Source organism: Neltuma alba, unplaced genomic scaffold (assembly GCF_004799145.2).
Source record: "Neltuma alba isolate B1F8T4 unplaced genomic scaffold, ASM479914v2 tig00004701_pilon, whole genome shotgun sequence".
Lineage (NCBI taxonomy): Eukaryota > Viridiplantae > Streptophyta > Magnoliopsida > Fabales > Fabaceae > Neltuma > Neltuma alba.
In genome coordinates, this window is record NW_021633826.1 from 152,069 (window position 1) to 213,016 (window position 60,948).

Sequence of the window (60,948 nt, forward strand, 5' to 3'; positions counted from 1 at the left end):
TGGATGCCATCCATCTTATTCTTCTTATATTTAATTTCTACCCCATTATGTGTCTACTCGGAGAAACTAATATTGCATCCACTCAGATATGAAAGTTGCCACAGAATCTGATAAACAACAGTTGTGTTTGAGCTGTTGCAGATAAAGCCCAAGCTGACAAGCTCCAACTGAAATGATGGCAGTCAGTAATAAACAGTTAAAATTCTTACAGCTGATATATAATTGAGAAAGAAACTCATAAGTATTAAGAATGTATTACCTGTTAGTTGCGGAGCCACCTGCGCCATCTTCCCACACGGAGCACCGTTGCCACGTAGATGGAGTCCGACATCTTGCTTAGGAAATTGAAGTAGGCATGCCTCCATGATGGAATAGCTAACAATGATCCAAACACTATCCAAAATCCAACAGCAAATCCCACGCCCAAGCTTTCGTAAAATCCTCTCATGAAAGGGTCGTCTTCATCAGCAACCTGGTTAGCTTGTGTCTCATTTCCTAATGGATGATCTTCAGAAGGACATAGCTTGTCCAGTGGCCTCCCACAAAGGTAAGGATTTCCTTCATAGCTCGAGGGGTCAAAAGATTGCAGCTGTGTTCCTGTTGGAATTTCTCCTGACAAGCTATTGTTCGATAAATTCAAAATGCTCAATAAAGATATTTCAGCAAGACTCGAAGGAATTTCACCATGAAAATGATTCTCTGATAGATCCAAAACTTCTAGTGATTTTAATTGTCCTATCTCTTGTATGATTTTTCCACTCAACTTATTTGATGATAAATTCAGAAATATCAATTCAACCAATTTTCCAATTCCTGTTGGCATTTCACCCTCTAGTTGATTGTGAGAGAGATCAATGCTTACAAGCCCATAGCGATCATCGTACACCAAATCTCTTCCTTTCCACACCATAGGCAAGTTCCAACCAAAAGTTCCAGCTACTGGAGATTTTCCTTTATAGTAGAATCCGATCAAACCTATGTAATCATTTCTGACATGCTTTTGAGCCATTGCAACTAGCTTGTCGATGCAACTTGGTATTGGTCCAGTAAACTTGTTCAAAGAGAGATCCAAAACTCTGACCTTCTTTAAATAACATAGATGGATGGGTAACTTTCCATCTAATTTATTCATTCGTAAGCTAAGAGTTTGCAACTCTTTTAGATTGTCTTTAGTCCATGAAGGTGGTATTGGTCCTGACAAGTCATTTTTTCCCAAATCTAACATTCCCAGTGCAGTTACATTTTTCAGGGAGGGAAGGACACCACTGAAGCAATTGTTCCACAAAATTAATTGCTCGAGTTGACTTAAAGACCCTATAGAATTAGGAATCTCTCCAGAGAGTTGATTATTGGATAAATCAAGAAATCTTAAAGATTTGAAATGATCCCAACAATCAGGAAGTTTTCCTTGTAAGTTATTATATGATAAATCTAACGTTACCAAATTTTCAACAACTGCGCTTATTCCCTTGCCACATGAAAGAACAAATTCTGAAAATTGATTTCTTGAAATGTCCAGAGCTCCACCCTTTAGTAGAAATGGCGGAACATAGCCTTCAATTTGATTTGAAGCCAATGATATCTCCGGGACAGTAAATTCAAGTGGCAAATTTGGAATTGTACCTGTTAGATTACTGGATTCTATTTGAAGTACATCTGCTCCCTCTACAAGTCTCCAAAACCACTCTGGTATAGGATCATTGATTTCAGCGTGAAAAACATGTATCACCATTAAATTATTTTGAGTGCGAAGCCATTTGGGGAATTTAGGGCCTAACTTACATCGTGATAACAATAATGATTCTAATTGGAAAGGTGGAATCCAATTGTTGCTGAATTTGAGGGTCAACAAATCACAAGATAAGGTTAAGGCTCGTAACTTGGTGAGATTACTAAAATGGACATCACTGATTGTTCCATTTAGGTCATTATCAGAAAGGTCAAGATCCGTTAAAGAATTCATGTATTTTCCGAAATCATCTGGAATAGGGCCACCTAAGTGACTGTTGTCCAGAGAAAGGCTTGCGAGATTGGAGCTTATATTTAAAAGCCAAGGGAAAACAGATGTGAGCTTGTTTTGACCAAGACCAAGAGACACAAGAGAAGGAGTAAAATTTAAATGGGATGGAGGAGTTGATAGAATATTAATATCAGTTAGGCTACAGTTGTCTAGGTCTAGAACTCTTAGGTTTGGAAGCCTCCCAATAATTGGTAATAAGTTCTTAGAGTAATTAAGATTAACATCACTTAAGACAAGTGAAGTTAAGGATTGAAGATTGGAAAGCCACTCAATGCCAACCGGGCTCTTGTAATCAATTTTCAAATCATCATTGTGGGATACTGAAAGTATCTGCAAGCTTGAAAGATTACCAAACTGGCTAGGAATATTGCCAACTAAATTATTCCCATCTAGACGAAGTTCTTGCAAACTAGAAAGGTTCGCAAGATGGAAAGGTATACTGCCAACTAAACCATTATGGGAAAGATTTAGAACTCGCAGGTCTGAAAGCTTACCAAGTTCAATTGGTATTTTGCCGCCAAAAAAAGAACCACTGAGATCGAGGTATCTTAATTTGGTGAGAGAACCAAAGAATTTTGGGATTTCACTACCATTGAAATCATTGTAATTGAGATTTAAATAATTTAAGTTTGGCAAGTCCATCAATGATGGGCTAATCTCACCTCTTAAAGGCTGTCCGGACTCAATATCACCATGGAGATCAAGCATCTCAATGTGGCCAGTTTGAGGATTACAGAAAACACGACTCCAGAGGCAACAATCTGGAGAAGAGCCCCATGAAGACAAATGACCATAATCATTCACAAAGGCATTCTTCATGCTGAGAAGAGCTCGTCTTTCCTTGTGCAGGCAACTAGCGTGGGCATCTCCCATTCTCCAACATGACCCTCTCATGAACAACTCAGCTTGCAAGTGCAGCATTATGAGTATGATGATTGCTTGCGGCAGTTTCACAAGGTTTAGATAACTCACGCTCATCATTATTGCAGCTAGTTCATGCACCATGAAACTCAACCAAGTACATGAGATGAACAACGCTGGCCTCCTTATTTATAACTCAAGGTCTTCTTGATGATGTGAACAATAATTGCGTGTCTACACCAGACGTATACTATAAGTCAAGGTCCCCCACAAATAACACGATTGGAAGCAATTCAAATTGAGTTTTTGCTCTCTTTTAACAGCTAATTAGCATTTAAAACAATGTACTCTCCTTAAATATAGCATTCATTTTATAGTGTAAATTATTATATTTGGTCTTAATTATAAGACCTCGTTTGTAGTCTTATAATTAGGACCGAAAGTAGTATATTATAAAATAAGTATTATATTTAGAATTGAGGAGTACTATCCGAACACTCAACTGTTTTTCTTTTCTTTTTTCGAAATCAACTCCTAACAACCAGTTGACTCAACCTCCTCCTCCTCCGCCTCACGTGGTTTCTTTTCTAGTTGGATTTAAGTCTTTGTTCTCCCCTGAGCTTCTTGGGCCTTTTTTTTCCTTGTTCAGAAGATTGGTTGTATTGAGGCCCAAGTCATTTGCATCGTTTTATCCGTATAAAAAAAATAAATTTGGCTCTGTAGCACAAAAAATTGGCCCTTATTACCAAAAAGAAAAAAATCCTTCTCCTCCTCCTCATCATCTTCGTCATACTACTACTACTATTGTTATGTAAACAATCGTAAAAGTGAATAAATTTTTAAGGGTTTAGAACAATTTGAGCTGCTGAGCGCCATATATATTATATTCATTTCATAGGCCTTTTTTATTATATTATTGAATAAGTTGATGGAAAAAATTTTAAATGATAATATTTTTGGCTATATTTTAAAATAATATTATAGTAACAGGCGTAACAAAAATGAAAACGAAAAATATTAGTATTTGAAAAATTATATTTTAAAAATTCAGTATTTAAGTATTATTTTCATGAAAATTATGTCGAATTCAATCTTCATTGAAATCCGCGTCAGAATATATTTACATAATTATGCGCAATGATATTAAATAATGATTGTAATTAGTTTGGTTAACATAAAATTCTTTATAAACAGAGTCCGTGCATATAAGAATTGACGTATATTTGATGAGCCTGCAGTAAATCCTACAAGGTTTGGGTCTAATAGAAGGTACTGACCCAAATATTCCATGTGTGTTTCCAAAACAACAAGGGCTATCTTTGTTTACAATTCCCCAGAAAGCATCCGGGAGCAAAATTACTGGATTTGTCTATTAATTGTTGTTAATCTCAATAATTGACCTCTGTTTTGCTGTCTGGAATTCACTAGTTTGTCTATTTCTGTAAACTAAAATTACAGTGAAACGGGTGGCATAAAAAGAAAGCAAAAGCTTTGGGGGGAAAAAAATGAATATCTGTGCATTCTCCTGAAAAAATTTCAGAGCATGAATGGCATAGGAGTGTCTAGGAATTTGAAGAAGTGTTTTTTAAAAGTACTTTTCTGTAAATCGAAACAAATTCTTTTACATATTTACTTCGTATACTATAAAATCACTTCTGAAATCATAGTTTGATTTTCATTCAAATATCTCCTAGTCTTGTCTCCATTATATGACTTCAAATCCTACGTTCATGTGTTAGGTGATTAAGAGCTTGTCTGGATTTATTTATACGTAGCTTTTCAAATATAATTTACAGAATACGAGATAAATATGCGAGGAGAATTTTGTTTCGACTTACATGAACTTACTTAAAAGTTTGTTTTGAACAAAGCTTCAATCCAAACAAGTCTTAAATTGTTGACTTTTAATTGAAAGAGAAAAATAGATTGAGCAACGTGGAGTTGAAGGGATCTGCCCGAAACAGAGCAGCAGATGAACAGAGGATATATAAGAAGGAAAAATAAGAAAGAACGACACGTGTCTTTCAGCTGTTGAGATCTATACAGCTTCTATGGCGTGCTGTACTGTCGTCATTGCATTAAACTTCAATGTTCAACTGAACCTTTCATTTACTATTGCTATCGGGGAAAAAATTCTTTTGCCTACGTCAAAATGTCCCTTGTCTCTTTTAAACATATTAGAGGCTGATCTTTCAATTGGATTTATTAGTTATTACAATAATCTTAAATAATTAGCACTTGTAGTTCTAGGTTTGATCGGTTCTCTCGGCTGACCAGAAAGATAAACTTTAAAATATATTTATATATAAATGACATAAAATTTGAAAAGAAAAAAATTTGTAAAGAGGAAAAGTGAACGTAAATATCCATATAATATATAAAATGTGACGTAAATATATAACAACTATGAAATCAAATTATTACGATATAATGTATTTTATAATTTATCAAACTTCTTTCCAATGTTACAAGTGATTTATTTTTGCAAGTTTTTGTGTGCGTTAAAGTAGGAAAAATGATGGATATAGTTAGTGTGAATGAAAATTTAGTAAATAAAAATAAAAAATGTGTTTGCTTCCCTTTGAAGGATATCGTTAAATGGGAACCTGGGGACCTACCGTCTCAGAGCATAAGGAGGAAGAAATTTCCTGTCCAGTGGTAAGCAGCTATCTATTGAATATTCGTCATTTCATGAAGAGCTCAATTTTGATTAATACATTAATGTCACAACAGATATTAATTTTTCTGTATCTATTGCAATCATTACCATCAAGTACTTAGATGATGTTTGTGGAATACTCCTTTATTTTTCGTATTTATAAGTAATCTTTTATATGTGTTTCACTGGAAAAAAAAATTAGATCACGTTAACTATGTTTTGAAATTAATAATTCTTTAAAAAAAACTTAGATCACGTTAACTATGTTTTGAAATTAATAATGGTCTAACTTTACTTTTATTTGATATATATATTTTTTAAGAAAATAATAATCTATGGGATAATAATACATTCATGCTAGATATTAAACGACATGACTTGGAAATAAAACTAAGTAAAATGGTTTTGGTGTCTAATAAATAGAACCAAAGGAATATGTAAATAATCTTTGAAATTATTCCCCTCAAATCCTCAATTCCATTGTTACATTCACCCTATATGCGCCTAGTGAAGGGTGCATTGTTTCGTCAAAGGTTATTTGGCTATAACCGTGCACTAATTGTTTAATTAGCTAATTAATAAACAAAGCACACTTTACAGAACTTTTATTCTTTTAATTTTAATATTCTGTAATTACTTTTTGACAATATATTTAAAGATTTGGTTTTACATATAATTCAATAACATCACGTGATCTATATAGCCGACCTCATCTAATAGAATAAGACTTTATTATTGTTGTTATAGTATTCTGCAATTACACATGTGATTTTTTTTTTTGTGACCAGCAATACACATGTGATATTACTGGATTCTATTTGAAGTTACAGGGAAAAAATTACTATCAGGGAAAAAAATTCTTTTCCCTTGTCAAAATGTTCTCTTTCTTTTTTTAATTCTTAAACACATCGGACGCTGATCGTTCAACTGGATTGATTGGTCATTAGTTATTACAAGAATGTTAAATAATTAGTACTTGTAATCGGTTCTCCCTATCATCGGCTGACCATAAAGACAAACCTTGAAATATTTTACTCCTTGTTCAGATAAATCTGTCTCTTTCAAAAGCAACTTTAAAAAAAAAAAAAAATTGTTCACAAAAGTCAATAAGTTGGCGTTTAACCTGTATACGCGTCCTTCCTCCGTATTAATTTAATCAGGAAAATTATAAATATATCCTTTTTAAAAAAAACATTTCAAAATAAAACTAAAAATAAAATAAAAGCCTACTTATGATAATGATGATTGAGTGACCAAAATCAAAAGTTACCTTCCGCAAAAGAAAACAAGAAAACTAATCTAAAGTTACCACTATCGTTATAAAAGAAGAGGAAGAAAATATGACAAGTAGATCCACCATTAAGTGATATACATGCATGCATGCTTGTTAGAAGAGTTCATCGTTTTAAGACATTGATTAAACCAAATTAATCTGTTTTAAGTCATAACAACCAACTCTTCTTTGTTATGATTTATTAGTTATTACAAAATACTACCCCCAATCCTTAATATAATAATTCATTTGATTTTTATTTGATTATAAATACAAGACCATAATCTACTCACTCTCTCATATTTATCTATTTTTTTAAATAGTCCTTGTAATAATGATAGTTCTAACCAATACACTTGATTAGTAAGAATATTTTAAAAAGATAATATTATTTATTATAAATAATTAACTTAACTAATTTTTTAATTTACTCAAATTAGTTAACTAATTTTTATTAAAGACCGGAGTTAGCATTAAGGGGGTGTTTGGGTTCCAACCCAAACCATGGTTTGGGAAAAAATCTCCCAAACACCCTTTAAAACCCAAAACCATGGTTTTGGGAAAAGTAAAAATTTTTTGCTTTTGGAAAAAAAAAGGAAGAGTATGAGAGCCTATAGGATATGTATCTTTTTTTTTATAAACATATTTTTTTATAATATATTTAATCTTATATCTTATAAATATATATACATATTAATTATTTATTAATTATATTATCTTATGTATTATTAATTGTGTTAATAAAAAATATATTATTAACAATTTTATTCCTTCAAATTAAAATATATCATAAAATATATTTTTTCTGTAATTATCATATTAACTTTTGTCTTTTTTAGTAATTTGTACATGTACAAAGTGTTTCTGGTAACAAGTATCCAAACACTCTCACTTCTCAAAATCACTTTTCACAAATCTATTCTTCAAAAAATCTATTCTCCCCAAAATCTATTCTCCAGAAGCTATTCTCCAAACCATGGTTTGGTTATATCCAAACACCCCCTAAATACTTAATGAGTACTACTTGTTCTAGACCTGATCTATTATTATCCCATCGTAAATCTATCTCTTTGTTAAAAAGCAGCTTTTTTAAAAAAACAAAAAAAAGGACAAAAGTGAATCCCAATTTTCTTTCACCATCAAAATTTATTTTAAATTTTGCTAAAAACTATAATTATAAGACCCTAAAAAAAAAGAAAGACTAATATGAAGTTACCACTATCGTTATAAAAAGAAGAAGAAAATATGAAAAGTAGATCCACCATTAAGTGATATACATGCATGCATGCTTCACTTTGGGAATTAAATAACTAATAACTATTTTCATGATCGGGAATAGAGCATCGTTGGCCCCATAAGAATTTTTGTAATAATCTCCCTTTAGTACAATAATTGCATGTTTGTAAGACGTATATAAGTCAAGGTCTTCCATTAGTATAGTGTCTGGCATATATTTTCCCCCTGAAAAACCATTTTTTAACACCTTGTCTAAATGTTTTTTAGTTGAAAAAAATTGGGCACGTCGCTTTATGCTTTTATAAATTCGCCATATTCCTTAAATTAAGTATAATTAGATTATTTCGATTGTTCTTGTGTGTTTGTTATAGCAATATTTTAAAAATAAAATGGTACATTATGTTTTTTTAATTAAATTTCATATTGATGGGAAAATGATATAAAAAATAAGAACAATTATTTCATGAGCTAAAAGATCCCATTTTCGGAATACGCTTAATATATATATATATATATATATATATATGTATGTAGTTGTGAATTCAGCAATCATGATTTACTAGTTGATTCTAGTGTGGTTGTTAGGAACTGCGTTGACAAAAAGTTGCTTGTTAGAAGAGTTCATCGTTTTAATACATTGATTAAAGCAAATAATCTGTTTTAAGTCATAACAACCAACTTTTCTTTTTATTATTTATTAGTTATCACAATAATACTGTCACCAATCTTTAATATAAGAGCTCGTTTGATTTTTATTTTGATCATTAATATAAGACCCTAATCTACTTGATTTCTCATATTTATCTGTTTTTTTTAAATAGTCCGTATAATAATGATAGTTCTAACTAATACACTTAATTAGTAAGGATATTTTAAGAAAAACAATACATATTTATTATGAATAATTAACTTAACTAATTTTTTTAATATACTCAAATTAGATAACTAGCTTTTATATCAAGGACCGGAGTTAATATTAAATACTTAATGAGTACTTGTTGTTCTAGACCTGATCTATTATTATCCCATCCACTGACCAGCATAAAACTGTTTCCTCCACTTTAAAATATTTTACTGCTTGTTCTCGTAAATCTATCTCTTTGTAAAAAATCAGCTTTAAAAAAAAAAGACAAAAGTGAATCCCAATTTTCTTTCACCATCAAAATTTATTTTAAATTTTGATAAAAACTATAATTATAAGACCCTAATCTATTTAGTCTCTCATATTTATCTATTTTTGCAGACCTTTTCCGATTTTTTTTATTTAGCCTGAACAAAATAGAGCCTTTCGAAATTCCAATATTTGTAACCAAAAAAGATAGATATAATTTAAAATAAGACTCAAACAAATAAAAATATAAAAGAAATAATAAGTTAACGATAAAACCGTATTAAATTAATAATAATGCAATAATAATTATTTTTATTTTTATAAATAAATGACACAAAATTTGAAAAGAAAATGAAAATTCTGTAAAGAGGAAAAGATGAATGTGGATATCCATATGTTACCTCTAATCCTTAACATAAGAGTTAGTTGGAAATTGAATTGGTCATAAGTAGGACCACAATGCTTTTTTTTTTGGTGTGTTACAGTAGTATTCATATGCTTGAGCAAAAAATAGCGGATATAATAGGTATGTAATTTTCTCTTGTTGAGTTAATAATAATAAAAAATGAAAAATAATAAATATTTCATTTCTAACTTTAAAAATAGCCCCAAAAAAAACCAGAAGAAGAAGAAGAAGTAAATCATGTTGATATTTTAAAACTTTTTTTTTTCCCGTGATGCCCCTTTTTCATAGGATGACACCAAAACACGACCTTAATTAATACTATATGGTATGGTCTCCGCAACGTAATAAGTGGAAATAAAGGCTTTAGAAGGAGAAGTTTCAAGTTTCAAAGATAGTTTGTATATACGATGAATGGGTCTTGATTATCGTTTAATGAGAAAACGAATTTTGTGGAATATGTAAATTATCTCTGCAATTATTTCTCTTAATTCCACATATACAGACGCCCATTTGGGCCCACTGTGGAGGGAATGCTCTTTTGTGCTTTTATGGAAGGTTTGCATCTTGCATTCTAGCATCTTCAGGGAGAAATTTCAAACAACGAAGATATTAACATATGTTGACCCACGTGTGAAAATCGTCATGTAAACATCTAAAATCAAACTATAATAACTATGAATCCAAATTTATACAGATTGTAATTTATTTATAAGTTTCCAATTCTCCTGTTAAATGTAATGAAATGATTTTTTAAGATTTTTCAGCGTATTAAAGTGGTGTTTAATATATGTAATGGAAGTGGTGGATATTGCTGGTTGGCATAGTAAGAAAGAAAATGATGGATATAATGTATTTTTATGATTTTTCAAACTGCTGTTTAATGTTACGAAGTAATTTTTGTAAGATTTTCTGTCTGCAATATATGTGATGACAAATGGCGGATATGATCAATATGAATTAAAATTTAATAAATAGAAATCCAATTTTTTTTGTTGAGAAAATGACAGAAAAATGCCTGTTAAATTTTAAAAAGATGAATAGGTCTTGTTGATTATTCTTGTATCACTATGCTTGTGATAGTTTTATTAATCAAAATCTGTCAAAATCACCCATGTTTATCGTTTTCAAATTCAATAGATATTTTTCTGTTATTTTCACTACTTGTTTTTTTTGAAAGTTCTTAATATAAGAGCTAGTTCGACTTTCAATTTTATTCTAAATATAAGATCCTAATATGTTTTATCTCTCATATTTATCTTTTTTTTAAGGTAATCCTTATAATAGTTATACATATCTAAGATTTCATTAAATAATAGTTCTAATTAATAGATATTTTAAAAATATATATTTATTATAAATAACCAACTTAATACATTGTTTTAATTTACTAAAATTAGTTAAATAGTTTTTGAACTAAAAATAGGAAGAAGTGGCATATTGTTAATTAGGAGCCTCCGGTGACCCGGCACAAGCAGGAAGACAGAAGTTTCCAAGTGGTGGGCCCCATCTACTGAATAATCTTTATTTAATGAAGAACTCAATTTCATGAAAGTCACAAAAAATATTAGCCTCCTCCACCCATTTTCCTCTGTATCTATCAATGCAATCACCATAACGAAATTAGAAGATGTTTGGAAATTGGAATACAAATTAAATAAAATAAACTTATATGAAAAATAAGGATTATTTCATTTATACTTTTAAAAATATAGCAAAAAAATATAAATCATGCTCACTTTATTAAAATTATTTCATCTTGTTGCTATCCTTTTTGTGATGCGCCCTCTTTTTATAGGATCATCATTTCAAGCACAGCTTTAATAACGTATCGCCTCCACCACGTAATATTATAGACACCCCTATATATATATATATATATATATGCGCTTAATGAAGAATGCGCTGATTAGTCAAAAGTTTGTTTGGATTGTATATAATGTGTACTTTTTTCTATTGGCCATGATAATCAAAGCACGCTCTACATAATTTTGATTTTTTAAGAAAAATCTCAAGAAAAAAAGTTCTTATTATAAAAGTTAGTTTACTAATTTTAATAGATTAATAAAACTAGTTTAAGTTATTTATTTATAATAAATAGGTATTGTATTTTATAAAATATCTTTACTAATCAAGTGTATTGGCTAGTATTTCTATTATTATAAGAATTTCCTTTAAAAAATGAATAAATATAAAAAAAAAGTAAGTTGAGTCTTATATTTAGAATTAAAATAAAAGTCAAACGAACTCTTATATTAAGAATAAAAGCTAGTATTAATTTTAAAATTTCATTTGTTTATTACACTTCAATAGTAATTAACTATATTTGAAAAGTAAATAACAACGTATTTTTATAGCAATTTGTGATTTGAAATTCTAAAATTTAAGAAATATTTTTCCATAGTTTCTCTCTCTCTTTTTTTTATAAATATTTTGTAATTACTTTATGCATGGTTATCTGTAATATCCTAAAAAAAAAATTGAAAAATATAAAATAATATAATATAATAATATTTTATTAAAAAAAATAACAAAAGTCCAACTTTCCACCGATTTTCAGTGGAAAGTTGGAGAGGGCGTGGAATTTGGGGGAGGGGGCGTGGAAACGTGGGGTGTGGGTTTGACAAAAACCCCTCCCCCAATAATTGTGTGGGGGTGTTAAATACCCCCCACAACCCATTTCCCCCTCCACGGCAGGTGCAAGAAGGAGCAAGAGAGAGGGAGAGAGAGAGAGGAAGTGTGTGTGAGCGAGAGAATCATACCGGTGAAGCAGAGGGCAAGCTTTGAAGATATTTTAGGTACATAAAATTATCTCTTTTCATCAAACTTCCTTTATAAATATTTCATGTATATTTTAAGCTTCCTATTTACGTTATTACTATCATGATTGGAGAAAATTTTGAGACTTATATATGATATAAGTATTGAGTTTTGACAAAAGATGACTATAGAAATTTAGAAGTAAATAAGTTGTTAATTTTAATCGGTTTAGATTTCTCTATTTGCTAGTTTTAGTATTTAAAATTAATTTATTTGGTGGAAAATCTGTTATGTATGAGATATACCATATTTTTACCGATTAAATTTTAGTTAAATAATTTATTTGGATTGTTTGATATATTATTGAGGTTTTAATCAGTTTAGTTTTATTTATTGGGTGACTGGAGGTTAAATAATTATTGTAGCTAAAAAGTTTATTATTTATGAATATATATATATATATATATATGTATATGGTAGTTATACCATTAAAGTTTTGATTAGATTATTTATTTATAAATATTTGAAGTATTATTGAATTTTTGATAGTTTGATTTTGAAGTTTAAACTTAAATGAGGATTTTTAGAGTTTATAATATAATAATTTTATATTTGGAAATTGTTGAAAATCCTTTTTATTAAGGTAAATAATTTGGAGGTGGTAAATAAATAATTTGGGGTTGTTAGAAATTTTAAGTTGTTGCTAAAATACTTAATAATTTTTGGGTTATGAGAGTTGCGGGAATTTAGAGTAAAAATTTAAATAATATAGAGAAGTTTAATTAATTAATTAATTAGTTTATATTAATATGTGGTTATATTAATTGTGTAGATTAATTATTGGTTGAGCAAAGGGTTGACCTTGTGGTAATCCTTAGTATTGCTTTGGCGAGAGGTAACCACTTTCCACTTGTTATATGTGCTAATATGTTGTTTGTGGGTATTTTGCTATTTTTAGAATAATATTTGATAATTGGAACTTGAGTAGATATGTTATATCTTTTGAGCTATGAAAATTGTCTTGTGGGATTTTTGGAATTATGATTGAGAAGTTTGGAAAAGATATATGATTTATATCTTATGGAGTATACTGAGAAAAGATTGAGACATTTTTCGTTATATTGTGAATGATTGGTTGTTATTTGGATTTTGGATTGAGTTCGATCCTACCACGTGGTAAGGCCGCCATTGGTACACATTGGTTGGCTTCTTCCTTCTTCCCCCATAGTGAGGGATAAGCTTTTGTGGCTTCTTATTCGTCCCCCAAAGTGAGGGATAGGCCCATATGTTTGATTGATCCCCCATAGTGAGGGATAGACTTATGTGGCTTGTGTGTTGGCCCCCATAGTGAGGGTTTGGATGATTGAAATTTTATATCTATAGTTCTCGAGAATTAATAACTGTCCCACTTGACACCTCACGAGCACGTGTTAGTATGTATGATGAGTTGGAGAGTTGGTTACTGAGGCGTTTGTCTCACCCCGTGGTTTAACATTTTCAGGCGATAGTTCAGGTGGTGGCCCATCAGGGAAGGCTCCGGAGGCATAGTGTGCTGATTAGCTTGTATAGCCTCCCTGCTTTTGTTCTATGTGCTGACTTGTTATATATTGCCACATAGGGCTCATCTACTATCATGTTGTAAAATAATACTCTTAATTACTACTATCTGGTATGATAGGGCCGTGAGGAAGCCCGAGACGTTTTAGACTCTACGTGTAACGCTCCTTTGAAAGTGTTGACTTTTGACTAATGGGCTCTATGACTTATATTAAAATGTTTTATCAGTTCGTGTGTTTAAAAGTTTAAGTTTGGTTTGGGCTAACGGTTTGAATGATATTTCTGGACTTTGAAAGTCCAAGGCCCAAGTGAACGATTGATGTGGCTCGTAATATAAGTTTATTTCTTTTAACCATGATAGCGATTTTAAAATTTTAAGGTTTCTTCTTTTCTATCATGGTTAATCATTCAAATAAATTGTTGGATTTAATCTAAAATGGTTTTGAAAGAGCGGTTGTCACATTATCTGTGTGGGCCTGCGGGGGACCTACCACTTTTGGAATTAGAACAATAGACCCCAGGCAATTATCAAAGTCTTCCAGTCCGACCAATTTTATTGATGCTTCCAAAGTGATGAAGTGTCATTTATAACCCTTCTATTTTTTTGACCAAGTATATATGTGATGAAAAATGGTGGATATGATCAATATGAATTAAAATTTAATAAATAGAAATCCAAATTATTTTTTGGAGAAAATGACAGAAAAATACCTGTTAAATTTTAAAGAGATAAATAAGTCTTGTTGATTATTCTAGTAATGATTTTGACTATATTTGTGATAGTTTTTACTACTCCAAATATATTAAAATCACCTGTTTATCGTTTTGAAATTCAATAGATACTTTTCTATCATTTTCGCTATTTGTTTCTTGAAAGTCTTTAATATAAGAACTAGTTTGACTTTAAATTTCATTTTAAATATAAGACTATAATTCATTTTATCTATTATATTGATCTATTTTTTCAAGACACTTCTTATGTTTCATCAAATGGTAATTATAACTAATACACATGATTAATAATGATATTTTAAAAAAGATAACATCTATTTATTAGAAATAACTAGCTTAATAAATTTTTTTAATATATTAAAATTAGTTAATTAGTTTTTATATTAATGATGGATTAGGGGCAGAAGGGGAAGGTATATTGTTAAGCAGGAACCTACGGTGGCTAAGCACAAGCAGGAAGGAAGAAATTTTCAAGTGGTGGGTCAGTGGGTCCTATCTATTGAGTTATCCTTATTTCATGAAGAGCTCAATTTCATGAAAGTCACAAAAAATATTGGTCTCCTCCCCCCATTTTCCTCTGTATCTATCAACGCAATTACCATCACGAAATTAGATGACGTTTTGAATACAAGTTAAATAAAATAAATTTATATGAAAAATAAGGATGATTTCATTTATACTTTAAAAATATAGCCAAAAAATATAAATCATGTTGACATTATTAAAATTATTTCATCTCATTACCATCTTTTTCGTGATGCCCCTCTTTTTAGAGGATCATCATTCCAAACACGGCTTTAATAATATACCGTCTACACTACGCAATATTTTTTTTCCAAGTTTCAAAACATACTTTGTTATGTGATGTAATAGTAGTCTTGATTATTGTTTTATGAGAAAACGAGTTTTGTGGAATATGGATCATAATCTTTGGAGTTATTTCTCTTAATTCCACATATACAGACGCCCATATATATATATATATGCATGCTTAGTGAAGGAGGCACTGATTAGTCAAAAGTTTGTTTGGACCATATATAATGTGTACTTTTTTCCATTGGCCCATAATAATCAAAGCACACTCTACATAATTTTGAATTTTTAACGAAAATCTCAAAAAAATACTAATTTTAAAATTTCAAATTAGTCTTGTTTTCATTTTTAAACATATTAGAGGTTGGTCGTTCAACTGGATTTATTAGTTATTACAATAATCCTAAATAATTAGTACTTGTAGTTCCAGGCCTGATCGGTTCTTCCCATCATTGGCTGACCATAAAGATAAACCTTGATGTATCAAAAAATAAAGATAAACTTTGAAATATTTTTATATATAAATGACAAAAAAATTGAAAAGAAAATAATTTGTAAAGAGGAAAAGTGAACGTAAATATCCATGTAATATATGAAAATGTGACGTAAATATATAACAACTATGAAATCAAATTTATTACGATATGATATGTATTTTATAATTTATATATCAAACTTCTTTTCAATGTCAAAAAGCGATTTATTCTGTCAGTTTTTGTGTGTGTTGAAGTAGTAAAATGATGGATATAATTAGTGTGAATGAAAATTTAATAAATAAAAATTCAAAATGTGTTTGCTTCCTTTGAAAGATATCGTTATACAGGGACCTACTGTGTCTGAGCACAAGGGAGGAAGAAATTTCCAAGTGGGGAGCACTATCCCTCTCTATTGAATATTCGTCATTTCATGAAGAGCTCTATTTTATTAGTTAAAGTCCTCCAATTTTCCATTGCTATATCTATCAACGAAGTTAGGTGTTGGTATACAAATTAGATAGACATGAAAGGATATTAAATTAGATGAAAATAATGAATATTCCATTTTTCTACTTTTAAAAAATAGCAAAAAATGCAAATCATGCTGACATTATTAAAACTATAATAGCCAAAGATTTATACAAAATTTCTAAACTTCTGTTTAATGTAATGAAGTGATTTTTTAAAAAAAATTTCAGCTTATTAAAGTAATATTCAGTATATGCATGCAATGAAAATGGTGGATATAATATGAATTAAAAATTAATAAATAAATTCCAAAATGTGTCGCTCCCGGGGCATATATTACCGAGCACAAAGCACGGAGAATTTTCAAGGTGGTGGGCTCTATCTAGAGGCACCATGCCCAATGTCTCTAAGTCAAAAAAATCACAGAGACTTTTTCTGAGGTAAACAATTACATGCACTTTAATTTGGAAAACACGAAAAAAAATACCAGTTAAATTTTAAAATGATAAATAAGTAATACTGAGTCAAAATCTGTCAAAACCATTTATTTATTATTTTAAAATTCAACAAGTAATTGATAGTTGAAAAATTCAAAACCATTTATAATTTCTTCAATTCAAAAAGATTGAACACAAGTGATACTTGATGTAATTGAAATGAGGACAGGTCACGAAAATGAAAAATTACAAGAAGTTGGTAAGTTGAATTATTTCTCTTAATTCCACAAATAGTCTAATACAGTTTAGTCAACCGTTTATTTGGACTATAAAAATATAAATGTGTACTTTTTGACCGTGGTCATCCCGCTCCGTGGCGCGTGGGGTTACGAATTTGGAATTAAAACAAAATCACAAAAGACTCTAGCCGATCAAAAAAAGTCACTGTCTTCCTTAAATCTTATAAATATATTTTTAATTTTTTTAAAATTAGTTATCTAAATTCAATATTTAGAATCAGAGATCAAATAAAATAATATTTATGGTGGACTCCTATATTTGAATCCGGTAGTTATATAATGTATTTTTATGATTTTTCAAAGTGCTGTTTAATGTTACAAAGTAATTTTTGTAAGATTTTTTTGTGTGCATTATATACATATATGTGATGACTAAGGATGGATATAATCAATGTAAATTAAAATTTAATAAATAAATAGATCTTTTAAATTTTAAAAAGATAAATAGATCTTGTTGACTATTTTTGTAATGGTTTTGACTACTCAAAATCTATCAAAATCACATGTTTATCATTTTGAAATTTAATAAATATTTTTCTATCATTTTTTCTTTTTTTGAAATTTTTTAATATAAAAACTAGTTTGATTTTTAATTTTTTCATAAATATAATAGTACAATCTATTTTATCTCTCCTATTTATCTATTCTTTTTAAAATAGTATTTGTAATAGTTACACATATTAAAAGTTTTAGTAAATAATAGTTATAACCAATATATGATTAAAAAAATATTTTAAAAAAATTAATATCTATTTACTATGAATAAGTAACTTAACAAATTTTTGTGATTTGTTATATAAAGACATACTAAGGACATGAGGAAGTGGCGTATTGTCAGCTAGGAACCTACGGTGAGCGAGCACAAGCAGGAGGAGATAAATTTCCAAGTGGTGGGCCCCATCTAGTGAATAATCCTTATTTCATGGAGAGCTCAATTTTATGAAAGTCACCAAAAAAAATGGTCTCCTCCACTAATTTTCTTCCGTATCTATCAATGCAATTACCATCACGAAATTAGATGACGTTTGGAATACAAATTAAATAGAATAAATTTATATGAAAAATAAGGATTATTTCATTTAAAAAATATAAATCATGTTGACATTATTAAAATTATTTCATCTCTTTACCATCTTTTTCAGAGGATCACCATTCCAAACACAGCTTTAATAATATATTGTCTCCACCACGCAATATTTTTTTCCAACTTTCAAACATACTTTGTATATGTGATGTCACAGTAGTCTTGATTATTATTTTATGAGAAAACGATTTTTGTGGAATATGGATCATAATCTTTGGAGTTATTTCTCTTAATTCTACATATACAGACACCCATATACACACACACACATATGCGCTTAGTGAATGATGCACTGACTAGTCAAAAGTTTGGTTGGACTATATATAATGTGTACTTTTTTCTATGGGCCAATAATAATCAAAGCACACTACATAATTTTGATTTTTAAGAAAAATCTAAAAAAAATACTAATTTCAAAATTTCAAATCAGTCTCATACTAAGAATATGAAAATATTCTGATAAAAGTTTACCTTTAATCTTTTAATTTTGTACAAATTTTTATCTAATTCCTTCATTTTATAAAGTGTTCTTTGTTGGCAAAATAAAATTACAAAATCCATCTACCCAAGCATATTCCTCGAATGAGGGGAGATTGTTAACTTCCATCTTTTTAACTGGGGTGCTTCAACCATGGTTATTTATTTAATTCCTGCTCCCTTTTAATTTACTGACAATAACAACCAATAACCTTACTTTTTTTTTTAACTAATGATTTGTTTGGTATGAGAGAAATGGACGGGAGGGAATGGTAGGGAAATTTTTGATGAGTTTGATATAAAAAATTAGATAAGTAGACTTAAAAACTTTTAATTAATTTTTATTACTCTTTTATTTTATATTTTCCTTTTATTAAAATTTTATGACCCTACTTCTTTAATTTTCCAAATCGAGCTCGTGAAAACTTTTTCTCCTCTTCCTTCTATTTCCCTCATACTAAACATAGGGTAATTCTAAATTTTTAAGTCATTCAAAATGTTTTCAAATCCGCCTTATTACATTGAAAAGTACCTTCTTGATTTATTGGCTTGACGACTGATTGAACAAATTTAGTTGATAAACAATATAGAAAGAAAAAGCAGAAAGCAACTCTTCTATTTGCAAAATAATAACGGCATGCTGCTAGCAAATGATTTGTCCCCAGTAAATGATTTTCCACAAAAGGTGGGTTGGATTATTAGATCATTGTAATGTGCTTGTGATGTTTGAACTTTAATTGGAACCAACGTAGTACTTTATAGGACTAATATAATCATATCAAGAAGTAAATATCTATCATTTACCACAAAGAATGCCAATCGTAAGCTAAGGATACAACATGAATAGCAAGAAAGAGAGAGCATGCGAAGAGAATTTAAGCAGAGTACAGAAACAACAACCCGAATTTATTAGAATAAATAGTCTATCATCTAATATATCAAATATATATATATGCATATATAATCCTGGTCGCTGCTAATTAATTTATCACATCCAACGTTGCAATATCTTGATAGATACCCCTGTCCTTTGAGGGGGTTGCTCCAATTTCTCTATTAGCATGATGATTGATTATGCAAATATCTATTTGGCAGCATTACAATGAGGAATCTTCAAATTTTCAAAGATAAAATAAAAAAGTCAAGCGTTAGGAGGGAAATGCGACTTCTTATTATCATAAGAGTTAGTTTCACAACTCATGAATCGCTTGTGAATGACTCTGCTTAGTAGAACAAGGCTTATATCTAATGGCCGATGACTCACATGAAAATCTTTTTGCGAGCACAACCCCCTTTTGCGGACTTTTCCAAATTCATAGATTATTGCATGTAATAACTGTAAATAATTGAGAATGTCGATATCACCCAAAAATTTGGTGGCAGCATTTTGTTCTGCTCATGAATCCGTTATAATTTGCCATAATTTTTTAATACTCGAAGTACGATAATGAAATTCATAACACAACCAAACTAAAAACAGATTCATGCTAATAAAGATTGCAATAATATTACAGGCCCAATACAGAATACATAGTCCGATCCCAAAACTAAAGAAGTAAGAAAAGAGGATGATACAATAAAATTTCTTATTCTTCTTGCCTTCTATTAATTTCTACCACACTATATGCCCACTTGCACAGACCATCATGTGACACTTGCTACAGAATCTGATAAGCAAGAGTTGTGTTTGGGCTGTTGCAGATAAACCCCAAAATGCCAAGCTCCAGCTGATACGATGACAATCAGCAACAAAACAATTCAATCTTACAATTGAGATATAACAGAGAAAGAAACACATGAGTAATGTAAATCTTTTGTTGATAGATAACAACTGTAATTAAGAAAATATTACCTTTTAATTGCGGAGCCACCTGAGCCATCTTGCCACCAGAAGCAATGTTGACACATAGATAGAGTCTGACACCTTCGCTATGAAATTGAAGTAGGCATGCCTCCATGATCGAGTAGCTAACAGTGATCCAAACACTATCCAAAATCCAATAGCAAATCCCACGCCCAAGCTTTCGTAGAATCCTTTCATGAAAGAATCGTTTTCATCAACATCTTGGTTGGCTTGTGTCACATTCCCTAATGGATGTTCTTCAGAAGGACACAGCTTGTCCAATGGCCTCCCACAGAGGTAAGGATTTCCTTCATAGCAGTAGGGCTCAAAAGATTGCAATTGTGTTCCTGTTGGAATTTTTCCTGACAAGTTGTTGTTTGATAAATCCAAAACACTGAGTGAAGATATTTCAGCAAGAGTTGAAGGAATTTCTCCATCAAAGTGATTTCTCGATAGATCCAGAACTTCTAGAGATTTTAGTTGTCCTATCTCTAAAATGATTTTTCCACTCAGCCTATTTGACGATAGATTCAGGAATCTTAACTCAACCAATTTGACAATTCCTGTTGGCATTTCCCCCTCCAATTGATTGTGAGAGAGATCAATGTTCATAAGCCCATAGTGGTCATTGTAAACCAATTCTCTTCCTTTCCACACCATAGGCAACTTCCAATAAAATATTCTATCTACTTGAACTGTTCCGTTCTCAGAGACGCTGATAACATCGTCGTAAACATTTGGAACATATTTCTGAGCCATTGCAACCAGCTTGTCGAGACAACTAGGTATTGGTCTAGTAAACTTGTTAAAAGAGAGATCTAAAACCCTGGCCTTCGGTAAATAACATAAATGCAAGGGCAACTTTCCATCTAATTTATTCATTCGTAGGCTAACAGTTTCCAACTCTTTGAGATTGTCTCTTGTCCATGAAGGTGGTATTGGTCCTGACAAGTCATTTTTTTCCAAATCTAACATTCCCAGTTTAGTTGCATTTTCGAAGGAAGGCAGTCCACCGCTGAAGCAATTGTTTCGTAGAACTAACTGCTTTAGTTGACTTAAGGACCCTATAAAGTTAGGAATCCTTCCTGAGAGTTGATTATTGGATAAGTCAAGAATCTGTAATGATTTGAGATGATCCCAACAACCAAGAAGTGCCCCTGATAAGTTGTTGCTTGAGAGATTTAAAAATGCCAAATTTTCAACAATTGCACTCCTTCCCTTGGCACATGAATGAACAAATTTTGAAATTAGATTTTCTGAAATGTCTAAAATTATGCTCTTTAGTAGGAACTCTGGAACAGAGCCTTTAATTTGATTGGAAGCCAATGATATGTCAGGAACATTCAATTCAAGTGTCAGATCCGGAATTACACCTGTGAGATTGTTCGATTCTATTTTAAGAGTATTTGCTCCCTTTACAAGTCTCCAAAACCACTTTGGTACAGAATCATTGATTTCAGCATGAGAAACATATAAAGATCGTAAATTATTTTGAGTCCGAAGCCATCTAGGGAATCCAGGGCCCAACTTACAGTGAAATAACCGTAACCACTGTAATTGAAATGGAGGAATCCAATCGGTGCTGAATTTGAGGGTCAAGAAATTATCAGATAAGTCCAAGTATTGTAACTTGGTGAGATTATCAAAATAGATGTCACTCACTGTTCCATTTAGGTCATTATAGGAAAGGTCAAGAGACACTAAAGAGTTCATGTTTTTTCCAAAATCATCTGGAATGGGACCACCTAAGTGATTGTTGGACAGAGAAAGGCGTATGAGATTAGAGCTTAGATTGAACAACCAAGGGAATAATGATGATGTCAGCTTGTTGTCATTGAGATTAAGAGTTGAGAGAGATGCTGAAAAATTCAAATGGGATGGAGGAGTTGATGGAATATTATTGTCTGTCAGGCTACAATTTTCAAGCCATAGCCTTCTCAGGTTTGGAAGCTTTCCAATAATTGGCAACAAGTTGTCAGAGTAATTAAGATTGGAAACATAGCTTAAATCAAGCAAAGTTAACGACCGAAGATTGGAAAGCCACTCAATGGCAGTGAAACTCTTGTCATCAATTTTCAAACCATCATTGTTGCCAATCTAGAGTGTCTCCAAGCTTGAAAGATTACCAAGTTGGCTAGGAATGTTTCCCACTAAATCATTCCCAACTAGATAGAGCTCTTGCAGACTTGAAAGGTTCGCAAGATGGAAAGGTATACTACCAACTAAAGAGTTGGAGGAAAGATCTAGAACCAACAAGTTTGAAAGCTTGCAAAGTTCAGTTGGTATTTTTTCACCAAAAGAAGAACCAGATAGATCAAGGTATCGTAATTTGGTGAGAGAACCAAAAAATTTTGGGATTTGACTCCCATTGAAATCATTGGCACTGAGATTCAAATAGTTTAAGTTTTGCAAGTCCATCAATGATGGGCTAATCTCACCCCTTGAAAGGTTCGCAAGATGGAAAGGTATACTACCAACTAAAGAGTTGGAGGAAAGATCTAGAACCAACAAGTTTGAAAGCTTGCAAAGTTCAGTTGGTATTTTTTCACCAAAAGAAGAACCAGATAGATCAAGGTATCGTAATTTGGTGAGAGAACCAAAAAATTTTGGGATTTGACTCCCATTGAAATCATTGGCACTGAGATTCAAATAGTTTAAGTTTTGCAAGTCCATCAATGATGGGCTAATCTCACCCCTTAAAAGCTGCGAGGGCCACCCACCACCATAAAGATCGAGCATCTCAACGTGGCCAGTGTGAGGATTACAAAGAACACCACTCCAATCGCAACAATCTGGAGAAGAGCCCCATTAAGACAGACAACCATAATCATCCACAAAGGCATTCTTCATGCTAAGAAGAGCTCGTCTTTCCTTGTGCAGGCAACTAGCGTTGGCATCTCCCATTCTCCAACATGACCCTGTCATGAACAACTCACCCCGCAAGTGCAGCATCATGAGTATGATGATTGGTTGCTGTAGTTTCACAAGGGTTAGATAACTCACACTCGTCATTATTGCGGCTAGCTCATGCAACGTGAAACTCAAACAAGTACATGAGATGAACAACCCTGGCCTCCTTATTTATAACTCAAGGTCTTCCTAATGATGTGAACAATAATTGCGTGTCTACACCAGACATACCCTATAAGTCAAGGTCTCCCCCGAATAACACGATTGGAAGGAATTTAAATTGAGTTTTTGCTTTCTTTTAATGGCTTAACATTTAAAACAGTGTGCTATCCTAACATTCAGCTGCTTTCCTTTTCCCTTTTCAAGTCAACTCCTAACAACCACTTGACTCAACCTCCTCCTCCAGTTGAATTTAAGTCTCTGCTTTCACCTGAGCTTCTTTGGTTTTTTTCCCTCTTCCTGTTTCGGAAGATTGGTTGCATTGAGGCCCAAGTAATATGTACCGGTTTATCCTAATAAATTAAATAAATTTGGCTCTTATTACCCAAAAAAAAAAAGACTCCTCCTCCTCCTTATCATCATCATCTTCATCATACTACTACTATTATTGTTATGGAAATAATCGTAAAAATGACTAAATTTTTTAGGGTTTAGAACGATTTGAGCTACTGAGCACCATGAATATGTTTTATTCATTTCACATACCTTTTATATTATATTAATGAATAAATTGATGGAAAAAATTTCGACAATATTATTTTAAAATATATCTTAAAATAATATTATACTAACGGGCCTAATGAAAATGAAAACGAAAAATATTAGTATTTGAAAAATTATATTTTAAAAATATTCAGTATTTGATATTATTTTTATGAAAAGTATGTCGAATTCAAGCTTCATTGAAATCAGCGTCAGAATGCATTTGCATAAATTATGCGCAATGATATTAAATAATAATTGTAATTAGTTTGGTTAACATAAAATTGACGTATATTTTATGAGCCTGCAGCAAATCCTGTAAGGATTGGGTCTAACAGAAAGCATTGAGTCATAATATTCCATGCATCTTTCCAAAACAACAACGGCTATCCTTGTTTACAATACACCAGAAAGCAACTGGAAGCAAAATTACTGGATTTGTCTATTAAATGCTGTTAATCTCAATAATTGACCTTTGTTTTGCCGTCTGGAATTCACTAGCTTGTCTGTTTCTGTGAACTAAAATTACAATGAAACGAGTGGCAAAAAAAGAAAGCCAAAGCTTTGAGAAAAAAAGATGAATATCTATGCATTTTGGTGAAAAAATTTCAGCGCATGAGTAGCATAATTAAGTCTCGTCTCGATTATATGACTTCAAATCCTACATTCACGTGTTAGGCGATTAAAGATTTTTTTGGATTCACTTATAAATAGCTTTTTAAATGTGATTTATAGAATACAAGATAAATATATGAGTAGAATTTTGTCTCAACTTACTTTATTTAAAAGTTCGTTTTGAATGGAGCTCTAAACAAGCCCTAAATTGTTGACTTCTAATTGAAAAAGAGAAAAATAGATTGCGCAACGTGCAGTTGAAGGTATCTGCCCGAAACAGAGCAGCAGATGAACAGAGGATAGACAAGAAGGAAAAATGAGAAAGAACGACACGTGTCTTTCAGCTGTTGAGATATACAGCTTCTATGGCGTGCTGTACTGTCCTCATTGCATTAAACTTCATTGTTCAACTAAACCTTTCATTTGCTGATTGCTATCTTTTTCTGTGTCTCTTTTTCTTTTTTTAATTCTTAAACATACTAGAGGCTGATCGTTCAACGATTTATTAGGTATCACAATAATCTTAAATAATTAGTACTTGTAGTTCCAGGTCTGATCGGTTCTCCCCATCATCGGCTGACCATAAAGGTAAACTTTAAAATATTTTTATATATAAATGACATAAAATTTGAAAAGAAAATAATTTGTAAAGAGGAAAAGTGAACGTAAATATCCATATAATATATAAAAATGTGACGTAAATATATAACAACTATGAAATCAAATTTACTACGCTATAATGTATTTTATAATTTATCAAGCTTCTTTTCACTGTTACAAATGATTTATTTTATGAGTTTTCGTGTGCGTTAAAGTAGTAAAAATGATGCATATGATTAGTGTGAATTAAAATTTAATAAATAAAAATCCAAAATGTGTTTGCTTCCCTTTGAAGAATATCGTTAAATGGGAACCCAGTGACCTAACATCTCAGAGCACAAGGAGGAAGAAATTTCCTATCCCGGTGGTGAGCACTATCTATTGAATATTCGTCATTTCATGAAGAGCTCGATTTTATTAATATATTAATGTCACAACAGATATTAATTTTTCTGTATCTATTGGCTATTGCAATCATTACCATCTAGCACTTTTATTTTCCGTATTTATAAGTAATCTTTTATATTTCACTGGAAAAAAAAAACTTAGATTACGTTAACTATGTTTTGAAATTAATAATTATCTAACTTTACTTTTATTTGATATATATATATTTTTAAGAAAGTAATAATCTATAGGATAGTTATATACATTCATGCTAGATATTAAATGATATGACTTAGAAATAAAATTAAGTAAAATGGTTTTGGTATCTAATAAATAGAACCAGAGGAATATGTAAATGATCTTTGAAATTATTCCCCTCAAATCTTCAATTCCATTATTACATTCACCCAATATGCGCCTAGTGAAGGGTGCATCGTTTAGTCAAAAGGTTATTTGGACTATAAACGCACTAATTTTTTAATTAGCTAGTTAATAACCAAAGCACACTTTACAGAACTTTTATTCTTTTAATTTTAATATTCTGTAATTACTTTTTAACAGGATATTTAAAGATTTAGTTTTACATATAGCTCAATGACGTCACGCGAAACCGGCCTCATCTAATAAAACAAGTCTTTATTATTGTTGCATTCTGCATTACTTTATTGCCGTGGTCATCTCACTCTGTACTTGGGGCCACGGGTTTGGAATTAAATCAAAAGACTCTCCAGTCCCCATCAACAAACAAAAATCATTATTCAAACAATATATAAATATAATTAATTCGGTCAAAATAATCCGACATATAATTCATTTCCGCGTGTCGCCTACCCAAATCAATTACTGATGGAGCCGCCGAACATTCTTGGCAATTTCTTTATTATTATTATTTATTTTTACCTGATTGGCAATTTCTTTATAAAACTATATAATCCAACCTTTTTTAAACGCGTCATAGTAGCTTTTGTACTTGGAATGGAAAATCCCCATAGAAGTTTAGTAATTAGAAATTCACCGATCTACCTTAAAATTATATTTAAATAATAATAATGATAATTACTGCTTATGAGACTTATATTAAATTATATTTATCCTATTAACCTGTGTTGCTTTTTAGTAATTATATATGTCCAAACATACTTCTTTGATCCTATTTATAAGGCACTTCCAACATGTTTCACACAGACAAAAAAAAACTTTAAATTTTATTAACTTTCATTTAAAATTTAATGAATTTTCAACTTTATTCCTATTTAATATACATTATACCTTGTATAAACAAAGTTAACACAATAATAAATGAGGGGTAAAATTATACATCCATATAAAAAAATTTCTCTCAGTACCCTATAAATAGGATAAAAAAATACCTTCTTTCTCTGTCCTATAAATAGGACTAGAGAAGTAACATTCTCAAAGTCTAAAAAAAGTATTCAAGCAAGAACCACCATTAACCAACGTAATTTTTACTCATTATCACTTATAAGAATTACGACTATTTAAAATCACAATTATTCACTGCTAATCCAAATAAGAACTATATTTTACAAACATATTTTTTGCCAGAAATTTTACAAACATATTTAACGCTTACGAATGTAGACAAATTATACAACATAAATAAAATTCATTATTCGCCTGTCAAAATTTCACTATAAAAAATTATTTTCAAATTATTCGCTAATGCAAAGGTTATTGCGAAAATCTGTATAAACTGGATCCAACAGAACTTGGGTTTAGGTATAACAAATTATTTGATGATAAATTAAGGAATCTCAACCTGTCGGCATTTCCCCCTCCAATTTATTGTGAGAGAGATCAATGTTTATAAGCCTATAACGGTTATTGTACACCAATTCTCTTTCTTTCCACACATAGGAAAATTCCAATAAAAAATTTACCTGTTTGAAATTTTTTGTTCTCCACCAGTCTGATAAAACGATCAGAATCATTTATAACATATTTCTGAGCCATTGCAACCAACTGAGGCAACTTGGTATTGGTCTTGTAAACTAGTTAAAAAAGAGATCCAAAACCCTGGCCTTTGGTAAATAATACGGATGCAAGGGCAACTTTCCATCCAATTTATTTATTCGCAAGCTAAGAGTTTCCAACTTTAAGTTGTCTCCTGTCCATGAAAGTGGTATTGTTCTTGACCTATCATTTTTTCCCAAATCTAACATTCCCATTTCAGTTACATTTTCAAACGAGGGTAGTACACCACTAAAGCAATTGTTTCGCAAAACCAACTACTTAAGTTGACTTAAAGACCCCATAAAATTAGGGATCCTTCTGAGAGTCGATTATTAGATAAATCAAGAATCCTTAAAGATTTAAAATGATCCCAACAATCAGAAAGTTTTCCTAATAAATTATTATTTGAGAGATTGAAAACTACCAAATTTTTAACAATTGCACTCATTCCCTTGCCACATGAATGAACAAATCTTGAAACTTGATTTTCTCAAATGTCTAAAAATCAAATCTTTAATAGGACAGGTGGAACAAAGCATTTAATTTGATTTGAAGCCAATGATATACCATAAATATTAAATTCATCAAGTGGCAGATCTGAAATTGCACATGTGAGATTACTGGATTCTATTTGCGGTTACGAATAATGGTAATAAAATATACCGCATCTATGACATACTATACTGTCATCATTACATTACGTTTATATTGCAAACTACGAAAATGGCAATTTAAACTTCAATGTTTTGCTGTACCTTTCATTTATTGGGGAAAAAGTAGAAAAAGAAGCCGGAAACTGTCATATCCCAATTCAGGCATGTAACACTTCAAAATGACAAATAAAAAAGTAAACCCAAATTGAGATTTTAAAATTAAAAAAAATTTACAAAAATGCTCCTTTATTATTCTTTAAGAAAAGTTTGGAATACCCAAATTGAGCCTTTATTTTAATGGGGCGTTTTTGTAATTTTTTTAAATTTTAAAACTTCAATTCGAGTTTACTTTCTTCCCCATCATTTTCAAGTGCTAGGTGTCTGAATTAGGATACCATAATTTCAGACTTCTTTATCTGTCATTTTTTTTTTGCTAATTACTATCAGGGAAAAAAATTCTTTTCCCTTGTCAAAATGTCCTCTTTCTTTTTTTAATTCTTAAACACATCAGAGGCTTATCGTTCAACTGGATTGATTGGTCATTAGTTATTACAATAATATTAAATAATTAGTACTTGTAATAAGGCAAACTTTGAAATATTTTACTCCTTGTTCAGATAAATCTGTCTTATTCAAAAGCAACTTTCCAAAAAAAAAAAATTGTTCACAAAAGTCAATAATTTAGCGTTTAACCTGTATACGCGTCCTTCCTCCGTATTAATTTAATCAGGAAAATTATAAATATATCCTTTTTTTAAAAAAACATTTCAAAATAAGACTAAAATAAAATAAAAGCCTACTTATGATAATGATGATTGAGTAACCAAAATCAAAAGTTACCTTCCGCAAAAGAAAAAAAAAGAAAGACTAATATGAAGTTACCACTATCGTTATAAAAAGAAGAAGAAAATATGAAAAGCAGATCCACCATTAAGTGATATACATGCATGCATGCTTCACTTTGGGAATTAAATAACTAATAACTATTTTCATGATCGGGAATAGAGCATCGTTGGCCCCATAAGAATTTTTGTAATAATCTCCCTTTAGTACAATAATTGCATGTTTGCAAGACGTATATAAGTCAAGGTCTTCCATTAGTATAGTGCCCGGCATATATTTGCCCCCTGAAAAACCATTTTTAACACCTTGTCCAAATGTTTTTTTAGGGGAAAAAAATTGGGCATGTCGCTGTATGCTTTTATAAATTCGCCATATTCCTTAAATTAAGTATAATTAGATTATTTCGATTGTTCTTGTGTGTTTGTTATAGCAATATTTTAAAAATAAAATGGTACATTATGTTTTTTTTTAATTAAATTTCATATTTATGGGAAAATGATATAAAAAATAAGAACAATTATTTCATGAGCTAAAATATCCCATTTTCGGAATACGCTTAATATATATATATATATATATATGTATATATATGTAGTTGTGAATTCAGCAATCATGATTTACTAGTTGATTCAAGTGTGGTTGTTAGGAACTGCGTTGACAAAAAAGTTGCTTGTTAGAAGAGTTCATCGTTTTAAGACATTGATTAAAGCAAACTAATCTGTTTTAAGTCATAACAACCAACTTTTCTTTCTATGATTTTATTAGTTATTACAATAATACTGCCCTCAATCTTTAATATAAAAGCTCGTTTGTTTTTTATTTTGATTATAAATATAAGACCCTAATCTACTTGATCTCTCATATTTATTTATTTTTTTAAAATAGTCCTTGCAATAATGATAATTCTAACTAATACACTTGATTAGTTAGGATATTTTAGGAAAGATAATACCTGTTTATTATGAATAATTAACTTAACTAATTTTTTTAATCTACTCAAATTAGTTAACTAGCTTTTATATTAAGGACCGGAGTTAATATTGAATACTTAATGAGTACTTGTTGTTCTAGACGTGATCTATTATTATCCCATCCATTGACCAGCATAAAACTGTTTCCTCCATTTTGAAATATTTTACCCCTTGTTCTCGTAAATCTATCTCTTTGTAAAAAATCAGCTTTAAAAAAAAAAAAGGACAAAATTGAATCCCAATTTTCTTTCACCATCAAAATTTATTTTAAATTTTGCTAAAAACTATAATTATAAGACCCTAATCTACTTAGTCTCTCATATTTATCTATTTTTGCAGACCTTTTCTGATTTTTTTTATTAGGCTGAACAAAATAGAGCCTTTCGAAATTCCAATACTTGTAACAAAAAAAGATAGAAATAATTTTAAATAAGACTCAAACAAATAAAAATATAAAAAAAATAATAAGTTAACGATAAAACCGTATTAAATTAATGATAATGTAATAATAATTAATTTTATTTTTATAAATAAATTACACAAAATTTGAAAAGAAAATGAAAATTTTGTAAAGAGGACAGATGAATGTGGGTATCCACATGTTACCTCTAGTCTTTAATACAAAAATTAGCTAGAAATTGATTTGGTCATAGATATAGGATCGCAATGCTTTTATTTTTGGTGTGTTACAGCAGTATTCATATGCTTAAGCAAAAAATAGCGGATATAATAGGTATGTAAGTTTCTCTTGTTGAGTTAATAATGACAAAAGAAAATGAAAAATAATAAATATTTCATTTCTAACTTTAAAAATAGCCCCCAACAAAATAACAGAAGAAGAAGAAGTAAATCATGTTGATATTTTAAAACTTTTGTTTTTTTTCGTGATGCCCCTTTTTCATAGGATGACACCAAAACACGACCTTAATACTATATGGTATGGTCTCCGCAACGTAATAAGTGGAAATAAAGGCTCTAGAAGGAGAAGTTGTTTCTAGTTTCAAAGATAGTTTGTATATATGATGAATGGGTCTTGATTATCGTTTCATGAGAAAACGAATTTTGTGGAATATGTAAATTATCTCTGCAATTATTTCTCTTAATTCCACACATACAGACGCCCATTTGGGCCCACTGTGGAGGGAATGCTCTTTTGTACTTTTATGGAAGGTTTGCATCTTGCATTCTAGTATGTTCAGTGAGAAATTTCAAACAACTAAGGGTGTGTTTGGCAAGCACTCCAAACCATGGTTTTGGGACCCAAACCATGGTTTGGGAAAAATGTTAGCCAAACACCCTTAAAAAAATCAAAACCATGGTTTGGGTTCAAAACCATGGTTTTGACTCCAAAACCATGGTTTTGGGAAAAGCAGAAGTTTTTTACTTTTGGAGAAAAAAGGGAGAGTGTGAGAGCCTATAGGATATGTATCTTGTTGTTTTTTTTATAAACATATTTTTTATAAACATATTTAATCTTATATCTTATAAATATATATACATATTAATTATTTATTAATTATATTATCTTATATATTATTAATATATGTTAATAAAAAATATTATTAACAATTTTATTCCTTCAAATTAAAATATATCATAAAATATATTTTTTCTATAATTATCATATTAATTTATGCCAATTTGTATATATAAAAAGTACTTTTAATAACAACTATCCAAACACTCACACTTCTCAAAATTACTTTTTCACAAAATCTATTCTTCCCAAAATCTATTTTTTTCAGAATCTATTCTCCAGAAGCTATTCTCCAAACCATGGTTTGGTTTCATCCAAACACACCCTAAGATATTAACATATGTTGACCCACCTGCGGGGGACCTACCACTTTTGGAATCAGAACAATAGACCCCAAAGTCTTCCAGTCCAACCAATTTTATAGATGCTTCCAAAGTGATGAAATGTCATTTATAACCCTTCTATTTTTTTGACCAAGTATATATGTGATTACAAATGGTGGATATGATCAATATGAATTAAAATTTAATAAATAGAAATCCAAATTATTTTTTTTAGAGAAAGTGACAGAAATATACCTGTTAAATTTTAAAGAGATAAATAGGTCTTGTTGATTATTCTAGTAATGATTTTGACTATATTTGTGATAGTTTTTACTACTCCAAATATATTAAAATCACCTGTTTATCGTTTTGAAATTCAATAGATATTTTTCTATCATTTTCGCTATTTGTTTCTTGAAAGTCCTTGATGTAATACCTCCGGTCCTCGATATAAGACCCTATTTGACTTTTATTTTGATCCTAAATATAAGACCCCAATCCACTTTGTCTCTCATATTTATATATATTTTTTCCAAAGTAGTCCTTCTAGCAATAATAGTTCTAGTCAATACACTTGATTAGCAAGGATATTTTAGGAAAGACAACATATATTTAGGACAAATAACTAACTCAACTTACTTCCTTAATCTCCTCAAATTAGTCAACTAGCTCTTATAATTAGGACCGGAGGTAGTAAGAACTAATTTGACTTTCAATTTCATTCTAAATATAAGACCATAATTCATGTTGTCTATCATATTTATCTATTTTTTCAAGACACTCCTTATGTTCCATCAAATAGTAATTATAACTAATACACATGATTAGCAAGGATATTTTAAGAAAGGCAACATCTATTTATTACAAATAATTAGCTTAATAATTTTTTTTAATTTACTAAAATTAGTTAATTAATTTTTATATTAATAATAGATTAGGGGCAGAAGGAGGAGGTATATTGTTAACCAGGAGCCTACGGGGGCTAAGCACAAGCAAGAAGGAAGAAATTTCCAAGTGGTGGGTCCTATCTATTGAGTTATCCTTATTTTATGAAGAGCTCAATTTCATGAAAGTCACAAAAAAAATTGGTCTCTTCCACCCATTTTCCTCTGTATCTATCAATGCAATTACCATCACAAAATTAGATGACGTTTTGAATACAAGTTAAATAAAATATATTTATATGAAAAATAAGGATGATTTCATTTATACTTTAAAAATATAGCAAAAAAATATCAATCATGTTGACATTATTAAAATTATTTCATCTCATTACCATCTTTTTCGTGATGCCCCCTCTTTTTAGAGGATCATCATTCCAAACACGGCTTTAATAATATATCGTATCCACCATGCAATATATTTTTCCAAGTTTCAAACATACTTTGTTATGTGATGTAACAGTAGTCTTGATTATTGTTTTATGAGAAAACGAGTTTTGTGGAATATGGATCATAATCTTTGGAGTTATTTCTCTTAATTCCGCATATACAGACGCCCATATATATATATATGTGCTTAGTGAAGGAGGCACTGATTAGTCAAAAGTTTGTTTGGACTATATATAATGTGTACTTTTTTCTATTGGCCCATAATAATCAAAGCACACTCTACATAATTTTGATTTTTTAACGAAAATCTCAAAAAAAAAAAATACTACTTTTAAAATTTCAAATTAGTCTTGTTTTCATTCTTAAACATATTAGAGGTTGATCGTTCAACTGGATTTATTAGTTATTACAATAATCTTAAATAATTAGTACTTGTAGTTCCAGGCCTGATCGGTTCTCCCCATCATTGGCTGACCATAAAGATAAATTTTGATGTATCAAAAAATAAAGATAAACTTTGAAATATTTTTATATATAAATGACAAAAAAATTGAAAAGAAAATAATTTGTAAAGACGAAAAGTGAACGTAAATATCCATATAATATATGAAAATGTGACGTAAATATATAACAACTATGAAATCAAATTTATTACGATATGGTATGTATTTTATAATTTATATATCAAACTTCTTTTTCAATGTTAAAAAGCGATTTATTTTGTCAGTTTTTGTGTGTGTTAAAGTAGTAAAATGATGGATATAATTAGTGTGAATGAAAATTTAATAAATAAAAATCCAAAATGTGTTTGCTTCCTTTGAAAGATATCGTTATATAGGGACCTACGGTGTCTGAGCACTGAGGAGGAACAAATTTCCAAGTGGGGAGCACTGTCACTCTCTATCGAATATTCGTCATTTGAAGAGCTCTGCTTTATTAGTTGAAGTCCCCCAATTTTCTATTGCTGTATCTATCAATGCAGTTAGGTGTTGGCATAAAAATTAGATAGATATGAAAGGATATTAAATTAGATGAAAATAATGAACATTCGATTTTTCTACTTTTAAAAAATAGCAAAAAGTACAAATCATGCTGACATTATTAAAACTATAATAGCCAAAGATATATACAAAATTTCCAAACTTCTGTTGACTGTAATGAAGTAATTTTTTTTAATTTTTCAGCTTAATAAAGTAATATTCAGTATATGCATGTAATGAAAATGGTGGATATAATATGAATTAAAAATTAATAAATAAATTCGAAAATATGTTTTCTCCTCTTGACTTATATTACCGAGCACAAAGCACGGAGAATTTTCAAGGTGCTGGGCCCTACCTAGAGGCCCCATGCTCAATGTCCCTAAGTCAAAAAAATTGTTTCTCCGATCCTTAATATAAGACCTATTTAACTCATTTGATTAGATTAAAGAAGTTATGTAGGTTAGTTAATTATATGAAATATGACATGTTTTTCTTAAAACACTGTAATTATCTTCCTTAATATCCTCTCTTCTTCTTCTACTTGATTATGATTGAGGGAGATCCATAGGGGTAATTTAGAAAAAATAGATAAATATGAAAAATAGGTCTTATATTTAGAATCAAAATCAACTTAACAATTAGGTTTTATATTAAGAACCGAATGAGTACATAGACTTTTTGTGGGGTAAACAATTACATGGACATTAATTTGGAAAACATGAAAAAAAAATACCGATTAAATTTTAAAATGATAAATAAGCAATACTGAGTCAAAATCTGTCAAAACTATTTATCTATTATTTTAAAATTTAACAAGTATTTTTTTTTTGTTATTTCTCCTTTCCTTCGTGTATAATTTCTTCAATTCAAAAAGATTAAACATGAGTGATACTTGATTTAATTGAAATGAGGATAAGTCACGAAAATGAAAAATTACAAGAAGTTGGTAAGTTGAATTATTTCTCTTAATTACCCTGATAGTCCAATACAGTTTAGTCAAACGTTTATTTGGACCATAAAAATAAAAAGGTGTACTTTGTGGCCGTGGTCATCCCGCTCCGCAGCGCGTGGGGCTACAAATTCAGAATTAAAACAAAACCCACAAAAGACTCCAAGTGACCATCAAAAGTCACGGTCTTACTTAAATTTTATAAATACTTTTTTAATATTTTTAAATTAGTTGTCTAAATTCGATATTTAGAATCAAAGATTTAATAAAATAATATTTATGACGTACTCCAATATTTGAATCCGGTAGGTATATAATATATTTCTATGATTTTTCAAACTTCTGTTTAATGTTACAAAGTAAATTTTGTAAGATTTTTTGTGTGCAATGTATATATGTGCTGACTAATGGTGGATATAATCAATATGAATTAAAATTTAATAAATATAAATCCAAATTATTTTTTTGAGAAAATGACAAAAAAATACCGGTTAAATTTTAAAAAAACAAATAGATCTTGTTGACTATTCTTGTAATAGTTTTGACCACTCAAATATATCAAAATCATCTATTTATCATTTTAAAATTTAATAGGTATTTTTATGTCATTTTTGCTATTTTTTTCTTAAAAGTCTTGAATATAAGAGTTAATTTGACTTTCAATTTTGTTCTGAATATAAGACCAGAATTCATTTTATCTATCATATTTATCTATTTTTTTAAAGTGGTCCTTATAATAGTTATAGATGTTAAAGGTTTTATCAAATGGTAGTTATAACTAATACATATAATTAGTAATGATATTTTAGTAAATACAATATATATTTATCATAAATAACTAACTTAACAAATTTTTTAATTTACTAAAATTAGTTAACTAATTAACTCTTATAAATACAGATTTAGGAGAGGAGGAAGTAGTGTATTGTCATCTAGGAACCTACGGTGACCGAGCACAAGCAGGAAGAAAGAAATTTCCACGTGGTGGGCCCTATCTATTGATTGAATAATCCTTATTTCATGAAGAGCTCAATTTCATGAAAGTCACCAAAAAAAAAAAAGTCTCTTCCACCCATTTTCCTCTGTATCTATCAATACACTTACCATCACGAAATTAGATGACGTCGGGAATACAAATTAAATAGAATAAATTTATATGAAAAATAAGGATTATTTCACGTATATATACTTTAAAAATATAGCAAAAAAAATATAAATCATGCTGACATTGTCAAAATTATTTCATCTCATTACCATCTTTTTTGTGATGCCCCCTTTTTTTATAGGATCATCATTCCAAACACGGCTTTAATAATATATCGTCCCCACCACGCAATATTTTTTTCCGAGTTTCAAACATACTTTGTTATGTGCTGTAACAGTAATCTTGATTATTGTTTTATGAGAGAACGAGTTTTGAGAATATGTATAATAATATATACGGACACCCACAAACACACATGTACATATCTGTGCGCGTGTGCTAGTGAAGGAATGCACTGGTTAGTCAAAAGTTTTTTTGGACCATATATAATGTGCACTTTTTTCTATTGGCCATGATAATCGAAGCACACTCTACATAATTTTTAAAGGAAATATCTATAAAAAAAATTCTTAATATAAAAACTAGTTTACTCATTTTTAGTATATTAACAAAATTTGTGGGCCTGCGGGGGACCTACCATTGTTGGAATTAGAACAATAGACCCCAAATCAAAGTCTTCTAGGCCGACAAATTTTGTAGATGCTTTCAAAGTGATGGAATGTCATTTATAACCCTTCTATTTTTTGGACCAAACATATAGTCCTTCTATGTATACAGTTCGAATCAATAATATTACTTCCAGTCTTAATTATAAAATTTTATTTATAGTTTATAAATAAGGTCTTACAATTAGGACCGAAAGTAGTATTATATTTTATGATATATTCTCATGTTAGGAATATGAAAATATTTTGATAAAAGTATACCTTTAATATTTTAATTTTGCACAAATTTTTATTTTAATCCCTTCATTTTATAATGTTGTTCTCTATTGGCAAAATAAAATTCTAAAATTGATATACCCGAACATGTTCATATGTTTAAAATCTTTTGTTTTTCCTTAGATTTGAAATAGCTGGTTAGGTTTATCGGGGAAAAAAATAGCTAGGTTAAAATGAGTATTTAAAATTCTAAAAAAAATTCTAATAATAAAATTTTATTTGAATTTAGATCAAATTCAAATCAATGAAATTTTATCTTGCCACCAAAATAATGAATTCGACCCAAATTCAAACACCCAATAGTCCAAACACAACATGTAGTTGCTTGATTGTGTCCACTTGATCATACAGTCGGCTTTTTCACTGTAGTTTTTGTCATTAAAAAAAAAAAACAAAGAAAGAAACCATTATGTCACTGTGGGCATTGGACAGTTTTTTATAATCAGCTTACCGGAAAGTATTAAAAAGGAGCAATATTACTCATAGCGTTAAAAAATTAATGGTTACGGTTAGAGTAATTTTACGTTTTTGGAATGATATTGATTTAAAAAAGTTCTTGACCACAGCTCCTACACAACACTTTTTAGGATAAAACTCTCTATATACATTTGAAAAATGGCATCAGACCTGTAACTAATGGCATATTTATACTAATTATGATGTCTGCAAATAGACTTTTTATGTTTGGGTCAGAACAAAATAGACCCTTTCGAAAGTTAAAAACAACGAAAAACAAATATTAAAAAAAAAATCTTCTTTACCCACATTTTATGATCTTTTTGCAGACCTTTTCCAATTTTTTTTATTTAGCCTGAACAAAATAGACCCTTTCGAAGTTCCAATGTTTTTAGTGAAAAAAGATGGATATAATTTAAAATAAGACTCAAACAAATAAAATATAAAAGAAATAATAATTTAACGATAAAACTGTATTAAATTAATAATAATCAATTTATTTTTATAAATAAATGACACAAAAATTTGAAAAGAAAACGAAAATTCTGTAAAGAGGAAAAGATGAACGTGGATATCCATATGTTATCTCTAATCCTCAATATAAGAATTAGTTAGAAATTGAATTTGGTCATAAATATAAAACCACAATGCCTTTTGTTCCCCAAATTTGTAATTCATTCTCTAAAGTATCTATATTAATTACATATTTTGAGAGATTTCCGTTCAAAGTTAGTCATGATTAGAAGAGATAGATACTTTAGAAAAATTAACTTATATTTGTTATAAGTAACTAACTTAAATAATTTTCTGAATCTACTCAAATTAATTAAGTTGCTCTTATAGTAAGGATATGTGGCAATTTATAAAATTGTGACGTAAATATGTAACAGCCATGAAATCAAATTTTATTGTGATCGATATAATGTATTTTGTAACTTCTCAAACTTCTGTTTAACGTTGCAAAGTGATTCTTTCATTCAAATGCTTAAGCAAAAAAAAAAAAAAAAGCGGCTTTAACCCTTTGTAAGTATAATAGGTGTGTAAGCTTCTCCTGTTGAGTGAATAATGACAAAAAAATGAAAAATAATAAATATTTCATTCCTAACTCTAAAAATAGCCAGGAAAAAAAAACAAGAAGAAGAAGTAAATCATGCTGATATTTTAAAACTTTTTTTTCTTTTGGTGATGCATAGGATGACACCAAAACAGGACCTTAATACTATATGGAATCGTCTCCACCACGTAATCAGTGGAAATAAAGGCTTTAGAAGGAGAAGAAGCTTTCAAGTTTTCAAAGATGGTCTGTGCATATGATGTATCGGTCTTGATTATCGTTTCATGAGAAAACGAGTTTTGTGGAATATGTAAATTATCTCTGCAATTATTTCTCATAATCCCACTAAGTCAAAAAAATTGCTCCTCCACTCCGTAATATAAGACATATTTAACTAATTTGATTAAATTAAGAAAGTTATGTAGATTAGTTAATTATAAGAAATATGACATGTTTTTCCTAAAATACTATAATTATCTTCCTTAATATCCTCTATTCCTCTTCTACTTGATTATGGTTGAGGGAGATCCATAGGGGTAATTTAGAAAACATAGATAAATATGAGAAATATGTCTTATATTTAGGATCAAAATCAACTCAATAATTAGGTCTTATATTTATGATCAAAATCAACTCAACAATTAGGTCTTATATTAAAAACCGGATGAGTACATAGACTTTTTGTGGGGTAAACAATTACATGGACATTAATTTGGAAAACATGAAAAAAAATACCAATTAAATTTTAAAATGATAAATAAGTAATACTAAGTCAATTATCTCTGCAATTATTTCTCATAATCCCACTAATGCAAACACCCACATGTGCGTAGCGAAGGGTGCATTGTTTAGTCAAAAGTTCATTAATTATTCTATGAAGAGTACTTTGCCGTGGTCATCCCGCGCTATTGCGCGTGGCATGGGGTTGGGGATTTGGAATTAAACCCAAAGACTCCAAGCTAGCAACAAGAGTCAGAGTCTTCCACTTCGTCAGATTTAAGATTTAATTATTAAGTTAATTTTAATTTTAAATATAAAATTTATTTATCATATTTATTAATTTTTTAAAATTATCCTCATATTAATAATAATCAAGTAGGAAAGGTAGGAGGATACTAAAGAAAATAATTATGGTATTTTAAAAAAAAAGTCATATTTCTTATAATTAATTAACTTATGTAATTTTTTTAATCTAATCAAATTAGGGATTGGAAGAGTATAATTTATATCACTTTTATTTATGTAATTCAAGTCAAATACTCCTAATATATCAAGTAATAAAATAATATTATTTTTTTATCGCATACTGATCCAGTATTTGGTATAAGCAAAAATTTATGTTCTTTTGAAAACAGCTTAAATTCATTCAAATTAACTCACCATTAATTAATTTCCGCATATTATCTACCCAAAACCATTTACCAGCTAGATGGAGCTGCCGAACATTCTTGTAATTTCTTAACAAAATTATATGATCCAACATTTTTAAAACGCTTCATACTATATTTCTTAAAACGCTTCGGATTAATTTTAAAACATTAAATTAATCTAAAACTATAATTTTTTTTCTTTAAACGAATTATAATTAAAATTTCAAAATTATCTCATTATCCGAAAGTCAATTTGTTTTTTTAAATATACAGCGTCCATGACGTGCTAATACACACACGCACACTGACGAACTTTCTATTTATTTGCTAACTGCATAGAAAAACATTTTTTAGCACCTTGTCAAAATAATTCTTTTTTAAATTTTTGGCAAGTCGCTTTATGCTTTTGTATATAATTCCGTTATATCTATTAAACTAAGGATAATTAGATTATTTCGATAGTGCTTGCGTGCTTTTGAAAGTAATATTTTAAAAATGAATTCAATATATATTTTACTAAATTTAATATTTATTTAAAAATGGTATAGAAAATAAGAACAATATTTTATAAGCAAAAAGATCCCCATTTTCAGAATTCGCTTGAAATAGTTATAAAACAAATGAGATTACAAAAAATGAAATAAAATTTTAAGGGTTTCGATCAATTTGAGCGACGTGCTGACCGCTGACCATCATGAATGCATTTTATTCATTTCATATACATTTTTTATTAAGTTATTGAAAAAATTTAAAAAAATAATTTGTTGTTCAATATATTTTACAATAGTAAATAATCTTTGGAATTATTTCTCATAATCCCACAGATGCAGACACCCATATGCGCGTAGTGAAGGATACACTGTTTAGTCAAAAGTTCATTAATTATTCTATGAAGAGTACTTTGCCGTGGTCATCCCGCTCCATTGCGCGTGGCGTGGGGCCAGGGATTTGGAATTAAACCAAAGGACTTCAAGTAACCAAGAAAAGTCAAAGTCTTCCCCTTCGTCAAATTTTACGAATGCTTTCAAAGTGATGAAACAGGACCTCCTATCCTAATTATAAAATTTTAATTATAGATTATAAATAAGATCTTATAATTAAGCTTACAAATAAGATTTTATAATTAGAATCAAGGTTAGTGACATTTATATCCTTTCTATTCATGCGATTCAAATAAAAAACTCCTATAATATATACTGCTTTGTCTTTTATTATAAGATTTAATTTTTTGAATTAATTTATTTTTATTTATAAGATTTTTTTTGGGTTGTTCTGAGCAATAAATGTATTTTTATCAATTTGAGATAAAAATTCTCTCACATGAGTATTTGATATGTTTTGAAATCATTTTTGAAATCATGATTTGGTTTCTTATCCAAACAGCTTCTTACATCCCTTCTATTCATGTAATTCAAGTCAAATACTCCTAATATATGCGCGCGCACACATCAGGTAATAAATTAATATTGTTTTTTATGGCAGACTCCGGTATTTAGTATATGGAAAAATTTACATCTTTTAAAGACAGCATAAATTCCGTCAAATTAATTCACCATATGATTAATTTCCGCATATTGTCTTCCCAAAACCATTTACTGCATGGAGCTGCCGAACCTTCTTGGTAATTTCTTAATAAAACTATATGATCCAACATTTTTAAAACGCTCCATTCTATATTTCTTAATAATTCATTTTTCACCTGTGAAAATGGACAATTTTCTGCCAACGGGTGGTCTTGATCTAAATTTGATATTCAAACTCAGCTGGAATAGGTGTTTATATTTAGTACTTGACAGTACTTTAAATATAATTGCTTTGAATGGAAAAATAAAAGTAGATAATTTTCTTTGACAACCAATTTATGATAAATGAACGTACATCGTGCCCAAGAAAAGAGTACGTACAAATGATCATTTTCGTTTTTCGATTTTATTTATTAATTTAATAGATTATTCATAATTGTAAAGATGGGTGTTATTGTGTTCAAGTTATAGAAAAAAAATAATAAAATTTTAAAACATTAAATTAATCTAAAACAATTATAATTAAAATTTCAAAATTGTCTCATTATCCGAAGGTCAATTTGTGTTTTTAGCATACAGCGTCTATAACGTGCTATATACGCACACACTGACGAACTTTCTATTTATTTGCTGCCTGCAAGAAAAAACATTTTTTAACACCTTGTCAAAATGATTCTTTTTTTTTTTTTTAATTTTTGGCAAGTCGCTTTATGCTTTTGTATATAATTCCGTTATATCTATTAAATTAAGTATAATTAGATTATTTCGATAGTGCTTGTGTGCTTGTGAGAGTAATAATTTAAAAATAAATCCAATATACATTTTATTAAATTTAATATTTATTTAAAAATGATATATAAAGTAAGAACAATATTTTATAAGCAAATTCCCCTGAAAAATTATAAAAAACGAAATAAAATTTTAAGGGTGTGATCGATTTGAGCTATGTGCTGACGGCTGAGCATCATGAATATATTTTATTCATTTCATATGCATTTTTTTATTAAATTATTGAAAGATAAAAAAATTAATTTGTTGCTCAATATATTTTCACAACAGTAATTTACTCTTTGGAATTATTTCTCATAATCCCACTAACGCAGACACCCATATGTGCGTGGCGAAGGGTGCATTGTTTAGTCAAAAGTTCATTAATTATTCTGTGAAGAGTACTTTGAAGGGGTCATCCCGCTCTATTGCCCGTGGCGTGGGGCTGGGAATTTGGAATTAAACCAAAAGACTCTAAGCAAGCAACAAAAGTCAAAGTCTTCTATTCCATCGGATTTTACAAATATATCTTCCGTTCTTAAATATAAAACTTTTATTATAAGGATTTTATATTTAAGATCAGAAGAGTACTCAATATAAAATCTAATTATTAAGTTAATTTTGATTATATATATAAGATTTATTTATCATATTTATCAGTGTTTTTTAAATTTCCCTTATATTAATAATAATCAAGCAAGAAATGTGGGAGGATACTAAATAAGATAATTATGGTATTTTAGGAGAAACATGTCATATTTCTTATAATTAACTAATTTACCTAATTTTCTTAATCTAATCAAATTAGTTAAATAGGTCTTACATTAAGGATCAGAAGAGTATCATTTATATCCCTTCTATTTATGTAATTCAAGTCAAATACTCCTAATATACCAAGTAATAAAATAATACTCATCCGATCCTAAATATAAGACCCATTTTGTAGTGTAAATTATACTACAAAATAGATTTTATATTTAATACTGAAAGGAGTATTATTTTTTATGGCATGCTGATCTGGCATTTGGTGTAAGGAAAAATTTATGTTCTTCTACAAACAGCATAAATTCAGTCAAATTAATTCACCATATAATTAATTACCGCATATTATCTACCCAAAACCATTTATTAGCTGGATGGAGCTGCCGAACATTCTTGGTAATTTCTTAATGAAATTATATGATCCAACATTTTTAAAATGCTTCATACCATATTTCTTAAGTTCAGGTCACGTGTTCTTCCCATAAGTTTTGATTCATGTATGAATGAGAAAAAAGAAGAGGGGTATAACAGATTTAAAGAAATGGGTCATGGATCTGATTGTGCTGGATAGGGTACCACAAGCAGTGCTGGCCCAAGAACATTGGATCCACTGAAAAATGCAACCCCACGGCAATCTTCTGTTGAGTCTCTGTTTTTTTTTTTTGGCTACATATAGTATTAGAAGCAGTCTTGCTGGAAATTCTATCTGGCACTAAATATGATCATAGAATCAGTTTCAGGACTCATCATCTTGATAAACGCTCTAAATTTATCAGATCTGGACTGTTTATATTTGATTTCAACAGTCCATATTTAAAATTTTTAATTAATTATTTTAGATTCTATATGTGTTAAAATAATTATTTTGAATAAATAAATAAATAATCAAATCCAAACTATCCAAACAAGATAAATGTTTCAGATCTGACAAGTTTAGGGTGATTATCAAAGTAATAAGACTGAAACTGGTTTTAATTATTACTGTAGCGAAAATAAAGAATCTGGTTTTATTGATATGATGATTGGTTTGCAGCTTCACAAAGTTTAGACTGACGCTTATCATTATTATTGCAGCTCATGCAACAGTCATGAAATTCAAACAAGTGCACCGCATGAACAAGCCCAAGGCCTCCATATTTATAAAGCCAGAGGCAAACGGAAATCTTAGAGTGATTAATTATAAAAAATTATAGGACATCTGATAATTTCTATTCTTTTTATGCTCATTTATTACTCCATTCTTCATAATGCGTCCTCCGATTTTTTTTTTTGGTAGAACTAGCTAATTGAGAATAATAGGTAAAAATAAAACGGGTAATATCATCAAACAGTTATCAAATATTTATAAAAATAGGTATTATTTGTCATCCAAGCTATTGAGTAATGATAACAGAAATACACAGCGTCTATGACGTGCTTTACATTGCAAACCACGAAAATGGCAATTTAAACTTCAATGCTCGGCTGAATCTTTCATTTACTAATTGCTGTCGGGGAAAAGATTCTTTTTGCCTTGTCAAAATGTTCTCTTTCTTTTCTTTTAATCTTAAATATGTTAGAGGCTGATCGTTCAACTGGATTTATTTAAATAAAAAATTGTTCACACGAGTGGATCCACCATTAAGTGATATGCATGCATGCATGCTTCACTTTGGGAATTAAATAATCTCCCTTTAGCACAATAATTGCATGCGTGTAGGACGTATAAAAGTCAAGGTCTTCGGTTAGTATAGTGCAAGAAGTGGCAACCGATTCTCAGAAACTCAGACTCCAGTTGAAACATAATCCGAGTTAATTAGGGTGTTATTGCCAATTAATCTCGATCCTTATTACTAATTTATGGTACTGGAATTTACAAAATATTAAAAACAATAAAACATTACAAATTTAAGGACTCCATAATTATATATGTACATAGTTGGGTGCGAATGGAAATCTTGGCATGACTAATCAATCACAATTTATGATAAATGAACGTACATTGTACCCAAAAAAGAAAAAAAAGAAGTACGTACAAATGATGATTTTCGTTTTAGATTTTATATATTAATCTACTAGATTATTCATAATTGTAAAGATGATATTATTGTATTCAAGTTATAGAAAAAAGTAATATAATTTTAAAACATTAAATTAATCTAAAACTATAGTGTTTTAAGAATAAGTATATGGCAAATGGGAAATTAATTGGCAAATGGAACCTAGGAAGATACGCATATGGAAAATCAGTTGCACACATACGGAAGATCAATTGCACAAGATCACTTGCACACAATGAAAGTTCACTTGTACAAAGTCCTTGGGTCTCATTTGCTAATTAATTTCTCAATGAGGTATTTATCCCCAATTTTCTCTAAAAATTATAACAACTACGAAATCAAATTTATTACGATATAGTGTATTTTACCGTTTATCAAACCTCTTTTCAATCTTACAAATGATTTATTTTTGTAAGTTTTTTGGTGCGTTACAGTAGGAAAAATGATGGATATAGTTAGTGTGAATTAAAATTTAATAAATAAAAAAAAATGTTTGCTTCCTTTTGAAGGATATCGTTAAATCGGAACCTAGTGGCCTGCCGTCTCAGAGCACAAGGAGGAAGAAATTTCTCATCCTAATGGTGAGCACTATCTATTGAATATTGAATATTGAGAGAATTACAATCAAGTTTTGAAGAAGAAAAATAATTACAAAAAAAAATCCGAATAACAGTTTGAATAGTCTATAATAACAAGTTCTAGATAGAGAATAAAAACCTCTGAGATTTATTTTCTAATTTTTTTCCTTCTTTACAATCTCATTGTAATTCTCCCTTAAATATTCCTCACTTCATGAAGCGCTCAATTTTATCAATACATTAAGGTCACAGCAGATATTAGTCTCCTCCACTCATTCTTCTGTATCAATTGCAATCATTACCATCAAGTAATTAGGTGACGTTTGCGGAATATCTTTTATTTTTTAATATTTATAAGTAATTTTTTATCAATGTTTCATTGGAAAAAAAAAACTTAAATCTCGTTAACTCTGTTTTGAAATTAATAATTTTTCAATTTTATTTTTATTTAATATATAAATTTTTTTAAGAAAATAATAATTTATGGGATAATAGTACATTCATGTCAAAGTGTCAAACGATATGACTTAAAAGTAGAACCGAATAAAATCTTTTCTGTATAAGAGGAATATGTAAATAATCTTTGAGATTATTCCTCTCAATTCTATTAGTACAGACACCCTGTTCTTATTCACAAAGGCAAACCCATTTGTGAATCTCTCATAATAGCAGAATACATCGATGAAGTTTGGAAAGAAACGGCTCCTTTACTTCCCTCTGATCCTTATCTCAGAGCTCAAGCCAGATTCTGGGCTGATTTTCTCAACAAGAAGGTAATTTCCTAATTTTTCAGCACTTCTCAATCTCCGTCTCTCCCTTTTAATCATGGTCATTAAATGCAGGTGGGAGATGTTGGAGGAAGGATATGGGCAGGGAAGAAAGAAGAACACGAAGAGGCAAAGAAGGAGATAATAGAGAACTTGAAGCGATTGGAAGAGACACTTGAAGACAACTTTCTTTGGAGGCGAAACCCTTGGGTTTGTTGACATTGCTCTGGTTCCATTCTATCCCTGGTTTTACACTTGCGAGGCCTTATGCAACTTCAAGGTGGAAACACATTGTCCTAAGCTCATTTCCTGGGCTCATAGATGCATCCAGAGGCAAAGTGTTTCCAAACCTCTTGCTGCTGAGAAGGAGATCTACGATTTTGTTGTTGACTTCAGAAAGAAAAGTCATTTGGACTGATGAAACACAGGAAGGATACAAAAAGTGTGCTAAGAATTAAACAGAAACAGTAAGTGTCTGATACAAAACACTGTGTTCTAAAGTTTGAGTTTCGCTTGGTGGATCCTTAGGTGTGTCAGAAGGTGAAATCAACTTGGTTGTGTCTGGTGATTACGCAGTAAAATAAGTTGTTTGTAAGAATGTGTTCTTGATGTTGTTTTACGATGAAAAATCTCGGTTGTGTCTTCGACGTTTGTTAACGTGTGTGGTTCCTCAAATGTGCAAAAAGTCAAACCATGGGCTCACCCAAATCCTCTGCATTCTCCATGAAATGTGTATTACGGATAATTCACAGTAGAAGCTAATGGAAGACACAAAATAACCAGTTCCTCCGTCAAATAATTCAAAACCCCAATAAAAGACTAGTTGATAAATGTGAAAAGTCAAATAGTATGTTCCTCTAATGATATGGAATTCCTAGACTTTGTGATTTAGTATCCACAAGGTTTGTGGCTGAGCACGAAGAAAAGTATGTTTACTCGAATAACGTTTGCTGCAAAAGCTCCTTTGAAGAAGCAAACAAGCGCGACATAAAGGATGGGATGGTCCCAGAATTCCACTTCCCACAAAGAAACGACAAGAAAACATAAACTTGTGGACTATGTTTACCTACCGACACGCAAGACTGGAATGAAGGGTTACGGATCATCCATTCTTCTTTAATATATTTTCCATTCTCTGTTCTTGAAATATCCAGTTCTTGTCTGTAACTTGTACTTCACTGTTTCATTTTTTTCAACTAGAGATTTCAGTGGCCGTGTTTGATAATGCAAGACGAGCTTGTTTTGCTGGATGCAAAGGTTGCATTGGCCGAGAAAGGAGGCAAGTATGAGCACAAGGAAGAGGATCTGACCAACAAAAGCCCTCTGCTTCTGCAAATGAACCCCTTTCACAAGACAATCCCGGTTCTGATCCATAACGGCAAACACATCAATGAGTCCCTCATAATCGTGGAGTATATTGGCGAGGCTTGGAAGGATCAAGCTCCATTACTTCCCTCTGATCATTATCAGAGAGCTCAAGCCAAATTCTTGGCTGATTTTGTTGGCTCCAAGGTTAGTGTCGGTTGTATCATTTAAATCACTGTCTAATGAAATTTATCGGTACTGAAAGTGTTATTACCAAAATCTGCAGATTCCTGGAGTTGGCAAGAGGATTTGGGCTGGAAAAGTTGAAGAGCATGAGCAAGCGAAAAAGAATTGATTTTGAATTTGAAGGAAGTGATACATTTGGGTTCGGGGATGTTGCTTTGATTCCATTCTATAAATGGTTCTATGTTTATGAGACAACAGGGAACTTTAAAGGGGAAGCAGAGTGTCCTAAGATCGTTGAATGGGCAAAGAGATGCTTGCAGAGAGAAAGTATTCAAAAGTCAACTGCTGATGAGAAGGAGATCTACGAGTTGAAACAAAAAAAATTGCAAAGAGGAAAAGTGAACACGAATATCCATATACGATATGAAAATTATAACAGCTATGAAATAAAATTTATTACGATATAGTGTATTTTAGAATTTATATAACTTCTTTTCAATATTACAAATGATTTATTTTGTAAGTTTTTGTGTGCGTTAAAGTACTGAAACTGATGGATATAATTAGTGTGAATTAAAATTGAATATATAAAAATCCAAAATGTTTTTGCTTCCCTTTGAAGGATATCGTTAAATTGGAAGCTATCGTCTCAGAACACAAGGAGGAAGAAATTTCCTATCCTAGTGGGAAGCACTATCAATTAAATATTCGTCATTTTATGAAGAGCTCGATTTTATTAATACATTAAAGTCACAACAGATATTAGTCTTCTCCACTCATTCTTCTGTATCTATTCGAATCATTACCATAAAGTAATTAGATGATGTTTGCGGAATACTCCTTTATTTTTTAATATTTATAAGTAATTTTTTATATATATGTTTCACTGGAAAAAAAAACTTAAATCTCATTAACTCTGTTTCGAAATAAACGATTCTTCAACTTCATTTTTATTTAATATATAAATTTTTTAAGAAAATAATAATCTATGGGATGATAGTACGTTCATGTTAAATATTAAATGATATGACTTGAAAATAAAACTGAATAAAATCTTTTCTGTATGAAATATGTAAATAATCTTTGACATTATTCCTCTCAATTCCATTACTACAGACACCCAATATGTGCGTGGTGAAGAGTGCACTATTTAGTCAAAAGTTTATTTGGACTATAAACGTGCACTTATTTTTTAATTAGCTAGTAATTAATAATCAAAGCACACTTTACAGAACTTTCATTCTTTTAATGTTAATATTCTGTAATTACTTTATTGCCGTGGTCATCCCGCTCTGTTCGTGGGGCCACGGATTTGGGATTAAAACAAAAGACTCCCCGGCACACTTTACATTACGGATTTGGGCTCATGAATCCATCGCAATTGAATATAATTTTTGAATACTGGAATTATGATAATGAAATTCATAACACAATAAAACTACCAACAGACTCATGCCAATAAAGATTACAATAAAATTACAGTCCCAATACAGAATACATAATCCCAAATCTAAAAGAAGTAGCAAAAGAGGATGATGCAATACAAGTCTGGATGCCATCCTCCTTATTCTTCTTGCCATCTATTGATTTCTACCACACTATATGGCTCCTTGCACAAACTATTATATGACACTCGCCGCAGAATCTGATAATCAAGAGTTGTATTTGGGCTGTTGCTGATAAAGCACAAGCTGCCACGCTCCAGCTGAGTAATTACCATGAGCAACAAAACAATTAAATCTTACAACTGATGTACAACTGAAAAGAAACACAAAAGTAATGTAAGTCTTTTGTTCATAGATAACAACCATAATTAAGAAAATATTACCTTTTAGTTTTGGAGCCACCTGCGCCATCTTGCCACAAGAAGCATTGTCGTCACATAGATAGAATCTGACACCTTGCATACGAAATTGAAGTAGGCATGCCTCCATGATCGGATAGCTAACAGTGATCGAAACACTATCCAAAATCCAACAACAAATCCCACGCCCAAGCTTTCGCAGAATCCTTTCATGAAAGAGTCGTCTTCACCGGCAACTTGGCTAGCTTGTGTCGCATTCCAAAATGGATGATCTTTAGAGAGACAGAGCTTCTCCAACGGCCTCCCGCAAAGGTAAGGGTTTCCTTCATAGCTGGAGGGCTCAAAAGATTGCAATTGTGTACCTGTTGGAATTTGTCCTGTCAAGTTGTTGTCTGATAAATCCAAAGTGCTTAGTGAAGATATTTCAGCAAGACTCGAAGGAATTTCTCCATCAAAATGATTTCTCGATAAATCCAGCGCTTCTAGGGATTTTAGTTGTCCTATCTCTGAAATGATTTTTCCACTCAAATTATTTGATGATAGATTCAAGAATCTCAACTCAACCAATTTCACAATTCCCGTTGGCATTTCCCCCTCCAATTGATTGTGAGAGAGATCAATATTCACAAGCCCATAGCGGTCATCGTACACTAGTTCTCTTTCTTTCCACACCATAAGCAACTTCCGACGAAAATAATTATATCCTTGAAATGTTCCTTTCTCAGCATGGTTGATATGATAATCGGAACCATTTATAACACATTTCTGAGCCATTGCAACCAGCTTGTCAAGGCAACTTGGTATTAGTCCTGTGAACTTGTTAAAAGAGAGATCCAAGAATCTGGCTTTCGGTAAATAACACAGATGCAAGGGCAACTTTCCATCTAATTTATTCATCCGTAGGCTAACAGTTTCCAACTCTTTTAGATTGTCTCTCATCCATGAAGGTGGTATTGGTCCTGACAAGTCATTTTTTTCCCCAAATATAACATTTCTAGTTCAGTTGCATTTTTGAAGGAAGGCAGTCCACCACGGAAGTGATTGTTTCGTAGAACTAACTAGTTAAGTTGACTTAAGGACCTCATTGAATTAGGAATCCTCCCTGAGAGTTGATTATTGGCTAAGTCAAGAATCCTCAATGATTTGAAATGATCCCAACAACCAAAAAGTTTCCCTGATAAGTTGTTGCTTGGGAGATTTAAAGCTACCAGATTTTCAACAATTGCACTTCTTCCCTTGCCACATGAATGAACAAATTTTGAAATTAGATTTTTTGAGATGTCTAAGATCTGACTCTTTAGTAGGAACGGTGGAACAGAGCCTCTAATTTGATTGGAAGCCAATGATATCTCATAAACATCAAATTCAAGTGGCATATATGAAATTACACCTGTGAGATTGCTTGATTCTATTTGAAGCGTATCTGCTCCTTTTACAAGTCTCCAAAACCACTATGGTATAGAATCATTGATTTCAGCATCATAAACAAATAGATATTGTAAATTATTTTGAGTGCGAAGCCATCTAGGGAATCCAGGGCCCAACTTACTGTGCCGTAACCCTAATAGTCGCAATTGAAATGGAGGAATTCAATCGGTGCTGAATTTGAGGGTCAAGAAATTATCAGATAAGTCTATGAATTTTAACTTGGTGAGATTATCAAAATGGATGTCACTAATTGTTCCATTTAGCTCACTATCGGAAAGGTAAAGAGCCACTAAACAGTTCATGTTTTTCCCAAAATTGGTTGGAATGGGACAACCCAAGTGATTGTTTGACAGAGAAAGGTATGCGAGATTGGAGGTTAGATTGAACAGCCAAGGGAATAATGATGATATTAGCTTGTTGTCATTGAGATCAAGAGTTAAGAGAGATGCAGAAAAATTCAAATGGGATGGAGGAGTTGATAGAATATTATTGTCTGTCAGGCTATAATTTTCAAGCTGTAGCTCTCTTAGGTTTGGAAGCTTTCCAATAATATAATTGATAACAAGTTGATAGAGTAATTAAGATTAGAAACATAGCTTAAATCAAGCAAATTTAGCGACCGAAGATTGGAAAGCCACTCAATGGCATCCAAGATCTTGTTATCAATTTTCAAACCATCATTGTAGCCAATTTGGAGTATCTCCAAGCTTGACAGATTACCAAGTTGGCTAGGAATATTGCCCACTAAATGATTCCAATCTAGACAGAGCTCTTGCAGACTTGAAAGGTTGGCAAGATGGAAAGGTATACTACCAACTAAATCATTGAAGGAAAGATCTAGAACCAACAAGTTTGAAAGCTTGCAAAGTTCAATTGGTATTTTTTCACCAAAAGAAAAATGAGGTAGATCAAGGTATCGTAATTTGGTGAGAGAACCGAAAAATTTTGAGATTTGACTCTCATTGGAATTATTGAAACTGAGATCAAATAGTTTAAGTTTTGCAAGTCCAGCAAATGATGGGCTAATCTCACCACTTAAAGGCTGCGAAGGCCATATACCACCATGAAGATTGAGCTTCTTAACGTGGCCAGTATGAGGATTACAGAGAACACCACTCCAATGGCAACAATCTGGAGAAGAGCCCGATGAAGACAGACGATCATAATCGTCCACAAAGGCATTCTTCATGCTGAGAAGAGCTCGTCTTTCCTTGTGCAAGCAACTAGCGTTGGCATCTTCAATTCTCCAAGATGACCCTATCATGAACAACTTAGCCTGCAAGTGCAGCATTATGAGTATGGTGATTGGCTGCAGCAGTTTCACAAGGTTTAGATAACTCATGCTCATCATTATTGCAGCTAGCTCATGCAACAAACGTGAAACTGAAACAAGTACATGACATGAACAACCCCAAGGCCTCCTTATTTATAACTCAAGGTCTTCTGATGATGTGAAACAATAACTACATGTCTACACCAGACGTACACTATAAGTCAAGGTCTCCCCTGAATAACGCGATTGGAAGGAATTCAAATTGAGTTTTTGCTATCTTTTAATGGCTTAACATTTAAAAAAGTGTACTATCCTAACATTTAGCCGTTTTCCTTTTCCTTTTCCTTTTTCAAGTCAACTCCTAACAACCACTTGACTCAACCACATCCTCCTGCTCCTCATGTGGTTTCTTTTCCAGCAGGATTTAAGTCTTTGCTTTCACTTGAGCTTCTTTGTTTTTTGTTTTTTTCCCTTCACGTTTTGGAAGATTGGTTGCAATGAGGCCCAAGTAATATCTATCGCTTTATCCTAATAAATTAAATAAATTTGGCTCTTTTTACCCCCCCAAAAAAAACTCCTCCTCCTCATCATCATCTTCATCATCATACTACTAGTATTATTGTTATGTAAATAATGGTAAAAATGAATAAATTTTGAAGGGTTTAGAACGATTTGAGCTAGTGAGCACCATGAATATGTTTTATTCATTTCACATACCTTTTATATTATATTAATGAATAAATTGATGGCAAAATTTTAGATAATAATATTTTAAAATATATCTTAAAATAATATTATACTAACAGGCGTAATAAAAATGAAAACGAAAAATATCAGTATTTGAAAAATTATATTTTAAAAATATTCAGTATTTGATATTAATTTTATGAAAAGTATGTCGAATTCAAGTTTCATTAAAATCGGCGTTAGAATATATTTACATAATTATGTGTAATGATATTAAATAATAATTGTAATTAGTTTGGTTAACCTAAAATTCTTTATAAAAAGAGTCTGCACATATAAGAATTGACGTATATTTGATGAGCTTGCAGTAAGTTCTGCAAGGTTTGGGTCTAATAGAAGGCACTGAGCCATAATATTCCATGCATGTTTCCAAAACAACAACGGCTATCTTTGTTTTGCCGTCTGGAATTTACTAATTTGTCTGTTTCTGTAAACTAAAATTACAATGAAACGAGTGGCAAAAAAAGAAAGCAAAAGCTTTGGGGGAAAAAAAAAAAGAATATATGTGCATTCTCCTGAAAAAATTTCAGAGCATGAGTGGCATAATTAAGTCTTGTCTCGATTATGTGACTTCAAATCTTAAATTCACGTGTTAGTTGATTGAAATCGTTAACTTTTAATTGAAAAAGATAAAAATAGATTGAGCAACGTGGAGTTGAAGGGATCTGCCAGAAACAGAGCAGCAGATGAACAGAGGATGGATAAGGGGAAAAAAAGAGAGAGAAAGAACGACACGTGTCTTTCAGCTGTTGAGATCTGTTGCCCATAATTTCCTCCTTCGCACTTGCTATATTCTGCAGGAAGTGAAAGATTCATCAGATCTGAACAATGGAGGAACAAGAGTTAGTGTTATTGGACGAGTGGCTGAGCATGTTTTGGTCGAGAGCCACCATAGCGTTGGCTGACAAGGGAATCAAATACGAGTACGGGGGAGAAGATCTGAGCAACAAGAGCCCTGCGCTTCTGCAAATGAACCCAATTCGCAAGAAGATCCCAGTTCTTATTCACAAAGGCAAACCCATTTGTGAATATATCGATGAAGTTTTGAGAGAAACAGCTCCTTTACTATCGTCTGACGCTTGGAGACAAAACTTTCTTTGGAGGTGAAACCTTTGGGTTTGTCAATTCCACATTTTTTAATGAACTACTATAAAATCTTGTATCAGACGCACTATGGTATACTATGGCATCATTAGAAAAATCATATGTACATTTTTTGTGCAGAAAAACCATACACGATGCCTCCAAACGATGATAAGAGTTATGATGGTGTTATTGATGATTATATAAATAACGACGAGAAGGCCATGTGAAACTCGCATTCATACACCAGCAAAGTAACAAGCCTGTGCTTCAACCGCAAGCGGGCATTCTTAAGATTCCACCTTCCCATTACAGAACCCAGATGTATTGTTTTTATTTCATATTTCATTTAATAATTATTTATTAATATAGTCTCCAAAAAAAAAAAAGTTATGCAAATACTTTATCAAACGGATCTGAATGTGTGTTTATAAATTCCTGTATATGGTATCACTTCTTGCCAATGACTCATGAAAATCTTTTTGTGAGCGCAACCCGCTTTTGCTGATTGACTCAACAAATCAAAAGTTACCACTATCGTTATAAAAGAAAAGAAAATATACGAGGTAGATCCACCATTAAGTGATATACACTTTTGGAATTAAATAATCTCCTTTACCTTATATATAACACTATAAGTGCTTTGTTTGGATTAAGCAACTGTGATTTTATACGATCATGATTTTTATAAATGATACTGTTAAGAGTAATATTATTTAATTATTATGTAATCTCGTATCTATACTTTTTTTTCAAGTGATATTAAGAATATGAATTATGTTTGGATTTCATTTGTTAAAATCACTTATAAATATATAAATACCAACAAAAGCAATAAGGATGGTAAGAGAAATATAATTCTATAATCAATTATTATTATTATTTTAATATAATTTTAATTTAATAATTATTATTAATAAGGGTAGATAGGAGAGATTCTAGTTGCTAAACCTCTATTGTGATTTTTCAATAACAAAAGTTACCCCTAGTAGCTCATGCTCAAATGTGCCATTAGGATTAAAATTATGATCTATCAAGATTTCAAAAAAAAAAAATTGAGCCAAATGGGATAAATGGGCTTTATAATCACTTATTTGAGTTTGAACAGGCTTATCTGAACTCTCACAATTTAACTAAACAGGCACTAAATTGAGGTCTTCTATTATTATTATTATTATTATTATTATTATTATTATTATTATTATTATTATTATTATTCCCAAAATAGGTATTCCATCAGGATGGTGCACTGGATATAAATGTGAAAAATAACATCACTCTATAAGTAATATTACCTCCGGTCCTAATTATAAGACCCAGTTGACTTATTTGAGGAGATTAAGGAAGTAAGTTAAGTTAGTTATTTGTAATAAATAATTGTTGTCATTCCTAAAATACCCTTGCTAATTAAGTGTATTGGCTAGAACTATCATTATTAGAAGGACTATCTTGGAAAAAAATACATAAATATGAGAGAAAAAATAGATTGGGGTCTTATAATTACGACCAAACAAAAAGTCAAACGAAGTCTTATATTAAAGACCGGAGGTAGTAGCATATTTATTCTAAGGAAAAATTGTACTGACATCCCATAAAAGACAAAATATTGCAAAAATATCTCTAAAAATTTAATAATTGCTTTAGAGTCTCAAAGGGACTAGACTACAATGATGAAAAAGGGCAAAAGACCATGTTGCCCCTAATACCACAAAAGTGTTAAAAAGAAACCACTATCAATGTAGACTATGATAGTTGTAGGTCGTAATAGTTGTTAATATTACTGATTTCTTTATTGATTTATCTGTTGATATAAGTTTGAAAAAATATGATTTCAAGTTACATAATAACTAATAATATTAATATATCTTGTGAAATAATATTTTTTGATACTAATGTGATATAATATTATTATTAAAAGTCAATTATCATTTACAATGTGAAGAGTTAATTAATGATAATTGATTTCATAATTTTAGATGAGCGATAATTGCCTTTTAATAATAATATTATATACATTATTATAAAAAAAAGTATATGATATTTGCAAGTAGGTTTTATTTTGGGTCATAACATATAGACCCTTTAGAAAGTTTTAAAAAAAAAATGCAAAACAAAAATCAAGCTCTTCTTTGGAGGTGTTTGGTTGAGTATAAAAGTGCTTTTCAAAAACATTTTGTTTTACAAATCGAGGTAAATTTCTCTACATATTTATTTTGTACACCGTAAAAATATTTTTAAAACTATGGTCTTGTTTCCACCCAAATACTTTTTTTATCCACATTCCTTTTCCAAAATTTTTTATTAGGCGTGAACAAAATAGACCCTTTCCAAATTCCGATGTTTGCACACCCAAAAAAGATGGATATGACTTCAATAAGATTCAAACAACAAAAATATGGAAATAATAATAAGTTAGTAAGAGATCACTCCCTGCAAATGTAGGGGGAATTCTTATAATTTCGAGCATGTTTTAATAAAAAAAGGTATTAAATAAATATAATGAATGTTATTTATATATATGATATAAAATTTGAAACGAAAAAAATTGCAAAGAGGAAAAGTGAACATAAATATCCAGATAAGATATAAAAATCATAACAACTATGAAATCAAATTTATTACGACATAGTGCAATTTTATAATTTATGAAACTTCTTTTCAATATTACAAATGATTTATTTTGTAAGATTTTGTGTGCTTTAAAGTAGTAAAACTGATGGATATAATTAATGTGAATTAAAATTTAATAAATAAAAATCCAAAATGTGTTTGCTTCCTTTGAAGGATATCGTTAAATGGGAACCTAGTGACCTACCATCTCAGAGCACGAGGAGGAAGAAATTTCCTATCCCAGTGGTGAGCACTATCTATTGAATATTGATCATTTCATGGAGCACTCAATTTTGTCAATATATTAAAGTCACAACAAATATTGGTCTCCTCCCCTCATTCTTCTGTATCTATTAGAGTCATTACCATCAAGTAATTAGATGATGTTTGTGAAATACTCCTTTATTTTTTAATATTTATAATTAATTTTTTCCATATGTTTCGCCGAAAAAAACTTAAATCCTGTTAATTCCGTTTTGAAATTAATAATTTTTTAATTTTAATTTTATTTAATATATAAATTTTTTAAGAAAAAAATGATCTATGGGATAATATTACATTCATGCTAATATTAAATAATATGACTTAAAAATAGAACTGAATAAAATCTTTTTCGTATCTTATAAATAGAATAAAATGAGAGGAATTTGTAAATAACTTTTGCAGTTATTCCTCTCAATTCCATTAGTACAGACACCTCACATGTGCATTGTTTAGTCAAAAGTTTATTTGGATTATGAACGTGCACTCATTTTTTAATTAGCTAGTAATTAAAAACCAAAGTGCTTATTTTTTGGCCAGAAAATTTACAAACATATTTAACGTTTACGAGTGTAAATAAATTATACAATACAAATAAAACTCATCATGACTATCAATTTTTTTTTCCCAGATTTGCTAATGCAAGGGTTATTGCGAGGATCTGTATAAACTGGATCCTAAAGAACTTGGTTTTGGGAGTTTAACAAAAAATTCCATGGACTGGTTTGAATAGATAAATTTCCACATTCACATTGGTATTTTTGTAGAGACTCCCATGGTCTCATGTGGTTTACTAATAAATCTAGATACCTGCGGAGGTTTTGTAAACCTCACATAGTATAGATTTTAAAAAGAAAAATGCTTTTGAAAACAAAAAGAAAGAACACTAAAAAATAATTCAATATGAAACTCAAGTTAAACATAATAATTATCAATTGGGTAAAAAAAATACATTATATAATAAGCCAATAATAAAAAAAAACTATATACACATATTAGCAAAATGATATAGACAAAAATAAAATAAATAAAATAAAATAAAAATAAAAAATAGATGAAAGTAGATATCAAATTGAGTACATATGGGAGATAATAGATAAAGGCATATTTCGAAGAAATCAAAGAAAAGAAGAGTAGTGAGAATTAGCTAAAATTATGTTTGATTCAACCTTTTAGTCATCACTGTTCAAACTCACAAATATGATAATAATCACAAGAGTATAGTTTTTTTTTGGTAGAAAAAAGTAGAAGATAAACAATGGACTTTTCTTTAGTGAGGCCTCCTCTCTTTTTCCCTAATCTAACTCATTGTTATAAAATAAGATGATAGAAAAGCTCTCTTCTTTGTCTCTTTTTTCACCGGAAAAATTTGAGTGGCTTCCTCTAACGTTTACTTTCTTATTTATAGGCTCCACCTATGGTTTTTCAATTTTTCTCTAATTTTATTTTTTTAATTTTTCTCTATTATAGCTCATAATATAACTTCTTATTTAAGCACCAAATCATCATCAAATTGTGATTTTTTATTTTTATTTTATTTTTTTAAAATTTTTACAATTATGATTCATAATGTAACTTCCTATTTAAGCACCAAATCATCATCAAATTATGATTTTTTATTTTAATTTTTGTTTTTAAAATTTTCACAATTATAACCCCAAAAGATATTTTTAAATTAAGGAGTTAATCATCTTGAATGAGAAATCTTTATTTTTATTTTCTGATTTTTCTTATTTTCCTCCTTAATATGTCCACCTCACATTTCCTAAATTGGTTTTTAGTTCTTATATTTTATTTTATTGCCATTTATTGTAAGAGAAATAATCTTATTTAATTTTCTTTTTTTGATTTGCCATATAATAGACTTCTCAAACTTAGCCTCCAAAAAAGAATCAATGAGGATATTAATCTTTTATTTTTCTTTTTTTCTTTTTTCTTTAATTTTATTTACATTTAATTTTTTTGTGGGTACTGACAAATTTGGGTGTTCACAGTGATAATTGATTTTTAACAACGGTGTTATATATATTATCATCAAAAAAAGGATATGACATTCGCAAATAGGTTTTATCTTGGGTCATAACATAATAGACCCTTTCGAAAGTTTTAAAAAAATGCAAAACAAAAATCAAGATATTCTTTTTCCAAATTTTTTATTAGGCCTGAACAAAATAGACCCTTTCCAAATTCCGATATTTTCACAACCAAAAAAGATGGATATGACTTTAATAAGATTAAAAAAAAAACATAGAAATAATAATAAGTTAACAAGAAATCACTCCCTACAAATGTAGGAGGAATTCTTATAATTTCGAGCATGTTTTAGTAAAAAAAGGTATTAAATAAATATAATTTTTTTTATTTATATATATGATATAAAATTTGAAAAGGAAAAAATTGCAAAGACCCACTAATGCAAACACCCATATGTGCGGAGCGAAGGGTGCATTATTTAGTCAAAAGTTCATTAATTATTCTATAAAGAGTACTTTGCCGTGGTCATCCCGCGCTATTGCGCGTGGCGTGGGGCTAGGGATTTGGAATTAAACCGAAAGACTCCAAGCAACCAACAGGAGTCAAAGTCTTCCACTCCGTCAGATTTTACAAATACTTTCAAAGCGACGAAACAGTACTTAATATAACATCTAATTATTAATTTAATTTTAATTCTAAACGTAACATCTTTTTTATTATATTTACTAAATTTCTTTTAAAATTACCCTCATATTAATAATAATCAAGCAGAAAAAGTAGGAGGATACTGAAAAAATAATTATGGTATTTTAAAAAAATATATATCGTACTTCTTATAATTAACTAACTTACCTAATTTTTAATCTAATCAAATTAGTTAAATAAGTTTTACATTAAGAATTAAAAGAGTATAATTTATATCCCTTGTGTTTATGTAATTCAAGTCAAATACTCCTAATATATCAAGTAATAAAATAATATTATTTTTTATGGCATACTGATCCAGTATTTGGTATGACGAAAAATTTATGTTCTTTTGAAAAAAACATAAATTCATTCAAATTAATTCACCATATAATTAATTTCCACATATTATCTACCCAAAACCATTTACCAGCTAGATGGAGTTGCCGAACATTCTTGTAATTTCTTAACAAAATTATATGATCCAACATTTTTAAAACGCTTCATACTATATTTCTTAAAGCGCTTCGGATTAATTTTAAAACATTAAATTAATCTAAAACTATAATTTTTTCTCTTTAACCGAGTTATAATTAAAATTTCAAAATTATCTCATTATCCGAAGCTCAATTTGTTTTTAAATATACAGCGTCCATGACGTACTAATACATACACGCACGCTGACGAACTTTCTATTTATTTATTACCTACATAGAAAAACATTTTTCAGCACCTTGTCAAAATAAATCTTTTTTAAATTTTTGGCAAGTCGCTTTATGCTTTTGTATATAATTCCGTTATATCTATTAAACTAAGGATAATTAGATTATTTCGATAGTGCTTGCGTGCTTTTGAAAGTAATATTTTAAAAATGAAGTCAATATATATTTTACTAAAGTTAATATTTATTTTAAAATGGTATAGAAAATAAGAACAATATTTTATAAGCAAAAAGATCCCATTTTCAGAATTCGCTTGAAATAGTTATAAAACAAATGAGATTACAAAAAATGAAATAAAATTTTAATAGTTTCGATCAATTTGAGCGACGTGCTGACCGCTG

At 30.1% G+C, this 60,948-nt stretch overlaps 2 protein-coding genes and 2 pseudogenes across 2 annotated transcripts; 2 read left to right on the plus strand and 2 right to left on the minus strand.

The window, feature by feature from the left end:
- Positions 1-262: 262 nt before the first annotated feature.
- LOC114745524 (receptor-like protein EIX2) lies at positions 263-3,025 on the minus strand. The gene has a single exon (XM_028933683.1). The coding sequence runs from the start codon at positions 3,023-3,025 to the stop codon at positions 263-265; it is 2,763 nt and encodes a 920-aa protein (XP_028789516.1).
- A 17,496-nt stretch (positions 3,026-20,521) lies between these two features.
- LOC114745525 (receptor-like protein EIX2) lies at positions 20,522-22,222 on the minus strand. Its single transcript, XM_028933685.1, has one exon. The coding sequence runs from the start codon at positions 22,220-22,222 to the stop codon at positions 20,522-20,524; it is 1,701 nt and encodes a 566-aa protein (XP_028789518.1).
- Positions 22,223-45,314: 23,092 nt separating this feature from the next.
- On the plus strand, positions 45,315-46,948 carry LOC114745526 (probable glutathione S-transferase parC; annotated as a pseudogene).
- Positions 46,949-47,754: 806 nt separating this feature from the next.
- LOC114745527 (probable glutathione S-transferase parC) lies at positions 47,755-48,488 on the plus strand (annotated as a pseudogene).
- The last annotated feature ends 12,460 nt before the right edge of the window (positions 48,489-60,948 follow it).

Coding starts and splice junctions, on each gene's coding strand:
- LOC114745524 (XM_028933683.1), bottom strand. CDS start 3,025: ATGGTGCATGAACTAGCTGCAATAATGATGAGCGTGAGTTATCTAAAC.
- LOC114745525 (XM_028933685.1), bottom strand. CDS start 22,222: ATGAACTCTTTAGTGTCTCTTGACCTTTCCTATAATGACCTAAATGGA.